Below are 71,181 nucleotides of genomic sequence, written 5' to 3'. Positions count from 1 at the left end.
CCTCAATTAAGGACCCCACTTCTAGCTTGTGTCAAGTTGACATAAAACTAACCAGCACAGTCCTCAAATGAACAAGAATTTGCCAGCCTTTGGAGTGCTATGATTAAAGAAACGTACCTCAACCCCTGGCTTTTATTTTTAAATTGTGTGTGTGTGTGTGTGTGTGTGTGTGTGTGTGTGTGTGTGTGTGTGTGTCCCCGTCCTCTTGTGGGCATGTACACATGAGTACAGGTCCTCTCAGAAGCCAGAAGAAGGTACTGGAGCCCCTGGAGCTAGAGCTACAGGCCGTTGTGAGCTGCCTAACGTGGGTGCTAGGAACCAAACTCAGGATGTCTGTAAGAGCAGCAAGCACTCTTAACTGCTTAGCCATACAGCCTACCTTCATCTTCTCTCCCTTTTCCTCCTCTTCTTTATATATCTCTAGTCTCACTATGTAGTCTGGGGTGATCCAGAACTCCCTATGTAGACCAAGTTGGGCTCGAACTCACAGAGATCTGTTTGCCTCTGCCTCCCAAATGCTGGGAAGAAAGACTACCGGTAACAGCACACTGGACTATTGCTTTCTTTTATCTCTCTCCCATTCTCTCCTGTTTTCAAGGAGGGAGGGAGGGAGAGAGAGAGGAAGGGAGGGAGAGAGAGAGAGAGAGAGAGAGAGAGAGAGAGAGAGAGAAAGTTTAGGTAGGGTTGCTTTTATGAGCATAGTTGGGTGGTTAGCCTGGGCAATTTATCAGTGATTGCCCTACAGGAGAAAATGACTTCCTTCTCTAGCAACCATTAACTGCCAATAGTCCCTCGGGGAGGGATAGGGCCATAGGGCCTTATGAGCTCTGGGGGAAGTTTCTTTCCTGCACTTTTGGGCTCCCACACAGGGCAGGGTAGTGGGATCCAACGCCTTGCTGTGGTGGTTCAGGGTGGCCTCCAATTCAGCCCTCCTGTGCAGCCTGCAGAGTGCTGGGCTTATAGTCCTGTGGCACTCCTCCCCAGCCAAAACCCTGCCTTTTGAGATTCATTCTTCCCAACTCTTCCCCGCAGGGTGGAAAGACACCTAGGGAGAGAGAGAGAGAGAGAGAGAGAGAGAGAGAGAGAGAGAGAGAGAGAGAGAGAGAGAGAGAGAGAGAGAGAGAGCGCTCTGGGCCGCAGAATGCTGAATACACTTGATGATCCACAGCTTCTTCTTGGAGAGATCTCTAGATGTGGCTGGAAGAAGCACGCACTGTCCTCTTCACCGAAGACCAAGGAGGGGTGCAGACTGTCAAATCCACTTACTCAAGACAGGGAGATGTATTACCATTTCTTGCTCCATCCAACATCTACACGCTGAAATGCTTGAAGTTCCTATCAGTGGGAACTAAGTGGGAAGATTTGGCCCCTTGTGCTCCTTCCAATAGGTTTGTTTTTTCAGGGCATTCCCCACAGTGCACTCCTCTTGGTCTTAATGGGCCCTACCCACTGAGGTAGATTCCAGATCTTTCTCCTATATCTTTGGCTTGGCTCAAGCCTCTGACCCCTCCGCAGCATCGGCTCAGTGCAGGGAGATGGCCAAAATAGGCAGTCAGCGAAGAGCACAGGCATTCCTCGTACATCTGGTCAGTCTCTCAGCAGCCCTGTCAGGGAGCCTCTCAGGGTTACAGGCTTCTCCATTCACCGCGTGCGAGCACGGGGTGAGCTCCACAGCAAGGTCCTTCAGAGGCTGTCTGCTGACTGTGGAGAGGCCAGAGAGATACTGCTGCTGGCTGGGGGTGTTCTGCAAGGCTCCCTTGGCCGCGTCGGGCTGAACACGGCTCTGACAAGTGCTCACTCCCCACAAGAGTCTTTACCCTGTCTCTGCTTGTCATTGCCTGCCAGGGGAGTTGTTCATGATTTATTACAAGAAACTTCTGCTGTCACTTTTTTTTTCTTTTTTGGGGGGTAGAGTGGAGTAGAGCCTGTGCCAAGGCACACCTGCAGAGGTCGAGGTTAGAGGATGACCTACAGGACTCTGTTATTTCCCTCCACCACATCCGTTCTGGGATCCAATTCAGATTGCCAGGCTTTGCAGCAAGCACCTTTATCCACCGAGCCACCTTAAAGGCCCTTGTCATCTTTTTTTTTTTCTTTTTCAAGGCAGTTATCTCTGTAATTTTTGGAATCTGTCCTGGAACTCGCTCTGTAGACCAGGCTGGCCTCAGACTCACAGAGACCTGCCTGTCTCTGCCTCCTGAATTAAAGGAGTGTCCTACTACTTCCTAGTCATTTTTTTAAACTCTTAATGTACTGACATATAGTAATGATACAGTTTCATAAAGTCAGGCAATACTAACAGACTTATTCTACTGAGGTCTGGTCAATTCATTGATTGATTGACTGAACACAAAACCTTTGTTGAGCACCGGCATGTGTATTGCAGAATTTGATATGAAGAAGGAATGAAGATACATAAGAAATGAATGCTTTTTTATACATATTTGTTTTTATTTTATGTGCATTGATGTTTTGCTTGCATATGTGTCTGTGTGAGGGTGTCAGATCTTGGGGTTACAGACAGCTCTGAACTGCCATGTGAGTGCTGGGAATTGCACCCCAGTTCCTCTGGTAGAGCAGTCAGTGCCCTTACCCACTGAGTCGTCTCTCTAGCTCCAAGAAATGAATTCTTGACCCTAACTCTAAGAGGTTTTTTTTGTTTTTCAGTGCTGAGGATCCTACCCAGGACCTCACATTTGCAAGGCAAGTGTTCCACCACTGAGCTACATCTTCTAGAAGGCTGTGTTCTAACCAGGACATTGGCGCCTACACAAACCGCTGTACTATGGAGGGAGGAACAGAGAGGGCAGGTCAGTGAGAGTCACTCTACCTGGCAAAGGTGAAGGAGAGCATTTCACTCACCAGGCCACCAGGAAGCTACTTGGGAGATTTCCTGGGGGTAGCTGGATTCTCTTTGCCCCTCAGAAGCCAGCACCAAGATTAGTAAAGGCAAGGGGAGCCCACAGGAAGCATTATAAAGCAAATACTTCAAAAGTTCCAGTGTGCAGCCTAACAGGAGCTCAGTGTGCAAACTCTTCCTTCTCACTCGGTCAAACGGGTTGACTGCCAATCATTTCCTTTTAATAGCCGGAGAAGCCGAAGTTGCATTTCTCTTCCCTGTTCCTCAGGGCAACTAATACAAGAACAAACAGGGTTCAGTACCAGGAATAAAGTTGACTCATACTCTCAGGCTTTCTCTCCTTTTAGAACACATTGATTGAAGACCTGGAATGGGATGGCATTCATTCTCATAAAGAAATGAATAAAGTGGCCGCAGGCGAGAGGTCGGCAGGAAAGAGGAGAGCAGGAGGGGAAGAGGAGGCCGTGGCTACCCAATGAACTTTTCTGTTCGCGCTGGCTTTGGTTTTTGCATTTTTGAGACAACGTTTCACTATGCAACAAAGGCTGGCCATGAACCCTAGATATGCTTGTCTCTTCCTTCTGAACATTGGAAGGACAGGCAAGTCCCACCGTCCTCAGCTGTATTTACTGCACTGTTTTAGACAAAGCCAAGCCTCTTCCTTTTAGAAGAAAGGGTGGTCCTGGGCAAGCCACATTTTAGGCAGAAAGATAGGGATGTGTAGAAATAATCTGCACCGTGTTCTAGGAGCAGAAAATACATGTTGATAACACAGACAGCCGTTTTCTTTGTGTTGTGTCTTGACGATCTCTGTTATTCCTAGTTGTCACTTAAATCTGTATTTACTATTTTGATATTCAGATGCTTGTTTTTATATCGGTCGAGTACCGCTTGAGGGTAGCAATAGTGACATCTTATCCTCACTGGCAACTGGCTCGGAGACCACTCTCGTTAGGTCATTAGGAAATGTCGTTGGGTTTGGTGTGACAGGAGAATTGGACTTCAAGGGTAAACAGCTGCAAGGTCTGGCGATCCATAGGTCTGGCCAAGAATCTCCACGAGGCAAGCAACATTTGGCAATGACGGGAGCATTCCACTGAAGTAGAGGAGGGCTGGGTTACGCAACAGTTCTGCAAATAAAATGGATTTTTCTGGAGTGGCTCAGTTCTTTGAAAAGTAATCTAGGATATCACCTTTACAGACAACACGTACTATGTATCTCCTCCAGGTCTAAAGAGGAAGAAGTCCAGTTAGTTCTCTTTTTTGTTACATGGCATTATGCTACACTGTCTACACAGATTTTTTCCCCATTGTTTTATCTCACTGAGGAGTTGGAGAGATGGCTCGGTTGAGCATGCTTGCTGTGTAAGCATGAGGACTTGAGTTCAGATCTCCAGAACCCACGCAAATTCTGGGTGGCCACACTTTTCTGTAACTCCGATCACTGGGAGCGGACACAGACAGATCCTAAGAGCGCAGTGGCCACTACTGCAGCCAATCAGCATGCACCACGTTTAGGCAGGCTCTCTGTCAGAAGATAAGGGGAAGAGTGAGAGTAAAAGATACCCAGTGTCAACTTCTGGCCTCATACGCATGCATACCACCTATGTGCACTGACACGTACACTTGTGCACATGCATATACATGTCTGAGCAAGTACACAAACGCGTACGGATCTCAATAAGGAGTTGGTATGCCTATGGATAAAATAACCAGAAAGTTGAAGTCAGTTACAAATTAAATATTACCATATTGTCGCTGAAGAAGTCTGGATATCCTAAAAGGCTCATGTGGTAAAGGTCTGGAACCCAGCTAGTGAATCTAAGCATTGACAGGTGTTTGGAGCTTGAGCGCTCTGACTAGTCCATGGATTATCATACTAATGGGCTCATAATTCAGTGATATTATCCGAGGTGGAGATGTTAGCAGTGCGGCCAAGTGAGAGGAAGCAGGTTACTGGAGTCATGCCTTAGGAAGTATTACCTTTCCCCAGGCTTTCTGTCTCTCTACTTCCTGGCAGCCATAAGTGAGCCAGTGCTCCGCCTCTGCCTCCCCTTCCAGCGTGATGAACCTATGCTGCCTAGGATCTGAAAACTGGCAGACTGCGGGCTGGAACCACCGAAACTGCAAGCCATAGTAAATCCTTCCTCCCTTTAACTCTTAGGCACTTGTCACAGAGATTAAAAGTCTGGCAAGAGTGTCCTAAAGAAGGCAGTCTTAAGATGGGTCTTTGGAGTCCATTTTTTCCTTCGAACATTATGTGCCACCCTTTCTGGATTGACATGAGAAAATGTGCACTGACCCCAGATAGAGAATGGAGCACAGAACAAAGTAGGGATAACTTTCAGGGACTTTCTGAAGCCATTGGGTGATTTCCTGAGCTTAAAGAGCTTCCTGTCTAACGGACTGTTTGGCCTCCCTTTTAACATCCTGTGTCTTAATGAGCTTCCCTCCAAAAAGGGAGGAGGGAATTTTATTTTATTTTATTTTACTTTATTTTGAGCAAAGTTTCTCTCTGTGGCCCTAGATGACCTGAAACTAGCTCTGTAGACCAGGCTGGTCTCGAACTCAGAGATCCGCCTGCCTCTGCCTCCAGAGTGCTGGGATTAAAGGCGTGCGCCACCACCTGGCTTAAAACGGAAGGTTTTAATTACAGAGGAAACTGTCACACAGCGAGAAAGGAGACAGGTACTTGCTGCAGAAGGCATCTCAAAGGCGTCTGGCTCCTGGTGTGTGAAGAGGGAGAGCTCTGCTTTGATTTCTGGTTCTGCTACAGGATTTCTTGTCAGTAATTTCCCCCCATGAGTAGACTTACTTTTTTTTTTTTTTTTTGAGACAGGGTTTCTCTGTGTAGCCCTGGTTTTCCTGGAACTTGGTCTGTCAACCAGGCTGGCCTCAAAGGCACAGAGCCCCCTGCCTCTGCCTCCCAAGTGATAGGACTAAAGGCATGTGCCACTGTGCCTGGGTCTATGGTCAGTATTTTATGGTCACCAACTTTGTGTTCATTAATCGTTTTATAAATTATTTAAAGGCCTTTAGGTCAGCATCCTGAATCATGGAGAGTTGGGGACTGCAGACCACCAGAACCTGAATATCCTATAAATAACTTGTTTGCCTTTGCTCTGAGCAGCCTGTAGCTGCTCTGAGCAGGAGACCCAGATAGCAAGGGAGTGGCTTCTGGTGGCTGCAGCTGAAAGGTCCTGAGAGCTGGGGCGTGGCCAGAGCACTATATAAGCTACCCCTGAGCACACAAAAAAGGGGCATTCTTGTTTCAAGGAAGACCTGTGTCTCTGTCTGTGGGTCTTTGTGTGTTTAAATCTCCGGGCCCTTGCCTGGCTCCGACCGTGAACCGTCTTGTAGTGCAGGCGGTATGCTACAGGCGTAGTACCTACTAGTACACACAGAAGGACGGAAGATACAATGGAGTCACTGCAGTTTGTTTTTGTTGCTCTTTTCTCTTTTGTTTTCCCATAAGTATAACCCCTCTGGGTAGAAATGCGGCTTACTTGGTAGGCTACAGGCCTAGCGTGCACAAGACCCTGTTGTTACTTAGTGACACTCTGTCTCAAAAAAACAACCCCAGGCGGGTTTAATCCCACACTTTAATCCCAGCACCGTGGAGGCAGAGGCAAGCCCGCCCCTGAGTTCCAGGAAGTCAAGGCTACACAGAGAAAAACTGTCTCAAAAAAACAAAATAAACAAACAGGGAAAAGAAAGAAACAAAATAACAGCAAAAACAAAAACAGTGGAGACCTGCCCGAGGAAGGCTGCATCAATGCTATTCTTGATGGTATGGGTGGCACTGGCTAAAATAGAGGTTATCAGTGACTCAGAGGCAAAAGTGGCTCAGAAGACAGGCTGGCTAGGGAGGCATTTTGAATTACCTCAGCTGAGTTATTTCTTTTATATTTTGCTTTTATCAATGCAGAAGCATGGTGCCCAATAAAGGCCAAGGTATATAGGCCTGAGGCTATCACTCAGTGTGCATTTAGCACAGTGAAGCTCCTGGGTTTAATCCTCGGGATCACAAAAAAGAACAATGTCATTGTGTATAAATAGGGCTAAGCAAGGCCTGTCAATACAGGCTGAGAGAGGAGAAAACATTAAGTCATCCATTAGCCCGCAATGCTTCTCAGTTTGAGTAGCGTGTAGCAGTGCTTCGCAAGTAATGTCTTCCATTCAGTGTTTCAGTTATTCAACTAGCTCGTTTAGATTATCATAAACTCATGCTATGAGTAGCAAAATATTATCTCCAATTAAATAGGCTTCTCTAACGCCACAGACTCAGGATCTGAACGACTCATGGATCTCTGTCTTTTAGAGTAAAACCTCCCAATCTTTCTTTTTCTCTCTAAAATGTCAGGATTTGCATCAATCTTAGAATGGTTATTAAAAGAAAACAGAGAGAAGGGTAGCTGGCAAGAGAAGAGTAACAGCTCATGATGAATATTGAATATGTCTCCTTTGGCAAGCAAAGTGACTTTCATGGCTTTTCCAACAATAAATCACCAGTACATATAGCCCAGCACTGCGCCAAGCACACGAAAAGGTATTATAACTGACGGGGCTGCACTCAGGGCAGAGAATGCTGGCCATCCCAGGGGCCACAGCTGAAGTCTCAGCATCCTGAACAATAGAAGTGTGTACTCCACACGTCATCCATCTTCTAGCTGGGGCCAAAATCAGAGCAGGTCGAACGTTGCTCGGTTTCTCTGAGTCATGGTTACAACCTGAGCATCTGTGTCCTGAGAAATTAATCTGCATCGAGATCTATAATATTAAGAGGTGGTCTTGTAGCTGGGCGTAGTGGCGTACACCTTTAATCCCAGCACTGTGGAGGCAGAGGCAGGTGGATCTCTGTGAGTTTGAGAACAGCCTGGTCTACAAAGGAAGTTCCAGGACAGCCAGGGCTACACAGTGAGACCCTGTTTCAGAAAAACAAAACAAAACAAAAACAGAGCAGAGGTGGGCTTGTAGGAGGGGGTTTCATCATGAGCACGGAAGACTGTGTCTTTGTGGACGAAAGCGGCTTCTCACGGTATTTCTTCGTTTCCCCGTACACCCTTTCTACTTCATCAACACAAGGAACCATCTTAGCAGCAGAGACCTGGCTCTTGGCAGACACCCAGCTCTTGGGCCCCTTGCTCTCACACTTCTCAGTCTCCACAGCTGTGACGGGTCATTTCCATTCTTTATAAATGGCTCTGTCTCGGCTGCTGCATTCACTTGTTTGTTAGTTTTATGGAAATCGTGTGTATGCTGTGTGCAAGTCACAACATACGTGGAGGTTAGAGGATAATTCAGGCTTGTGTGGCTAGCACGTTTACCCACCAAAGCACTCCAGAGGCCCCTTTTTCTTTGGTCCTTTTTTTGTTTGTTTTGGTTTTTTGAGACAGAATTTCTCTGCGTAACAGCCCTGACTGTCCTGGGATTCGGTCTTTAGACAAGTTGGCCTTTAACTCACAGAGATCTGCCTGCCTTTGCCTTCTGAGGACTAGAATGAAAGGCATATGCCACCAACCCTGGCTTGTTTAGTCTCTTTGAGACAAAGTTTCACTATCTAGCCCAGGCTGGCCTTAAACTTCTGGGCCATTCTCTTGCCTCTGCCTCCATCTTAATTGAGGTTTCTATTGCTGCAATGAAACACCATATGTGCGAGCCGGCAAAATATTCATATTCATATATATATATATATATATTAAAAAACAAAAGCTAAATAACAGCACAAATCCATTTAGAGGCAAGTTGGTATTGAGAGTAGAATGCTTCCAACAGATATTTGGAAATGGGGGCTCAGCTAAGAAGAGGGAGACAGACAGAGGCTGCCTGATGGGCAGAGGCTGGAAGAACTGGGAGGTACAGATCAGAAAAAGCCTAGCTTGCTGTGAAGGAGCGCTAAGGGCAATTCTGGTGCAGGCCGGAAGAGCCAAAGTCAGAGCCTGAACCTTAGACATTGCTTAAGTGGTTGTAATCCGAATGCTGGTAGCAAAGTTGGCAGGAAAAGGTATTTTGATGAGGTCTCAGATGGAAATGAGGAACAAGGTACTGGAGACTGGAGCAAAGAGCATTGTTATAAAGTGACAAAGAATTCGGCTGCCCCGATGCTTCATGTAAGGCAGAATTTACAAGCAATCAACTAGAGTTTTGTTTGGTTTTGTTTTTCGAGACAGGGTTTCTCTGTGTAGTCCTGGCTGTCCTGGAATTCACTCTGTAGGCCTGACTGGTCTTAAACTCACAGAGGTCTGCCTACCTGCTTCCCAAGTGCTGGGATTAAAGGTGTGTACTATCTCTGCCCCACAAGATATTTTTTTACATTTATACACATGTAAATTATGCAGTGTGTGTGTGTGTGTGTGTGTGTGTGTGTGTGTGTGTGTGTGAAGGCACATTTGTAGAGGTCGGAGAACTATGAAAGTCAGTCTCTTTCCACTATATTGGTCCTAAGGATCAAACTCAGGTTGTCAGATTTGGTGATAAACCTTTTACCCATCAAGTCATCTTGTCACCCCGAACTAAAATATCTGATGGAAGAAGCATCTAAGCAAAGTACTGAGGAGGCTTACATGGATTCTTTTATTAAATTTTTGTTTTTTGTTTGCTTTTTTGAGACAGGGTCTCTCTTTCTATGTAGCTAGCCCTAGCTGGCCTGTAACAAGGCTGGCCTCAAACGCAGGAGATCTGCCTGCCTCTGCCTCCTGGGGGTTGAGATTAGAGGTGTGTGCCACATTGCCAGGCTGCGTGGCTTCTTTTGACTACTTATGTGTAAAATGTGACAAGACAAAACCAAATTAAAGATGGACTTTATAATTAACAGGGAACAGAACTTGACCAGACTGGAAGCGTCAGCTGGGAGGATAACAGGGGTGTGGTCCGAGCAATCATTTGATAAGGAGGGTTAGTTTGGCTAGGAGTAGGCCTAAGAAGAACAATGAAGAGGCACTTCAGACACCTTCCTGGTTGCTAGTGAGAGAGCTAGGGCCTTGAGGGCAGAATAGTTAACAATGAGATCTCAAGGGCCACTGTCCAGTACTGCCTCGTCTCTACTCACATTCCAATGTAGCACTCCTTGGCCACCGGGGCTGGGACTCCAATGGGCCCAGGAGTGGCTCGTCGTGACCCCTTAGAAAGCATATAAACTTTGGCAGTGTTCTCTAGAGCCAGCCTTGTAGGTATGCACAGACCAAGAGCTGTGGAGACACCGCTTCATCCCACATTGCCCAAGCTGTCCCTAGAAAGCCTTGAGGCCCAGGCAGAGAGCTTCCAGAGGGGCACAGCGCTCAGTAGAACAGGAAGATTAGGGCCCTTACAGACAGGCTCTGTGTCTAGGGGATCACCGAGGCTGGGAGAGACACAGGAGCTCAACTACAAGCAGCTGCTCCCTGAGAAGCTGTGGAGGTGGAGTTGCCCAGGGCCTAACCTCTGCTCCAGTGCATGTCTGGAAAGTTGGACAGAAAGTCAAGAATCAACTCCCAGCCGCAGGCTCAGGGTTTAAGGTTATTTTCTTGCTGGGTTTTAAATCTACTTAAGAGCTGTTACATAGTCCTTCTGGCCTACTGCTACTTTTTGGAGCGGGAATGTGTCTGTTCTCTACTTGTCTTAAGATAAATTGTACCTTGAGCACTATCGGATTTAGGCTGCATTTGGATGAGACTTTGGACTTGGTTTCAAGTTGATTGGTGCCAAGTACAGATGCAAGGGACCGTTGAGATGGGAAGAAGGTATCCCCCGTGGGAGAAGGCTACAGATTGTGAAGGATCAGGAACAGAATATTATGGTTCAAATGTTTGTTTTCTCCAAAATTCATGTTTAAACTTAATTCCCATTACGATATTAAGAAGTGGGGCCTTGAGGGGATTAGGCTGTGACTTATCAATCATTAGTGGATTAGGGCCCCATAAAAGGGCTTGGGGGAGCAGGTGCATTCCTCTGCTGCCTTTGTACAGGTGAGGTCACAGTCCTCATCCCCTCTGGAAGATGCAGCCCTCACTGAATGCCAACCCTCCCTTATCTTATCTTGAACTTGACAGCTGTGAGCACTTAGGGAAATAAATTTTTATTATTTGTAAGTTACCCAGGCTAAAGTTTTTCATTTTTGAAACAGGTTCTCACTCTATAACCCAGGTTAGCTTTCATCTTGGAATCCCCCTGTCTCCACCCTGAAAGTGCTAAAATCACAGGTGTATCCCCTATGGCCAACTCTAGCCTCAGGTGTTTCATGACAGAAGCATGAGCAAACAGAGACCATGGAGGCTCAGACTCTACCTTGAAACACACAGGCATGGAGACACTGTGTCAGAGGAGAAGCATATGAACTGACCCCTTCCTCTGCCTGAAAACTGTACATAGTATCCTCTCAGAGGCCATAAGCCAGCTATAGTCACATGAGCCTAACCTAACTGCAGGAGAGGCTGTGGGAAGCCAGGAGCCAGAATTCACTGTGTAGCCCTGGCTGGCCTAGAACTCACAGGTCTAGCCTGCTTCTGCTGGGGTTGAAGGCATGCTCACCATGCCTGCTCTTACTGACATTTCCAAATACCCAGAGAAGCGCTTGACTGGTGGTGTTTGTTAACAATTGTTCAGTCAATAGTCAAAGAATTAATGAATTTTCCCTTTCAGTTATGAGTCTATTCTAAGACATTTCCAACTAGAACAAGATACTCAATGAGTATAGTAGTGTCCCATACCTGTGATCTCAGCACTCGAGAGATTGAGGCAGGAGGACTCCAGGGAACTCAAAGGCAGCTTGGACTACACAGTGAGTCTCAGGTCAGTCTGGGCTATGGGGTAAGACATTACTACAACAACAACAAAACAAAAATTGAATGAGTTCAGGTTGATATTTCAGAAGCACCTAGAGTTAATTTATTTTAACTTAAATAACTTATTTTATTTTATTTATTATTATTTTAACTTAGAGTTAAGTTATTTTGGTAAAGGTTTATTGAAATTAAGTCAGGCAATGGTGGTGCATGCCTTTAATCCCAGCCCTCAAGAGGCAGAGGCAGACGGATCTCTGTGAGTTCGAGACCAGTCTGGTCTACAGAGTGAGTTCCATCCAGGACAGTTTCCAAAGCTACACAGAGAAACCCTGTCTTGAAAAACAAAAACAAAACAAAACAAACAGGTTTATTGTAGTCAGTGAACTCATTCTTAAATATTATATGAATATTTTCTTTAGTAACTCTTCCCCTCATCACCTCCTGTTGCAGAACATTACTTTAGGTAAAGTGTATTACATTTGTTTATGGTACAGAACATGACTTTGACTAGGTAAAGATTGTTACACTTGTTTAGGTTGCGTTTGTTTAATGATGTAAAGATGTTTCCCTGCCTGCCTAAGACACCTGACTGGTCTAATAAAAAGCAGACCGGTTAACAGCTAGGCAGTAGAGGGATGGCCTGTGGGGCTGGCAGGCAGAGAGAATAAGTAGGAGAAATCTAGGCTGGAGAGAAGACAAGGGAAGAGAAAGAGAGGGAGATGCCCGGAGCCAGCCAGGCAGACACAGGGTAGGACTTAAGAATGAAAGAAAGGTAAAAAGTCCCAAGGCAAAACATAGATGAAGAGAAACAGGTTAAATTAAGTTATAAGAGCTTAGAAGTGGGACAAGCCTAAACTATGGCCACACATTCATAACACAGACGTCTCCATGCCATGATTTGGGAGCTGGTTGGTGGCCCAAAAGAAAACCTATAGAATGGCTGTTCCCAGGGAGGCTGTGCAGGTGGGGGTACCCAGCGATTTCTGTTCTCATATAAAAATAGACCACAGTCATCTAAGACATGGTTGCTTAAAGAGAACAGCTCCCATGACAGGAGAATTTAGATCGTATTGATACAGAAAGATAAGAAATAGTCAGGGCAAAGAGAGCCATTCAATAAGCAGGATTCCTTTTGGCTCTTGTTCAACACCTGCTCTTAATTTTACCTGCATGGCTGGTACAGCACAGAGAGTCCAGGAGTGGGGTTTTCAACAAAGGAATCTCAAAGTGATTATGAGATGTAATTTATCACTCATTTATTCGCCGAACGAATTTGGTGACGCACGGTACCTGGTGCTGGAGAGTCAAGATGCAAATGGGCACAATTTCACCCTTCATGGAACTCACAATCTGATAGCGAAGATAAACACCGAGCAATTCTTAGGAAGTAAGCCTAACATCAGTGGTAAAGACCAAGACTGAGTGTTACAGAGGGGCCTAGGGAGTCATCCTCGTTTTAAGCAGTGGGGTCAGGAAAGATGTCTTCAAAATGTGCAGGTTTCTCAACTTAAATCCAAAAGAGGAGGGCTGAGTGATGGACGAGTAGAGGGAAGAGAGCTCAAGGTTGGAGGAAACAGCCTGTTCCCCAACCCATTAATTCACACAGGGCTGCGGGTTTTAGTTGAATAACTGAGGAAGTTGTAGGAGAAAACAGTTTGTTCTGAGTACATTGATGAACAGAGTGTAATGGGAACCACAGGCGGCACTTTTAACTGTTCAGGGCACTGCAGGCAAGTCTCTCCTGAGGTAAATCTTCCACCGTGACTCAAACTGTAGCTGAGCCAGTTTTTCTTATAGCCCCATCAGGCACATCAACCAACCATGAAGAAAGAGACTGCAGTAACAGCTATCAATTTACAGCCCTCTTCAAAGCAAGCAGGATGAGAACAGCGAGCCCCAAATGATTCGCACGCAGGAAGAGGGCAGGGCGGAGCGGCACAGGGGGAGAGCGGAGCTCTCAAAGCAGCTGCGTGTGACATTTCCGTCAGCAGCCTCCCCTTGCTCATTGTGTATGAGACGCACATCAGATGTCCTCGTTTATGATTTCATCTTCAGAGTACATACTCTTTGAGACCCAAGCTCGTGTATCTCTTCCACTGGCTGGCGTGAGCTCATCAGCTGGGATCTTAGGTCCACCTAAAAGTGGCAACGATATTGAGATCCCTTTCTTCTGCCCTCAAGGTTAGGAAACCTGGGATTGGTTGAGTTTCAGATGCCAGGTGCCTTGTCTCTGTATCTGCTAAAAAGTAAGAAAGTATAAGCTATCAAAAAATAAATAAATAAACAAAAATCCCACACACGCGCCAGAATCCTGTCAGAGAATAAGGTCACACACCACAGGCCGCCACTGTCTTCCCAGGTCAGAGGACAGTATTCCTTTCTTTCGGAAGAGAAAATAGAAGCTATAACGCTCTGCAGTCCCAAGTGGCACTGCTTTATCTACTAGAGGGACTGTTCTTTAAGGGAGATAACAGAGAAAAGCACGTAAAAAGATTTGATCCAGTTTCACTGAAAAGGCATGGCTGAATATCACTTGGTCTCCACAGCTGTTAAAACTCCCAGTATCCACATCATTCTAAAATTTACTACTCGGCAGGTGGTGGTGGCCACACCTTTAATCCCAGCACTCTGGGGGCAGAGGCAGGAGGATCTCTGTGAATTTGAGGCCAGCCTGGTCTACAGAGTGAGTTCCAGGACATCCAGGGCTGTTGTTACACATAGAAACCTTGTCTCAAAGGGGATAAAAAAAAAAAAAAAAGGATTCCTCAGGCTGAAGAGACGACTCAGCAGCAGTTAAGGCACTTTCTGCTCTTGCAAAGAACCTAGGTTCAGTTTCCAGCACCAACACAGTGGCTCACAGCCATCTGTATTCTCAATTCTAGGGAGTCCAACACTCTCTTATGGCTTCAGACACATACATAATGCATGTACATATGTGCTGTCAAAACAGTCATACATATAAAATAAGAATTCTTTAAAAATACACACACACACACACACACACACATCCCTGGGCTGGAATAAAGCTCACTGGTAGAATGCTTGCCTAGCATGCATGAAACTCTAAGGTCAAGTCTCAGCCCTGCAGAAATATACATAAAGTAAAGAAATAAGTCTAATACAAATGTATACATGCAATTTTCGAGATGTATGTTAAGTATTGCTGTTGGAATCTGGAACTTCCAAAACTGCTCAGTCACGTAACCTCTCTAATTATATCCCCAAAATTATCTCATGCAAACTATGATAACTATAGTAAATACCAAAGTGTTTCCTTTTTAAAGAGCAAAATCGTAACCATGACGACAATCTGTCCACACCTAAATGACAGCAGCAGCTGAGCACCAGAGCTTTGTCATCCGTTGACCATATTCAAATGAATTTTGTGTCAGGAATCTTTTCATAGCCAGACATTGTAGGTTATTTGGATGATAGATTGAACGGGAAGGCGCATGCTAAAATGAAGAGAAAGGTCCCATCAGAGCCAGTTAGTCTACATTATGTCTCGTGCTCCCAAAATATATGTCTGAGGTGGTAACTACTTAGTTTATCACAAAGCAAGCCGTGATAAAACTCATTCTGTCCACAAGTATTCCGGGAAAACCCGCTCCATGAATTGCACTGCTCAGACACTGATGGATGCAGCCTCATGAAGGACAGCTGAGCAGAGAAGCTCAGACTAGAGACACAGAGCCAGTTTCGTGACAGGAGCTCAAAAAATAAATACTGGTTGAATGACTGAATCTATCAAAAATGCACACGATGTTTATTACTGTTTTTTTTTCTTAACATCTATTTTGTGTGCAGTGTGCGTAGGCAAGCGTGTGCCGTGGCTGTGATAGGCCAGAAAACAACCTGGGAGAATCAGTTCTCTCCTTTCCACCGCAAAGGTCTAAAGGGTGGAAATCGGGTCTGGCAGCAAGCACCTTAACCACTGAGCTCTCTCATTGGCTCTGAGAAGTGAAGTTTTATTTCTTGTAGTCTCTGTACTTCAGGGATATTAGCAGTACTAGCTGCAGAGGGAGATATTGGAGGGTGATAGTTAAAACAGCACGTGAGGCTTTGTTTTCAAATGGGCTCTCTCCTGCCTATAACCATGAAGTATGTGGTTTTTTCCCCCTTCTCTTTTTCCAGCTATCAATTCAAAACAGAACGCTGTGTTACAACGTTACTTAAAATGTTGCTGTTTTTATCTTTAAATTTTTCTACTCCTCTTTTCAGAGTCACAGCTGCTGTCTCCAGCTATGGCATTATCCATAAGTAGGGAGGGGGAAAAGGAGGAGCTAAAGAGCCTGGGAATTAAACAACTGAGTTGTTTGAGTTGGAAGCACTGCCCTGCATGGCCTTGGATAAACTCAAACTTTTCCATCTAGAGAGTAACAGGTCTTGGTTACAGTGTTTCCAACTCACCTTCCAGGGTTCTCTGAGTTCATCCTTGTTTTTGCATATATATGTGAAACATTTGGTTTTGTGCTTTTTTCTTTCCTTTTTTTCTCTTTCTTTTTCTTCCTTCCTTCCTTTTCGTCTTCCTTCCCTCCCTCCCTCCCTTCCTTTCTTCTTTCTTTCTTTTTTAAGACAAAGTTTCAGGTAGCTTTGCCTGGCCTTGAATTTACAGAGGTCCTACTACTTCTCCTTCCAAAGTGCTGAAATTAAAGACATGCACCATCATACACAGCATTTTTAAAAAATCATTTACTGCAGATGCTTAACATAAAATAGTCATCTCTGTAGAATGTCTAGCCTTTTCCTCTCAGGTCGTCATGGTACCACTTTAAAAAATTACAAATAAACAAAGCTAACCAATCAAGTAAACAAACAGATGGCCTTAGTGGTGTACACAGGTAATCCCAGAATGTGGGAGGTAGAAGCAGAAGGGCCAGCAATTCAAGGTTATCCTGAGCTATACTGTCAATTCAAGGCCAATCTGGGCTACATAAGATCCTATTGGGGGAATGAGGGAAGCCAACAAGTTAGCTAAGTAACCCAAATAAAAACAAGGTAAATTTTGTCTACAGCCCTATCACTAAAAAAAAATTTTCAAATTTTATGTTAGAATGTGCTTCCATGCCCAAACTTTAATGGATATCTTTTCAATTTAAAAATTCCTTTAAAGAGGACTTTTTAAAAAAATGTGTGTGTGTGTGTGTGTGTGTGTAGGGATGTGTGCACATGAGTGCCTGTCTAGTCCAGAAGAGGGGATCAGATCCCCTAGCACTGGTTGTGTGTGTGTGTGTGGTGGGGGGGCGGTCAGACAAGCAGATAAAAGTGCTCGCCCGCTGAGCAGTTCTAGGTAAATTGTATCTCACAGTGCCTGGGACAGAGGCCTTGCTAATGTTAACTGCTGTGTGTCCTTACTATATGACACTGAACCCACACTTGGGAATAACCAATGAATATTTAGTAACCACACTTACCTCTGTAGAAAGCATTCGCCACCACCCAGCTTTTTTTTTAATAAATCTTTTTAAAATGATAATAAAAAGTTCTTTTATCATAGAGTTCAGCTAAATTTCCAAGGTTAACTTCAAACTTACCATCGCTCTGCCTCAGTTTCTTCAGTAGCTTGGACTCTAAGTGTGTGCCACCATCGCGGGCTCTTTATTTACTGACATTTATATTTATTTATGGGGGAGGGCGTGAGTGTAAAAGTCAGAAGACAACGTGCAGCAGTTCTCTCCTTCTACCTTCATGAGGGTTGTTCTACTGGTGACAGCAGGTTTGCAGACTGGCAAAGCTTATGAATATGTAATGTTAAAAACCAAACCAAAACAAAGAGAAAAACAGGCAGGGGGCGGGAGAGATGTCTCAGAGGTTAAGAGCGCTTCCTGCTCTTGCAAAAGACCAGAGTTCGAGCCCCAGCATCCACATAGGGTGGCTCACAACCACCTGTAACTCCAGCTCCAGGGGATCCTCTTTTGGTGTTCACAGGACCCAGCACCCACATGCGCATACATAGAGCACAGACACACACACACACAGACACAAACAAATAACAAAACAAAACAAATCCCCCCCCCAAAAAAAAACAAACCCAAAAACATATAGACCTGATGGTAAGGCTTATAAACCCCCAGCATTCAGGAGGCTGAGACAAGAGATGTGGAAATTCAAGACCAGTCTGGGTTATATAGTAAGACTATCTCAGAAACAAACAAACAACAAGGACTAAACCAACAAGAAAGAGATGCATGTCTTTTACAGGAGGAAGAAGAGGATGGACTTTAATTTGCAAGCTAACCTTTTATCTAAAATAATTATCCACTCCTGCTAAGGAAATAGGAAATGAAACACTGAAAATAGCTTGGATTTGGAGGTGGTCTTCCTATGCTTTTTATTAGAGGATTAAAAAGCAATTATGTAGAAGAACCTCATTGGCAATTATATAAACTATGAAATCCCATTAATTCACAATAATCAGTGAGAAAGCTAAATTGAAATAAGAGCTTTGAATTATAAAACAGAATCACTGAAAGAAACTTCCTTGTTAATCTACCTATCTCTCTTCCATCTCTCAGTTTACCAGGTAGAAGGAAGAGGTACCACACCCTTTGCTCAGAATTGAGCCCAGGACCTCACATGGGCTGAGTAAGGGCCCTACCACTGTCTAAGTTTCATTGCCTGTTACTCTGACAAAAGATGATTAAGGGAGAAAAGGTTTATTTGCCTCACAATTCCAGGTGACAGTCCATCCATCGCTGTGGGAAGCTGAGATGGCAGGAACTGGAAACAGCTGGTCACAAGTCCACAGTCAAGAGCAGAGAACAGGGACTGACTACCCACAAGCTAAGGCTCAGCTCTCTTTTCCAATCCCTTGCTCAAGAATGGTGCCTCCCACAGTGGGCAGGTCTTCCCACCTCTCCACAGACCAGCGTGATCTGACAGTCATGGTGAATCCAGAGCAAGTCAGCTTGACAACACTAACTACCACAACCACTGAGCTACACCTCGATTTAGGAAGAGCTCTCTGCAAAGAAACAGAACACATGGAGGCCAAAAGGCTGAGGATTGGGACTATGAAACACACGTGCATTTTACTTCTTATTTTCCAAATCTCCATTTCTTCCTGTGACAAGGAACTTGAATAAAATAAATGAATAAAAATAGCTAACTGTAGCCGGGAGGTGGTGGTGCATGCCTTTAATCCTAGCACTTGGGAGGTAGAGGCAGGTGGATTTCTGTGAGTTCAAGGCCAGCCTGGTCTACAAAGGGAGTTCCAAGACAGCTAGAATTGTTACATAGAGAAACCCTGTGTGTGGGGGGAGAGATTGGGGTGGTAGACACCTGTAGTCCCCAAATTGGAGGAATCTGTACAAAATACAGCAGTTTTCAGGCTAGTCTAGTTACATAGCAACACTGTTTATTTATCATTGTTATTACTGGTCTTTTTTTTTTTGAAGTTCTGACTCATATTTGCTATATGGGTGGCCTCAAACTCACAGAAATCCACCTGCTTCTGCCTCCCAAGTGCTGGAATTAAAGGTATGTGCTATCACGCCCAGCAACAGTATTTAAAAAAAAAAAACCTTACTGGTGGTACATAATTATAATCTCACTCAGGAGGCTGGGGCAGGAAACAAGAGTTCAAGATAAGCTTGGGTTACAGGGCAAGGCTGATTTAAAATAAAATAATAGCCTCGTATAAACTGAGTAGTCAAGCAGGTCTGTTTAAATCTCCCCTCTATAGCATTTTCTTTAAAAATTATTCAATTTATGATTAAGCGTAAGACTACTTGGTGATAGACCTCTGACCCTTGGAGGACAGAATTGTCCTAGGTTCTCTGTAGAAGGCCTTTATTGAGCTTTACAGCTGCGGGACTGGGGGTTCCCTGAGTAACTCCTGCCATCCATCCTTCGTTCCACTGACTGTCAGGGGTCTTGGTAGCGACCACAACCCAAGTTATATGCTATTGGGCTGTAGTGAAAACAGATTTGGCTGCTTCATGGTGTGGTCTTGTCTGAGCTGACGAGCTGACTGCTGAAACAGAAAGGGGACAGATGATAGAAAGTTCCACTTTTACTCATCTTTTTCCATTGAAAATAAAACTAAAGAGCCATTAGCTAACCTGTCTGAGCCTGATGCAGCCCGAGACGGTCATGCCTAGTGCTCTACTTGGGTGCTCGTTCACACCGCTCCTGTGCAGTTCATGGCTCTGTACCTCTCACTGCCCGCCGGCACAGTATGTAATTTCTCCAGAATTTAATTCTAGTACCTGCTGTGGCTAGTGCACTAAGGCAAAATAATGAGGGATGTGTGCATATGGGTGGAATTCGGGAGTGGTGAAAAATAGTAACTCTGGCCAAAGTATGCTGAGCTTGGAGATTAATTATGCTTTAGGCTGGGAGTGGACGAGCTGTAGGGAGTTCCCCTACTACAAGATATCCCAGCCTCTTCCTGTTAAATTAGAGGTGGCTGAAAATAATAAAAAGAAACTGGATACAGTGGTGTGTGCCTATAATCTGCCCATTTAGGAGATAGAGGCAGGGCAGTCAGAAGTTCTAGGCAGGTGGATCTCAGCCTTCCTAACCCTGTGACCCTTTGATACAGTTCCTCATGCTGTGGTGACCTCCAACCGCAAAATTATTTTTTGTTGCTACTTCATAACTGTAATTTTGCTACTGTTATGAATCATAATGTAAATATCTGTGTTTTTCAATGGTCTAAGGTGACCCCTTGTGAAAGGGTCATTCGACTTCCAAAAGGGGTCGAGACCCACAGGCTGAGAACAGCTGCTCTAGATCATGTCTGGCAACATAGTGAGCTTAAGGCCAGCCAGGGATACATAAGACCCTACCTGGAAAAAAAAAGGTGGTAGACAGTAGGAGGAATGTGCACTTCTACAGGACACCAAACAGCTCCCTTTGAGTCTCCAGCCTGGGACCAAGTGTTCTAAGACACCAGGGAGAGAACAAAAAAAAAAAAAAAGTCCCTTTGGCTATGGAGTCAGAGTCTGGGTCATTCTAGTGCAAAAGATGAAGTGTAGTCATGGTGACCAAAGGAAGCATGAGTCTTTTTAAGGGGAGCACTGCTCTGCCAAAGGTGACAATGAAAAGCTCTCCACGTGGGGAGGGAGGATGGCCAAGTCTGTTACTATGATCCCTATTCTCAGATCAGGCTTCTCCTGGAGACCTTCCAAGTCACCACAGGTACTACTGAAGACATCTGGCAGAGGAAGCACCTTTTTGTCTGCCTTCTAAACACCACATAAAGACCTCACTGGAATAAATCAGTCTACGGAAATACTGTTTGGCCCACTCTCCGAACGTGCTTTTTCGTTTCTCATTCTACACCCTTCCACCCCATACACACACAGAGACCAACATCCTGCATTGTGTTTCTCCTTTATATTGATCAAAAACAAGGGCCAGGCATGGTGACACATACCTTCAATTCCAGCACTCAGGAGGCAGGTGCAGGCACATCTCTGAGTTCAAGGCCAGCCTGGTCTACAAAGCAAGTTCCAGAACAGCCAGGGATACACAGAGAAACCCTGTACCAAAAAAGCAAAGTTAAAAAAAAAATCCAAAAGCTAAGGCTTATAAGTTTATGGCTTCTTCCTTTAATTTGAAAAACAAAACAAAACCTTGTTAAACATTTATTTAGCATGCAGGGGTCATAAGACAATTTACAGGAGTCTGTTCTTTCCTTCCACCCTGTGGGTTCCTGAGGATTAAAATCAGGTTGTCAGTCTTGGCAACAAGCTCTTGCCATGCTGAGCTAGCTCACTGGCCTCTCTTTTTGGAACTCTTGATCTCAGCCCCTACCTCTCAAGTGCTATCTTTTTAATTTTTTTTTTTTTTGAAAAATCATTAGCTAGGTCGTGGGCTTCAAGTAGTCTTTTAAACATCTGAATTTGGATGCCTAGAGGGTTCCGTGGGCTCTCCCTCCCCCACTGCTCACGTATCATTATCTTATACTGGGCTGAAGAACTTTTTTCCTGGTCTTTCAGGTTTTTGTGTGGACACTTACAGTTTAGGGATAAGTCATGCACTGACACATACCCAACATGCTTGTTCTCTAGGACTAGCAGCAGTACTGTGGCAGAAGCCCATCAGCAAGGCAGACCCTGAGTTTTTTGTATGTGTACATGCGCGCTGAATGAAGCCAGAGGACAAAACTGGCTGTCTTCTCTGCTGCGCTCCACCTGAGCTTCTGATTGAGCAAGAGTAGGTAGCCAACAAGGTCCAGAGATCATGCCATCTCTGCCTCCCCAGTGCTGAGACTACAAGCGTGTCCAAAACCACAACCAGCGACGTGGGTGCTGGAGATCCAAGCTTAGATCCTCATACACGGACAGTAGCACTTTGCCAACTTAGCCCCCACCCCCAGCTTTCCATTGAGCGTATGTATAGTGTGTGTGTGTGTGTGTGTGTGTGTGTGTGTGTGTATGTATAAGGGGAGCGTGGGGTGCCGTGTCATGAACATGCAGGCCAGAGGATGACATTGTGGAAAGGATTCTCTACTGTCACCTTAACAGTTTCTGAGGATTGAACTTGAGTGGCCAGACCCTCTACAGCAAGCGATTCACCCACTGAGCCTTCTGGTTGGAACCTCTCGCCAGTTCATATTTCCTTTTTAAATCAGCACCATAAAGTGCCACCTTCCATGTCCCAAGCTATTCTGTGTAACAATTACTCTCTGAATGACAAGAGCTTTTACTATAATAGGGAAACCTCTCATTTTTACCCAAAGAGGGATACTGTACTGCAAGACCATAAAAAGGCACCCACATCAAAGCAAATGAAGACACAACATCTGAAGCTATTTATTTATAGATACAGGTCCCACCTGTAGCTCAGGTGCTGTAATCTCCTGTGCCTGCTTCTAAGACTGCTGGGTTCATAGGTGTGCAGTACATGTTTGGCTGTAACGCAGGGCTTGTGCAAAACGTAGAGGCAGGGAAGATTACACTGTAGGTTTGTAACTTCTGGACCTCATCTACACACGTGTTACAGGCAACATGCTATGCCAGACCTCAGAGATTTGGGGTTCTCACACGTCACCTCAAATAGTTTTATTTATTGTGGCTCTGGGGATGGAACACAGGGCCTCATAAACGTTAGGCAAGTGTTTTACTACTGTGTCATACCTCAGCTCTACAAGGGACCTTAAAATCAAGTTCAAAATCCATGTCCAACATCTCTACCTCCATCCAACTCGCACTACTCCTAATGCAGATGGAGACGAGACAGTAGCCAACAGTGACTTTCTGGTGTTAAAGACAGATTTCATGGTCAACACCTTTCATAATGGTTGTTTGGCTCCACCAAGAAGCTTACTAAGATGGCCTCAAACTCTGCATTTTCTCCTCTGGTATTAATAGCTACATAAAGCAACTTATACTCATGCATTTTTTATAATTTGTAAAATTATTTTTGTATGTGTATGGGTGTTTTGTCTAAATGTAAAAAAAAGCAGAAAACAGACACAATGATTCTTTGAAAAATGTATCAATATATGGGCATACCCCCAGTTCCCCCACAACTCCTACCGCACAGACAAAATGTTTCTGCCCAGGCACATATACTAAAAAGTGCTGTTAAGTAACTGTTTACTACTTTTTGCACTGAAGAAAATTTTATTGCAGGCAATTTGTTTTCTGTCAAACCATTTTGACCAAATTATCTCCTGCGAGCAGGAAGCCGGGGAAGCAGTAGATCAGGATGCTAAACTGGTGCGGGCTGGTGATAAAAAGTTCGAAATAGCAAGAGCCAAGAAGAAAGAGCTCAGAGAGTGCCTGGGGCACCCCTCATCGTTACTGGGTTACCCTTCAAAAATTATAGAGATTCAGACGAAGACTTCAGGAAGTAGCAGGACCAGAGCTGACTCACAAGCATCTAGATGAGGATGCTTGGAGAGAGTGCTCTCCACGTTAAAGAGGGTCTTCAGGAATTGCACTTTCGGTGTTTGCTTAGCCAGCACTTGTTCCATACACGGCTCACTTCTATTAAACTACAGGCTCTGCCCCTTCCCATCTCTCCCTCTTACGTACTGTTACAAAGACAAATAATGTTTATTCACAAGTACTTGTCCACATTTCCAAGATTACCAATCACTTTTATAAATATGGTCCACTGGATTGTTTATTTGGCCCGGTACTTGCAAACTTCATTTTCCATATTCCATATTAATTCTATGTGAGGGGTATGTTCTTGACTAAATAAACTGTTTTTAAAAGAATCCTTTATTAAGCTGGGCTGTGGTGGTGCACGCCTTTAATCCCAGCACTTGGGAGGGAGAGGCAGGCAGATCTCTGTGAGTTTGAGGCCAGCCTGGTCTACAAGAGCTAGTTCCAGGACAGGCTCCAAAGCTGCAGAGAAACCCTGTCTCAAAACAAACAAACAAACAAACAAAAGAATCCTTTATTGTATTGTTATTATTATTAAAATGGGGATAATAGGAACTTCCTGTTTTCTATATAAAAAGTGATAGAATTGAGGGAAATAAGTAGTTCCAAATTTCCAGACAAAAATGCTGATTTTTTTTCCTTCCCAGACAAAGCATATTGTCAGTATTTTTCAATTTTGCACTGTCACTAATTTATGAAGTTGTAACTCTTACCTTGAAATATCATTATAATGTTTGTTCAATTCAACAAGTTTGCAAACAGTACCAATTCCCTGAGGCAGAATCCAAACACCACTCAGTTTACTAAACTTAAAGTAGATGCAGATTCTGGGAAACTTGCTATAAAGCTAAGTTATAGAGAACATTACTGGTCCACTGCCTCACTGTAATGACTTTGTAAGACTCCATGAAAAAATAATCTGCTCATAAGGAGTGCAATTGATAGAGTAGGAACCTGGTCGGTGCTCGGATATTCTGGTTCTTCTGAGCATGCCCTCGGAAAGAAAATCTCTTAGCTTCTTTGAACCCATCTTATTTATTTTATTATTATTATTTTGGTTTTTCGAGACAGGGTTTCTCTGTAGTTTTGGGGCCTGTCCTGGAACTAGCTCTTGTAGCCCAGGCTGGCCTCGAACTCAGAGATCAGCCTACCTCTGCCACCCGAGTGATGGGATTAAAGGTGTGCACCATCACCACCCGGTTTATTTTCTGAGAGAGTGTCTTGCTATGTTTGGCAGATCAGTCTGGCAGTATCTAGTCCAGGCCTATCTTGAATTCATGCAATCTTCCTGTCTCAGCTTTCCCAGTGATAGAATCATAGAAGTGAGCCATGACGCACAGCCCCTTGATTTCCATCTCTGTTAAATGTCTATGGAGGTATGCTATCATTTTCCTCTTCTCAGCTTGAAGTTTGTTTTCTGAGAAAGGGTTTCTCTGTGTGTGTATATATAGCCCTGACTGTCTTGGAACTAGCTCTGTAGACCAGGCTGGCCTTAAACTCACAGAGATCCACCTGCCTCTGTCACCAGAGTGCTGGGATCAAAGGTGTACACCACCACCACCCAGTTCTTTTCTTTTTCTTGAGATTAGGGACTCATTAGATAGTACAAACTGGCCTAGGACTCCGAGATCTGTTTTTCTGTTTCCCAAGTGTTGGGATTAAAGAGAACAACCATGCCAGGCAACGGTTAAAAAAAAAAGTAATACTAAAACAAATAGGTTATTATAATATATTTAACAATCTAATACGTTCACAATTATGATCAGTTCCAGTGCAGTTGGGAATTCTGGAATCTCGGTGCTATAAATGTAGAACTTGTAAGTCAAATACACGGGTACTTTAGATAGCACGTGTTAAGGGAGCTCTCTAAATCCGGCCTCTCCCGCTCAGCAGGCCTTTACTGGTCCTGACATAAGAGTATGTTCCCTTTTTCTACAATAGATGAATGACCAACAGACAGTATTACATTTGTCAGACACGATGTCAAGGCCTCCACAACCACCATGGCTTTGTCCTCTCCATCCATCATGTCCTTATAAAATTCTTTGATCCCACAGGAAATGTTAGTTTCCCGGTGAGGTGGAGGCTCAGCCTAGGAGCCACCTGCGTCTGGAGGAAGTGTGTCGCAGTGTTCTTGAGCTTTAAATTTTTGAATCTGCTTCTGAGTTTATTTCCTCAATATGTCAAGGCTTAAATTAGAACAAGGACTTTAATTGGTACTATCCCATTGTTTTCTCCAAATCACCTGCCCTATTGTTTGCTTTGCCTTTTTTTGGGTTGTTGTTTGGAGTGCTGGCTATCACATTAAAGCCCTTGAGTGTGATGCACAAGTGCCCTACCACAGAGCTACCTGTCCAGCCTCCGGTAGTTCTTTTGATCTTGCCCTCCTATGCATCTCATAAACAGTAATATTAATTCATGGCCCAGAAAGATGGCTCAGTAGATAAAGGGACTTGTTGCTGAGCTTGAAACCCAGTTCAATCCCAGGTCTCATATAGTGAACGGAGAGAATTGATTCCCAAAAGTTGTTTCCTAACCTCCACACACACACACACACCAAACATCTTTAGTTAAAAATAAAAATATTAATTCACAGGGCCGGACGGTGGTGGCGCACGCCTTTAATCCCAACACTCAGGAGGCAGAGGCAGGTGGATCTCTGTGAGTTCGAGGCCAGCCTGGTCTACAAGAGCTAGTTCCAGGACAGGCACCAAAGCTACAGAGAAACCCTGTCTCAAAAAAAAAAAAAAAAAGCCAAAAAATTAATTCATAAAACTTATGGAGGACTTTCAAAGAATTACTGATCACTTTTGCAAATACTATCTCATTGATTATCACAAGAGCTCAGGCTTCTCAATATTATTTATCTTTAACTTACTTTGGGAAGGGACTTGGAGCCAGAGTTCAGTTAATGAATTGCCCAGAGAGCAGTTGTGAGTCAGAGGTGACTCCAAAGCCTGCATTCTACTTACATTAAGTCCCTATTCAGGTTTTATAGGTTTGAATTACCTAGAATTTTGTTGTTTCTCTCAAGAACCAAAATTATAACATATAATATGATCCGGGTCAGTGCCTCAGAATGGGGGCTACTCAAGTGAGGGCCCTTCAGGGTTTAGGATTAGTTTAGGGGAAAAAAAAAAATCTTTTTTCTTTTTTTTTTGGTTTTTCGAGACAGGGTTTCTCTGTGGCTTTTGGAGCCTATCCCGGAACTAGCTTTGTAGACCAGGCTGGTCTCGAACTCACAGAGATCCACCTGCCTCTGCCTCCCGAGTGCTGGGATTAAAGGCGTGCACCACCACCGCCTGGCAGAAAAAAATCTTTTTAGTCTTTTCTAAAGTCATGTACAGTGTACTTTTGACCATATTCCCCTTCTCCAACCTTAGCCCCTCCTGTTGAACCTTTCTTCATAACAAGACCCTCTCCTACTTTCCTGTCTTTATGTTGTTCTTGCCCCACTGCATTTAATTAGTGTTGCTTCTGGTAAGCATGGATTCTGGGGGTTTTATTTGTTTGTTTGTTTGTCTGAGACAGAGTCTCACCGTTTAGCCTTGGCTGGCCTGGGCCTGGAACTCACTATATAGATCAGGGAGGCCTAGAACTCAAACAGATCTGTCCGCCTGTCTCCAGAGTGCTGGAGACACCAAAGGTGTTTGCCACCACACCTATTTTTCTTTTTTTCCCTCTTTTTTTAGTGGTGCTAGGGATCCAACTCTGGGCCTCATGCACATTAGACAAGCACCGTTCTCTAAGCTCCATTCATGGCCCTAAAAAAAGAAACCAAAAAACAGATTTTTCATAAGATTATTCTTTTCAAAAGATTATTATTATTTTTAATGAAGAAAAGAAGGTTAGAGACATGGCTCAGACAAGAGCACTGGTTGCTCTCACAGAGGTCTGGAGTTCAATTCCCAGCAACCACATGGTGGCTCACAACCATCTGTAATGAGATCTGGTGCCCTATTCTGGCATGCAGGCAGAACACTGTATATAGCTAATAAAATGACTAAGTAGTTAAAGTTTTTTTTTTTTTTAAAAAATGAAGAAATGAAATAAGATGGGCTGGAGATGAAACTCAGCAGTGGAGTACTTACCTCCAGCAGTGGGGGTGGGGGAGGAGGTCTGTAGTATTGTTTAACCGTATTGTCATAGTAACCCTATGAGGCAGATTATGAGGTGGGTACTACCTTTCTTGTACAGCGTGGAGAATGAGGCTTGACTTACAAGTGAGTTGTCAAGTATCAAAGATAGAACTCAGGAGACCTGGCCCCAGGTTTGTATTGTGAATTTATCAGTGTTTCCCACTACACTGCATAGTGCATACCCTTATAAACTCACAGCTGAAATCGGTGCATACCTGGAACCCCAGTGTGGGGAGGTAGAGAGGCTCACAGGTCTAAGAGCATCCTCAGCCACACAGGAAAGGTTTGAGGGCGGCACAGGGTGAATGAGACCCTACCTCAAGAGAAAAAAAATTCCAGATTCTAAACCAGATTTTCCCCATGTCTCTAGCTCACACTTTCTTTTCTTTTTTCATTTTTTTCAAGACAGGGTTTCTCTGTAGCTTTGGAGCCTGTCCTGGAACTAGCTCTTGTAGACCAGGCGGCCTCGAACTCACAGAGATCCGCCTACCTCCACCTCCCAATTACCATCTCCCTGAACACTGTTATCACCACAATGTTCCAAGTACTCACCCGCCCCCCTTCTTTCTGTGATGCTGAATATCAAACCCAGGGCCAGATTCCTGAAAACTAAATATTGTAGCACTGAACAACCCAGGCTTACACTAACAACCCTAAAACATCGCTGTTTGAAGTTCCGACCACCCCAATGATCTGAAGAGAGTTTCCCTTCTTTTATCGGATATAAAAGGCAAATTATTGCCCATACGCGGTGGACTTCATATTGGATCCTGCTAACATGATGAACTCCTACTGAAAGGAGGCAAAGGCTTTCTCTTCAATCTCTAGCTCTTCATTCACAGAAGAGAACTACAGGGCCTATTTCAGAGTGTTGGAAAGTTGAGTGTAGCCGAGGAGAGGCTGGAGGGCAGGGTTCTAGTATGCAATAAGAGTCTAGAGGAAGACTGCCTGCCAGCCCTCTTCAGATAATTTCCTCACTGGGTGTGGTGGCGCACGCCTGTAATGGCTGCATTCCCGAGGCAGAAGCAGGAGGCTCTCTCGAGTTTGAAGCCAGCCTGGTCTGCAGAGTTCCGGGACAGCCAGGGCTACATAGAGAAACCTTGTCTACAAACTCCCCCTTACCCCCTCAAAAATAGCAATTTATCACTTCAACAGATTTTGGTATCTGGGGTGAGTCAAGAACCAAAAATGGCTCTTGTGACACATCAGGCTCTTGAGTTTTGATTTTTAAACACTGGTCACTTCCTAGCTTGGTGACGTCTTCATCTTGTGAAGCCCGGGGTTTCTTAATTACAAAATCTTCTTATTTAGAACCTAACTCCTAAGGTTGTGAGATCATACAAGTTAGTTCTGGGGCAGTGCTTGGCATGCAACGGTCCCAACTCCACTAGCGATAATTCCATCTCGTCCCCCAAATCCATAGAGACTGTAAAAGTCTGGCCCGAGAGCGTGCTCACGTCCGCGTTTTCCGACGTGCGCACCCTCTGCCCCAGGGCCAGGCTCTCGGGACCAACTCGTCCTTAAACTCAGCGTTCATCAAATGCCACAGGTCAGGCTCTGTGACGAGACACCTGGCGTAAAATTGCACATTAAACTTCCTAACGCCTCCACCGCTGCTGACTTAGCGTGCGAGGAAACAGGCCCGGAGCGTTCCAGCAACTTCCCGGGGGCTCCGAGCCCGGGTTCCAGGCCCCCACAGAGGAGTCCACCAGCGTCCGAGCAGCACCGCGTCCCTTCAAACGCCGCCCGGTCCCGCGATTCCGCCCGTCCGTCATCCTCCGCACCTCAGGGTCGGCCTCAGGGTAGCTTTTCTCTTTTCTCCTGCAGAGCCTGAGGGGTGAGGCCCGCGATGGCGTCCCGGGCACGCGCGAAATGCAGCAACCCTTCCGACCGCTAAAAGAGCGCTCAGGGCGGTCGGTGCGGGGTCTCCCGGCCCCGGCGCCGGGTCACGTGGCGGGGAAGGGGGCGCCGGCGCGCGCGGCCGAGCGGGCGGGCACGCGCAGCCGACGGCGTGTGGAGGCGCGAGATGCAGAGCAGGGAGTATGTATGGCAGGGAGGGGGCGGCGGCCGGGAAGGCCGACTCCACCCCCTGTGCGCATGCTCCGGCCCCCGCGGGTTATAAGGCAGCCGCGCCTGCCCCGCCAGACAAAGTGGCGAGCTGCGACGTGACTGGTTGGCCGTGTGGGTGCTGCCGCCAACGAGCCCGGCGGCAAGGGACGCGAGCGGGACTCCGGGTTCCGAGGAACTGCGGCCCTCGCCGCCGCGTCACGCACACTCCGGGCGCCGTCAGACACACATAACGGTTAGTCCGGGGCTGAGCGGGCAGCGCGCGGCACGGACTCTGCGGTGCCCTTGGTGCCCTGGTGGGGTCGCCCGGTCCGCCGGGCACGCGAAGACTTTCCGTCCGCGGGTCAGGAGGGCGGCCCCGGCAGAGGGCATCCTGGACGCGCGGGAGCCGCGTGGCCCCGGCACGCGGCGTGGGTGAAGGGGACCTTCAGGCGCTGAGCACAGCAGCGTCTCGCCCGGCCGGACCGCGAGGGCCCCGCGGTCAGGTGTGGCCGCCGGGCTGCGGGAGTTGGGTCACGGTGCCCGGTGACCTTGTGGGAGACGCTTCCAGCCCGGTCTCCAGCGGGCGCCTGGAGAGATGCTTAGCTCGGAAGAGGGACGACCTGAGGCCGGTTCACGTGGTGCACTCCTGCCGCCTTAGGCACGGAGGGAAGGGACTGACTGGGGCGGGAGTTATTTAGGACTCGTGGCATGCCCGCCCAGCCTCCCCCGCCTGCCAATCGGTGTCCCACCTGGTGACTCGCTAGAGTGGTGTGAGGAGCTGCGTCGCCGACCGCAGCGACCGGGACTGCGGGCTTCGGGTGAACTTTGAGGAAGGGGCGGGCGGTTGGGATAGGGGCTCTTTGTGGTCCAACCTGTGGCTTCGGTGCGTCTGCCGGCGGGCACGGGGGTCGCGAGGCATCCCTGGAGAGAAGACTGAAATAGCGTTACATTTGGCTAGGTGCATGCCTTCTGTGCCAAGTACATCCTTTTTCCGAGTGCATTTTTAACCTTTTTTTTATGGTGGCGTATTTGGTGCAACCAGCAGTTGCGAAAACTAGTTTCTGATCGCTCAACCAGGAAACGCACGTGTTACTACTTCAGTCTTTTCCCGTTTTCCAGTGGCTCATTATAAACCGGGCGTCTCCTGCTAGTGGTTACACAGTGACAATCTGCTTTTTTTTTCTTAATTAACCATAATTGATTTTGAAATCTTCAGGCATGACTTAGGCTGGGGATGTGTTAGCTCCGTGGTAGAGTACCTGCCTGGCCTACCATGCCTGAGGCCCCCAAATTTGATCGCCAGCATTGACCATTAAAAAAACCTTCTGATTTTGTAACAAAATGAGTACATGCTGACGTCTGAGATTAGTAATTGTACGAGAGTTGGAGCAAGGGTGGATAGGAGCTAAGTCAAGCAGGGTTCTTTTTTTTTTATCTCAGCTGCCAGCTGAATAAGGCAAGAAAGACTGTATCTCATTTTTGCTTACTTATTTTAGTTATTGGTAAATGGTGATTCTTAATCTAAGTCTTTGGCGGTGTGTGTGTGTGTGTGTGTGTGTGTGTGTGTGTGTGTGTGTGTGAGAGAGAGAGAGAGAGAGAGAGAGAGAGAGAGAGAGAGAGAGAGAGAGAGAGAGAGAGAGATAGGGTCTCATTTTGTGGCTTTTTAGTCTCTCTCTCATAAGTTAAATCCAAGGTGTGCAGGTAGGAGGAATAGGCTCCACATAGTGGAACCCTTCTCATTTAAAGAAGTAAAAATAAACTGTAATTGTGAGGTTTGTTTGTTTGTTTTGGCATGTTAGGTGGGGGATCAGAGACAGGGTTTCTCTGTAATCTCTCTGGCTGTCCTGGAATTGGTTCTCTAGACCAGACTGGCCTCGCAGGCAGAGATTGGTCTGCCTCTGCCTCCCCGTGCTGGGATTGAAGGTGTGCAACGCCACACCCATCCGAGAATTACTTTTTTAAATGAGTGGATTCCAGTAGTTTCATTGTAGGTTTAAGTAGGTACTGTTTATCAGATTACATTGACCTTGTTAACTATGCAAATTCTTAGTTTGGGGAGCATTTTAAGCTTTTTAAAGATTTAGCTGTGGGTTTATATAATAATCCCTAAACAGATTAAGGGCAGGGACGTGGGGGTGTGATTATGAACACCTCAACTCGAGCAAAAAATAGTGTTAGATTATTATTTTCCAACTTGTTATACCCGTCGTCCCCACTACGCTCCGGTTCATTTCCTAGCATGCCTTCCATCTTAGGTCCTGATCCTTGTATACTGCCCACTTGGCTGGTTTTGTTGCCGGTGAGGACTTGGACACAAGGAAAACGGAAAGTTGTGAATTGAGAAATTTAGGGTTCAGCAGTGAATGGTCTCTAGCACTTACCCTTGGGGTTTGTAGTCTAGCTGGAAAGCAGACTCTTAGCAAACAGTTACTGAGTTTTAGGGGGACAGTAAATTACCATGGGGACAAATACTGTTTGTGTAAGTGAGAGAAGATGCTCAGTGTGAGGAAACGCTGGCAGTGTCTTTCTGAGGAAATACTATTTATCTGAGGCTTGACAAGGGAGGAGCGAGGCAGGCAGCGGTGGTGATGGGTTGAAAGGGCATTGCAGAGTACTGAAGACAGTGCCAGGTGCAGAAGCTGAAAGAACTTCACCAGAGCCTAAAGCATAGAGAGGTCAGAAAGGAGGGAGGGGGCAGACGGCCGGCTAATGGAGGGCCCTAAGTCGTTTTAAGGACTCAGGAAGAGACTGAACAGTTTGGAATCATACTTTTGAAGTTGTGTGAAAGCTGTTTAAGGATGTGGCTGAGCAGATTTGCATTTTAGGAGTATCATTCTGGATACTGTGGGAAAAGGGTTAAAGGGGCTTCAGAGTGGCCATATGGGGATACCTGGTGTTAAGGTTAAAGCACAGGTTGCTAGCTGGAGCAAATACAAGCTTTATTTTCATTTTAACCAGTGGGAGTTCTGAGGTAGTGTGGCTCCACAAGAACTGTTCAACTTACAAAACTTGTAGATAAAATTCAAAGCTATTTCTGCCCCTTGTCTTTTTATTGGTAAAATTGAAATTTTTTGTTTCCTCTTTACCTTTCTCTACCGTTTAGTTTGAAAACTTTAATCACTAGAAGTTGATCATTGCTATCCCTGTCCAACTTTCCCCAGTTTCTGCTCTGTTGTTGTGAATTAAGCGAATCCTAGATTAAATTATTTCATTTCTAAATATATTGGTACATAGTTCTAAAAGAGAAGTTTATTTATTCACTCATTTATTATTACTGGTTTTTCAGGACAGACTTCACTCTGCAGCCTTAGGACTGTGTAGTCTTAGAACTTGCTCTGTAGAACAGGCTGGCCTCAAACTCAGATCGGCCTGCTTCCGCCTTCAGAGTGCTGTGACTAAAAGGCATGTGCCACCACTTACCTGGTGTAAAAGATATTTTTTTTAATTGACTAAATTATTTTTAGATCTAGGGACTCCTGTATCCCAGGCTGGCCACTGTACCAAAGGGTGACCTTGAACTCCTGACCTCCTGCCTCTCTGGGCTGGGACACAGGTGTGTACCACCACACCCAGTTTATGCAATGCTTTGGATCAAACCCAACTTTAAGCCAGGCAGTGGTGTGCCGCCTTTAGCCTTTAATGCCAGCACTCGGTTGGGGAGAGGAGGCAGAGGCAGGAGGATCTCTGAGTTTGAGGCCAGTGTGGTCTCCAAGAGCTAGTTTCTGGACCGCTAGGACTGTTACACAGAGAAACCCTGTTCCCAAAAAAACAGCCAACCCCCCCCCCAAAAAACCCAACTTTATATCCATAGTTATCTATCTGAAAGATAGTCTTCAGAAATCCACAGTCACATTATCCCATTATCCTACCTTTAAAAATTAACATCATTAAATACCCATCAATATTCAGATTTTCCCAAATTGAATTTAATAATTTATTCATTGATCTTGTTTTTTAGTATTCAGTTCCTTTGATCAAGGATACAAAGAAGGTCATGTGTTCTATTTAGTTGATATCTGTGAAATCTATAGGTTCCTCATCTACGTAATTGATTTGAAGGAAACAGGCCTCCTTTACTTGTTTTCCCCGTTTGGGATTTTGATGAATTTTTCCTCGTGGCATAGATTTAGTATGTCCTAGTTTTGCACATCCTGCTGTCTTTTGTATTTCCTCTAGTTGGGAACCCATTTGAAGACTTGACGAGCAGTCGGGATTTTTACTTCTGAGTAAAGGTTTAGGAGAGAGAGAAGTATATTTCATGTTTGCCACTTCTACTTGGAGAGTGGTGAGGTTTTCCTCTTCCTGCTGTGTTCCCAGCCTATTCTATCATCTCACTCTGGTTTTAAGAGACAGTAAGTTAACTGCACTTTAATTTTTACCATTCGTCCTTAATTTACTAGCCAGAACACCTTTACTAAAAAGGTGTAGTTTGAAGAAAGGGACATTAAAGCATAGTGAGGTAGGACCACCAGTGTGTAGCATGTGTATGTTTGAAACCTTCCCTCCCTTAGAGCCTTCAATCCCAGCACTCAGAAGGTAGAGGCAGGCAGGTCTGTGAGTTTGAGGCCAGCATGGTAAGTTTCAGGACAGCCAGAGTTACATACAGAGACCCTGTCTCAAAAACAAACCAACAAATTGAGAACAAACTGGGGTGGTGCACACTTCAGTCCCATTCTGGAGAGGGGGAGTTTGAGACCCTTGAGGCTTTCTCTTCAGGCTGCCCAACCTGAGCAAGCTCCCGGCAAAAAGAGAGAGACCTTGTCTCAGCAGAAACCATGCAGACCTGGCTTCCACAGCAACGTGCACCTGCTTGCATGTGTAAACACATATTTTCATGGTTTCCCACTTTCTATCATCTTAATTTGTCTGAGTAGAACGAAGTCTTTTTGAGTCAAGGTCTCACGGTGCAGCACAGTCTGGCGCCTGGAGATCCGCATCCTGAGGGCTGGGATCAAAGGTGTGCACCACCATGCTTGGCAAATCGAATCACCTTAAGCACATTGCTCTCACTAATCTTTTAGAATTCTGTATGCTCTTCAACTTACCTAATAAAGTGGCATTTTCCTCCCTGTAATTTTTTTTCTTTTAGGGGGATAGTGGAAGGTCAGATCTTACAGTCAATCTGTATTGTAGAGAGTGAGCCATAGTATCATACAAAGAAGGGTTTCAAAGGTCGGCGTTCACATGGTCACAGAATGAGCTTACCTTGACCATAGTATCAAGAAGGGCTTCAAAGGCTGAGCCTTTAGTGGGTATCACTGACCATAAATACATAAGCAGGAAACAGTTCTGTTTATTTTCACACTACCCTGTTGCTGATTACAACCGTAATATTCAATTTGATTTGACAGATTTAGCCTTTGCAGAGAAAAGAACTTAAAAATGTTCCGATATTCTAAGTTGCATAACTGGTGGTTGAAACTGTGTCCCTGATTCTGTTTACCTGCAGTAATCCTCTGGGCATGTGGGAAGGTTGGATGCTGGGGGTATGTATTGATTGCTTTGCTCACAGTTGTGACCAGGTGTCTGACAGGAAGCAACTTAAGGGAGGAAGGTTTTATTTAAGCTCAGGTTTTGAGTATTACATCATGGTGGGGAAGGCATGGCAGCAGGAAACTGGTGGCAGAAACGTAGGCTGCTTGCTCGCATCTGGGCCAGTCAGGAAGCAGAGTTGGGTTACAGACCTCCAGGCCTGAAACCCTGCCCCTAAGGACTCACCTTCCTCCAGCTAGGCCTGGCCTCCTAAGGATTCCTCACCCCCCAGAACAGTGCCACCAGCTGGGGAGTAAGTGTTCAGATACATGAATCTGTGGGAAACCGTTTGCTTCCAAACCATAACAGGATAGAGCCCAGTACATAACTGAACGAATGGACTCTTGGGTCTTCTGGTAGAGGCGGTTCTTTGCAGGCCTGATTCCTGGGTCCACAAGGTGGCAGGAGAGAACCCAGCTCTGGACAGTTCCTCTGGCCTCCATGGAGTGTGTCCACACACCTTCATACATGTCCATTCTTTCTCTTTAAGTAAATTAAAAAAAAAAAAACTAAGAGAAAACATGATACTGTTGTGTTGTTTGCAAACTGTCTGGAGAGTGAAGGTCTTTTAGTGAAATGGAGTGGGCTTTTCTTTCCTTTTGTTTTATGTTTCTCTTTGTATCCCTAGCTGTCCTGGAACTCCTTGTGTAGACGAGGCTAGCCCTGAACTCAGAAGTCCCCCCTGCCTCTGCCTCCCCAGTGCTGGGATTAAAGGTGCATGTCACTACCTCCCTGCTAAGGTTTTCCTTTTTTTATGTCTAAAATTATTTTAAACTTATTTCAAGAGAGAAAGAAGTGTGTGTGTGTGTGTGTGTGTGTTGGAGGTTCCTATGGAGGACAGAACAGCTTGGAAGAGTTGATCTCAGCATTAAACTCAGGTTGTCAGGCTTAGTGGCAAGTGCCTTTACCTGCTGAGTCATCTTGTCAGCCCAGTTCCTTAGTTTTAAGAACCAAAGCAATGCTTTTTACCTCATTTTTCTCTTCTGTTTTCCTATGGGAAGGTTTTCCTCTCTGTCATATCACGTTTTAAATTTATAGTCTGGAGGATTAATCTCCAAGGTGTGTGAGATTCAGAAGGGTTTGTTAATTTGCTGGAATTTCAGCTGTGGTTGTAGGCAGTACCTGTGACTTAGAAATACTAGAAAGCCTCCTACTTTGTCAGTTGTTAGACACAGACTGAAAGTTGTCACCATTTCAAAATTACTGTGGTTAGTGCACCAATACCTCACAGGGTCCAATTAAAGTATTTTGGCAGGTCTACTTTTGAATTTCATTTTGTGCACTATGCATTTACTCTTTTGTTTTGTCTTGTTTTATTAAAGAAGGGGTCACTTTGTGACACACTATGCCAACACACTATGCCAACATACTATGCAGATTACCCCAGCCTCATAAGATTGGAATTACAGATGTGCCCTGCCATACCCTGTAGGAAGAGGGGCCACTTGTTCTTCCTGGCTGCCCAGCTAGCTTAGACCCAAAATAATCCACAGAAACTATTACTTAAATCAGTGCTTGGCCTCTTAGCTCTAACTTCTTATTGGCTAGCTCTTACATTTTAATTTAACCCATCTCTATTAATCTGTGTATCGCCACGTGGTAGTGGTTTACCAGCTCAAGTTCCCAGTGTCTGTCTCAGGTGGCGGATCCATGGCTTCTCTCCGACTCCACCCTTCTTTCTTCCAGCATTCAGCTTAGTTTTTCCCACATAGCTAAGTTCTGCCCTGCTATACGTCCAAAGCAGTTTCTTTATTCACTAATGGTAATCACAGCATACAGAGGGAAATCCCACATCAATACCCAGTTTAAAAATGTATTCGGATGAGTCCCACAGGTATTACCAAACTGCCAGAGGAATCTGACATTCCTGAGGGAAAGGATTCCTCCCGGTTCCATTACTCCCATATGAGATTGAGCTAGCCAGAGACCATAATCCTACACAGCAGATAGATCTTGTTGTCATTGGATTATGTAATGGTGATACCACAGGTTAAGTGACTCTTTGGCCGTTTAGAGTGATTTCCACAAACTCAGGCAGAATACTTTTTAGAAAGTGTATGTGCCACCAGTTAAATGGGTATCTTAATTTGATTTGGGTTTTCTGGCCCTGTTTCCTAGTAGGTTCACATCAGTAAATATACTTCAAATTCATTCAAAGCTTGTCTTCAGCAGCTCAGTTAGAAGAACCTCTAAAGAGGTCATTGAACCTCGGGTCTACTTCAGCCTCTTGTGATTATAACATTAGCACTGTCACCTAGACATCTCAGTCAAGCAGAAGGGAGGCGAGTGGTTTAATAATTACTCTAATTTGAGGAAAATCAAGTACTCATTTGGAAATTGTATATTCCTAATAAAAGATCCAGTAATTATTTTAATGGCAACATAGTGTAAGGTTTGTATCATCAGCAATTAGGAAAGCTATTTAAAGCTGGGCATGTGGTTCAGTGGTTGAGTGCTTGCCTAGGGTTCAGTGTGTTTAGCAATAAGTGCTCTGCAGAAAGCTGCTCACGAGATAGGACAGTATCACTGCAGTAGCTACCTTTCTGGATCTGGAGTTTAGTAACTACATGTAGTGTGCCATTGGACGTTTAGATTGCTTTTATGTCTGCCTGTTTTAATTTTTAGGTTATTTGTATAGATGTGTTTTGCAGGCCTCTGTGCCACAGCATTCATGTGGAAGGAAGGCAGAGGACAGTTTGCGAGTCATCTCTCTTACCTTTTCGTTGAAGATTCCAGGGATCAACTGGGTTGGGCAGACTTGCTAGAAAGTATCTTCACCCACCGAGCCACTCACCAGCCCAAGTCTTGCCTCTTTTTGACTAACACTGCAAAGCACAGGGAAGTACAGATGTGTCCTTGACCCCAGATTCCCAATCTTAGAAGTGTGCTCCCAGAAGAATGATGGTTGGATCAAATGGCAATTTTTTTTTTCGAGACAGGGTTTCTCTGTAGCTTTTTTTGGTTCCTGTCCCGGAACTAGCTCTTGTAGACCAGGCTGGCCTCGAACTCCCAGAGATCTGCCTGCCTCTGTCTCCCGAGTGCTGGGATTAAAGGCGTGCGCCACCATCAAATGGCAGTTGTAGTCTGAATTTGTCCTATCAACAATATCAGCTGGGCGAGGTGGCCTATGCTTTTAATCCACTGTAAAGACCAGTTTATACTTTTTGTGGTGTTTCTTTATGTAGTATGAAAATTATACATTTTATAATTGCTGAGTATTGTCTTAGTCGGGTTCAGCAGTCAGAATTTTACTTTTCATAGATGCTTACCCCCCCTTTCTTGGGGAAGTGGGGGTGGGGTGGTAACTGCAGGAGACTAAAACCAGGGCTGTGCCCCGTGTATGTTAAGTTAAACATTCTGCTACTGAGATTCACTTCCATTCTCTCTCTCTCTCTCTCTCTCTCTCTCTCTCTCTCTCTCTCTCTCTCTCTCTCTCTCTCTGTGTGTGTGTGTGTGTGTGTGTGTGTGTGTGTGTGTGTGTCTGTCACCTGCTCTCCCTCCTCCCTTTTGGTGTTGGTCATGTATCCAGGCCTGCACCTCCTGGGTGCTGGTGTTTCTGCTGTGCCCCACTGTGCTGGGCTTCTGTGTCCTTAGAAGACACATTTTCTCATCACTCCTTCATGTGTTTTTCAATCCCCTGTTACTTTTTAAGGCTGTAACATTTAAGCTGATGGGGTTACTGCACACTGTAAGATTAAAATCTTAAGAACTTTTGTTCTATCATTTAACTTGGATTTTTACATGTGAAGTGTGTATGTGTTCCCTTTTCCTGAACTACAGGCAAAGGGTCTAGTCCTGGCATTTCCTTTGGGGTGAGGATTTCTGTGTATGGAAGAGAACTGCTGGTGTAAAACAGAGGGTTGGTTTTTTTTTTTTAAATCAGAATTTTTATGTTAGTTATAGTAGTGGTTGTGATAAAATTATGTTGAATCTGTTTCTGGGGTTTTTGATCCCCCCCCCCCAGTGCTATTTTGGACACACGTTTACTTGTGAATCTTAAAGTTACTTAAGTTAAATCTAGATTCTGTAGAAAAGGTATTATTAACTTGATGAGGCAAGTCTTTGTGACTAAAAATTAGAACTGCCTTTTAATTGACAAATCCTAGCTGGCAGCTAAGCACAAAGTTCAATCACGTCCAACACGTATTGCTGTTCTAGTCAGGGCTTGATGTGTTATGTGTGTAGGTGTTATTCTGTATATGTAAATACTCTTCTTGAATTCATCTTTTTAGTAGTTCTTTGAAAATTTTTATGCTTAGATGAAGGAAAAAGAATTAATGCTTGGAGCACCCATACTTGGCAGATTTAAATCCATGAGCATGTTAAGTCAGCTTTTTATTATTCAGCTTTTTGTTTTTCAAGACAAGGTTTCTCTGTGTAGCCCTGGCTGTCCTGGAACTTGCTCTGTAGATCAGGCTGGCTTCGAACTCAGATCTGCCTGCCTCAATTTTTAAGAAACCTTAGCTTGTAAAAATGTTTTTAGCTGGTATGAGTAAAATGCCCTACAACAAAATTTTTTCCTCTAGGCTGTTTTTTAAAAGAATAATCTAGAAGCTTACATTCAGGTAGGACTTTTAAATGATTTTCTCAGGGCGGCTCCCTGAGTTCTTTCTTGACCCACCCTGTTAGAGAAGAAATGTGCTGCTCACTCGTCACAAGTCTCCCTGGAGTAAAGACCTGGGGTCCTAAAGGAAGGGAAAACTTGTCAATACATAGATCTAGGCCAGGACTCTGGAGGGAGAGAGGGGAGGAAAGCAGATTTCATGTTTTCTCTTAGCTGGATTCTACAGACACGTATGTGTGTGTAAGGCATGGGGCAGAGTGGAGATGAATTCGTCGTTGTAGTCGTTATGCTTGGGAAGAAGGGGCTGGCTGACAAGGGAGTGGGGTACAGTAAGCAGTCGTTTGAATGTCAGTGAAACTTACTTTGTACACTGATAACAAAATGGACATGTGGGGGAACAAAACCTATAATTCCGGCACTTGTAAGGTAGATGCAGAATCAGGATATTGAAGCCAGTTTCAACCACATAAGAATTTGAAGTCAGCCTGAGTTGAATCCTTTCAAGGAAACCAGTTTTTTAAAAAAGATACTGGAAGCCGGGTGGTGGTAGTGCACGCCTTTAATCCCAGCACTCGGGAGGCAGAGGCAGGCCGATCTCTGTGAGTTCGAGACCAGCCTGGTCTACAAGAGCTAGTTCCAGGACAGGCTCCAAAGCCACAGAGAAACAAACCCTGTCTCGAAAAAAAACCAAAAAAAAAAAAAATACTGGAAGGGCCACTAACCTTATTCTATTTCCCTAGTTAGAATCGGTATTGTCACACCGATGGTATCTGCACATTTACTTCAGTTGAAATCTGTTTTACTTGCTTCGTTATAGGAACTGGCAATTTTAGAGAGTATGTGGTGTTTATTTTCCATAGAGTGAATTGGTTGAATGTTCACTGCCCAATGCTGCCAAAGAGCCATTAAAAAGAAAATCGTGTAGAATAAAGTACAAAAACACAAAAGGTTAGAAACCAAACTGAAGAGTAAGAGAGTAGGTCCATTGGATTATGGGGGTGACAGACAGGGTTTCACTGTGTACCCTTCCTTCCCTGACCTGAAACAACAAAACCCAGCTGATTAAAGTTGTAATTCAGTGTGGCTCTGTGTCAAGAGCCAAGCAAATATGTCTATTACTGCAGAAGAAGGATTTGTGGACGCTGTTTTGTTGTTGACATTTTCCCCCCGTTTCATATCTTTCAGATACTAGATTTGCACTGCATTTTGGGATTCATCTTCACTTAAAATGCCACCTGCAATTGGAGGACCAGTTGGATATACCCCCCCAGATGGAGGCTGGGGGTGGGCAGTGGTAGTTGGAGCTTTCATCTCTATAGGCTTCTCTTATGCGTTTCCCAAATCCATCACTGTCTTCTTTAAAGAAATTGAAGGTATATTCAACGCTACTACCAGTGAAGTGTCATGGATATCATCCATCATGCTGGCTGTCATGTATGCTGGAGGTGAGTACCCACTATGGCCTGCTTTTTTAACTTATATTAGGCAGCCAAAGTTTGTACTTTTTGGTTGTTTTTGTTTTGTTTTTCAAGACAGGGTTTCTCTGTGTAGCCCTGGCTATCCTGGGACACCTGTAGACAGGGCTGGCCTTGAACTCATAGGGATCCACCTGCCTCTGCCTCCCGGAGTGCTAAGATTAAAGCTACCACCGCCTGCCGAGTCTGTACATTTTAATATCTTACTCATTGAAGTTCTTTGAGGTTGCGCTTGCTGAAGTTTTGTACTAAGGAGCATGCTTTCCATCCCTGGTAACTCTGGCATCTCTTCCTCCCTTCATTCCATTATGGCTTTTTGGAACAAAATTGAAAGCGTGAGGAGCTCGACTATTAGCTCTGCTTTGAAAGCTCTCGTAAAATGACATGTATAAACCTTGTTTCTCTTGCTCTATGCCAGACACTTGGAAAGTAGTAAACATCTTTAAGTAATGAGTTACAAGATATTAAAAAGTTACTCAAATGTCCAGAATAATAGTTAGTTCAAAGCCTCAGGTAAACTATAATTTAGTTTATGGGGCCTGTCCCATAGGCACAAAGAGGTGAAGACAACTGACACCCCTTATGGCTGGCATGCACACATGTACATGCGCACACATACCAAAAAACAAAGACTAAATAAAATTCCCCCTTGTTTCTATGTTATTATGAGTTATAAAAGCATTTTGGTTGAACTTAAACTTGAATTTTATCATTTTTCCCCCTTTTGTTTGCTTTGACATGGTGTGGAGGCTATGTAGAAAGTAAATTGAGGGCCGGGCAGTGATGGCGCACACCTTTAATCCCAGCACTCGGGAGACAGAGGCAGGCGGATTCCTGTGAGTTCAAAGCCAGCCTGGTTTATAAGAGCTAGTTCAGGACAGCTAGGACTGTTACACAGGAAAACCCTGTCTGAACACCCCCCACACACAAAAAGTAAATTGCTTATTTAAAGCACTATATTTTACCTGGAGACATCAAACTACATTAAACGTAAAAACCTGGGGTTGTTTAGTAGGAATTCTGGAGCAAATTTTATTTAACCTGGTGGACAGTGTTCCGTGTTGTCTTGTTAGCGATTTAATAAGATGTTTATAAGGATTCTGTTCTGCATTTCAGTGGTGAATACCTTAGTTGGTAGTAGATTCAGCAGTCTTTCCTAAGCTCCTTGAGTACATTCAGCTCTGGCTGCATGTTGTGAGTGTTAGAGAACTCTGCATCTGGTATTCTTTTTGATGTTATTAATAAGCGCACAAAAACAGCCCTGTGTAGTTAGTTGAGGTCATAATTTAATTAAACATTATTAAGTTGGTTGATTTGAAGAGGGATAAATGGACAGAAGCAGCAGTTTGAAGACCTTTTTTCTCCTGTATATTTTTGTCTTTAACTTTAAAAAATTATTTTCTGTGTGTGGGTGTTTTGCCTGTATGTGTGCCTGTGTATCATGTGGCTGCCTGGTGACCCTGCAGGCCAGAAGAGGGCTTCAGATCCTTTGGCTCTAGCTGCCGTTGGTGCTGGGAACCAAACCCAGGTTCTCAAAAAGAAGCCAGAGCTCTCACACAGCTGCGCCATCTCTCGCAGTCCTCCTTTTTTTTTTTTTTTGGTTGGTTTTTTGACAAGAGTCTCTCTACATAGAGCATTCAGGATAACTGGCCGGCCCCACAGATCTTCCTACCTGTCTGCTGGATGCTGGGATTAAAAACCTGTTTGTTTCACTCTTATCTTAATCATGGTTAGCACTGTTCTGTTTGGGCTATTTAAATACGTTTCAAAATAAGTTTTCAGGGCTAAATTATGTCACTTTCAGATTTTTATTTATGTGTGTCTGTGTTCTTTGTGCATGTGAATGTAGTGGCCAGAGGCTTGACACTGGAGATGTAGACGGTTGTAAGCTGCCTAATGTAGGTGCTGGAAACTGAACTCGGCTCTTCTGAAAGAGCAAGTGCTCCTAGTTACTTAGCCATCTCTCTGTTCCCAGACGTGTTTTAAGCGACAGTAGTCTTTAGGACTTGGACTTCAATCTTCCGTGATTAAACATCCAGAGGTACTCCAGTCAATGCTGTGCATGTTTAAGCAGACTGCAAACCAGAACGTCATTCATATGTTAGCTGCCAGATTTTCCTCAAAAGCCAGTGATGTCAGTTGCACTAATTGCACATGATGCCTTCCTTTGGGCAAGATTCCTTTGTCCTCACCCAGTTGGTGAGTTAACTAGCATGTTTCTCTAATTCATGTGACAGTGGGCCTATTAGCTCTTTCTGTTTTTGAAGATAGCTAATTAGGACCATTTTTTTCTAAAGTAACTGAAAGACAGATTATATCTCGTGAACTTTGGCAGGATTCTTATGGTTATTCTGTTTGGTTGTTTTCTAAATAACGCCCCTAAGATCTTTTATCACTACAACTGTCAGTCCTTTAACCTGTGCACTTGGGTTTTTTGTTTATTTGTTGAAGCAGGATCAATATGGAGCCCTGGCTGTGTGGACCAGGATGATCTTAAGTCACAGACATCCTTCCTCCTCCCTCCTCTGCCCCCCAAAGATTAGGATTAAAGATGTGAGCCACCACACCTGGCTAAGGAGAAAAGATTTAGTGCTTTTGTCATTTTTCCATTTTTTGGTATTTCAAATATTATATAATTGATAACACTAACTTAAACTTCATGGAACAACAGTATGGCAATATTTATTTTAGAGTTATAAAGACATATAGATTTCTGAGACTCTGACCTAATTTTTTTACTGAAGTTCCTGGCTGTCAATACCCTTGCTTTTGGGCTGAGTTAACATGAATGTTTTCCCTCCATGTGAAGATGGAGCCTAGAGCCTTGCTTATTTGTGGTCATCTCCTGTAACCAGGGAGGCTACAGGTCCTGCAGTCATTCTTTCCACAAGTCCTTTGCTATGAAGTGTAAAACTCAAATGTTTTTATAATTATAAAAAAGTTGAATACCACTCATTTTTTATAATCAGCAAAATTATTAGCTTTTCTTCTTTTTGTTGTTTATATAAGATAAGCAAAGCACCAACACCATGGCAAAGTTTTCACACACCAGCATAGAATGCAGTTATTAGGCTCATGAACCCTGGGAAGATGGACATCATTAGTTTTATTAAGAACTGTGTCATAGGAATGGGGTTGTGACTTAATGGTAAGAGTCCTTGCTCAGCATATGTGATAGCTTAGAATTCTCCAACACTTAAAAAAATGACAGCTTTAAAATCCCATTTAATCTGTTTACCTAGTCTATCATTTCATTTCATTCCTATCCCCTTGAGTGGTTAAATCAAGCTCGAATTGACTGTTGTCTGACTTGACTTGCTGTAAGTTCCTGGTTTTTGAGGCAGGGACTCATAGCCTAGTTTGGCCTTGAACTTGCTGCACAGGTAAGGGTGACTGGTTTTGTCTGCCTTCGTACTGCTATGATTACAGGAGTATTGCTTGCCATCGCACTGACAGCCTTGAGCCACGATAGCCATCCTCCATCAAGCATTTCTTCACATTGGGACCATGCAGGATTAGGACCAAGTCATTTTACATATCAGCTCAGTACCTCAGACAGCTAGATATATAAGGGGAAAAAAATTTTTTTTCTGATTTGTCTTTTCTTGAATATGAGAGTTTATATTACTACTTTTTTTTTTATTCTCTCCTAGGTCCTATCAGCAGTATCCTGGTGAATAAATATGGCAGCCGTCCAGTAATGATCGCTGGTGGCTGCTTGTCTGGTTGTGGCTTGATTGCAGCTTCTTTCTGTAACACAGTGCAGGAACTTTACCTGTGTATTGGTGTCATTGGAGGTGAGTAGCTACTGATAAGTTTCATATTTATTTATTGTCACTATTTGATAATGCGCTTGATAAATGTTATTTTAGAGAGCTGCTGATTGACTCAGCACTAGTGAGATGGCTCAGTGGGTCAAGGAAGAACCTGTCTTCCCCTGGATCCACATGGTGTCAGGAATGCACTAGCTCCAAGGGAGCGGCCTGCACTCTCGCCATGGCACAGACATGCACATGCATCTTGTTGTTCGTTCTTTCTTTCTCTTTCTTTCTTCCTTCCTTCCTTCCTTCCTTCCTTCCTTCCTTCCTTCCTTTCTTTCTTTCTTTCTGTTGGTTTTTCGAGACAGAGTTTCTCTAACTGTCTTAGAACTCGCTTTGTAGACCAGAATGACTTTATAAAGCTAAACTCTTGCCATACAATATGTAGTTTAGTTAATTTAATTGCGAGACAATTGCATTCTTAGACAATGGTAGCAGTGCAAGGTGGTGCACACCTTTAATCTCACTACAAGAGACAGAGACAGGCAGGTTTCTGTGAGTTTGTGAAGAGCCAAACTCAAAACCAGAAAAAAGAATAGACAGGGAAAGAAATTTATGCAGCGATTCACGGAAGGGTATTCATTGGTTGTTCTTTTTCCCAAGAGTAGTTTTGTTTGGTTTGGTTGTGGTTTTTTGGTTTTTTTCAAGGCTGGGTTTCTTCTTGTAGCCCTGGCTGTCCTGGAACTCAGAGATATCCACCTGCCTCTGTCTCCTGAGTGCTGGAATAGAGGTGTGCACCACCACCTCTAGGCTCATTTCAGAAGTGTTACTTGGATAGCACAGACCAAAAGAAAAAATGAGCTGTTGAATATTATGACATTCAAATGTATGGCCTGCCATACTGTTTCTTCAGTGTACAAACCTTTTTTTGTTTTGTTTACACCAAAAAGGATGAAATTTTGTTTATTTTTATCATTTTCTTTCTGCTGTGTATTATGATCAGCTTCTCATGTCGTTCATTATATGAGACAACATGCATCAGATTCCCTGGAGCTGGAGTTACAAGGTGATTGTGAGCTTCCCTATGGATGCTGGGAATCCAACACAAGTCCTCTACAAGAGCAGTACATGCTCTTAGCCACTGAGCCATCTTTTCAGCCTCATTTATTCTTATGTCTTTGCTTGGTAATTTCAAAAGTGACTTCTATTTATGACAGTGTTGTCTTTGTTCCTTTCCTAGGTCTTGGGCTTGCTTTCAACTTGAACCCAGCTCTGACCATGATTGGCAAGTATTTCTACAAGAAGCGACCACTGGCCAATGGGCTGGCCATGGCAGGCAGTCCTGTGTTCCTCTCTACCCTGGCTCCACTTAATCAGGCTTTCTTTGGTATTTTTGGCTGGAGAGGAAGCTTCCTAATCCTTGGGGGCCTCCTGCTAAACTGTTGTGTAGCTGGTTCCCTGATGAGACCAATAGGGCCTAAGCCAGGCAAGATAGAAACACTAAAGTCCAAAGAATCTCTTCAGGAAGCTGGAAAATCGGATGCAAATACAGATCTCATTGGAGGAAGCCCCAAAGGGGAAAAGCCATCATTCTTGCAAACAGTTAATAAGTTCCTGGATCTCTCCCTGTTTGCCCACAGAGGCTTTTTGCTGTACCTGTCTGGAAATGTGGTCATGTTTTTTGGACTCTTTACTCCGTTGGTCTTTCTTAGTAATTACGGTAAGAGTAAGCATTTCTCCAGTGAGAAGTCAGCTTTCCTCCTTTCCATTCTGGCTTTTGTTGATATGGTAGCCAGACCTTCCATGGGACTTGCCGCCAACACCAAGTGGATCAGACCTCGGATCCAGTACTTCTTTGCTGCTTCTGTCGTTGCAAATGGAATCTGCCATTTGCTAGCCCCCTTGTCTACAAGCTACGTCGGCTTCTGTATCTACGCGGGAGTCTTTGGATTTGCCTTTGGTTGGCTCAGCTCTGTATTATTTGAAACATTGATGGACCTTGTTGGACCCCAGAGGTTCTCCAGTGCTGTGGGCTTGGTGACCATTGTGGAGTGCTGTCCTGTCCTCCTAGGGCCACCACTTTTAGGTATAGTATATCCCTACATTTTTTATTCTGTCCTGATTATAAAAGTAACATGTAGAAAGGAGCTCTACCTTAAAGCACAAGTGTACAATACAATGCATTTTAGTAATAAGAAGCATTTTGGTAATAGGCAGAAGAGTAGATCTTTCTTAAGGTCAGAGTACATGGGCAACTATCCTAACCACTGTGTGTATCTTGGATCTAAGATTATTTTAGTAGCAGTTTCATAAGTGATGTCAAAAGCTTTAGGAAGTGGGATAATTGGACTCAGCTACATTAGTTAATAATCATTATATAATTTGAGAACTCAGGTTACTGAACTCCTGTGTTTTGTTTTTGTTCTCTTTTTTTTTCAAAGCAAGGTAGCCATGACTGTTCTGGAACTCGCTCTGTGGATCAGGCTGGCCTCAAACTCAGATCTGCCTGCCTCTGCTTTCCAAGTGCTGAGATTAAAGGCTTAAACCTTTATCTTTTAGATCCCATGTTGGGCTGGTGGTACACAACTGTTATTTCATACTTGGAGGCTGAGGCAGGTTGATTGTGACTTTAAGATCAACATTGGCCGTACAACCAGATCATCAAATAACTGTCTCCACAATTGTTCCAACTCCTTTTGGTGTTCATGGTGATTTATTTTGGAGATGGGATCTTACTCAACCCATTGACTTTAAACTTGTATAGCCAAAGATGGCCTGGATCTCCTGACCCGACTGTTCTCCCCTCAAGTGCTGGAATTATAGGCAGGTACCACCAAACTTATAAATGAATTTGGAGGGTGCTCCTTTCCAGCTTCTCCCCACTGAGTTGCTTAATCACGTAATCATGTCAGTTGTCATCCCCCACTTGATCATGACCGACACCCTTTTACACACTCCTGTGTCTCGCTTCAGTATCCCATTCCCTGATTGATTTCCAAGTCTGCAGAGCTTAGCCCTGTCTCTCCAACTTTGTCTCCCACCCTTGGCCCTTGCTTTCCTGCTCACAGCCCTGTGCCTTTGCACTGGCTGTTCTGCCCGGATCCTCTCCCTCTTTTCCTGGACAGGTCTATCTTCCTACTGTCTCAGCTCCATGTGATGCTTCAAAAGCAGCAGCATTCCTCACCCACTCGCTGGTCTTCACCATCCAGAGCCCTCCCTATAGCTCTTGTTAGTTTGTGCAATAGTTAGCCCTGTGGAGTTCCAATCACATTGGTCAGGTGAGGAGGTTTCATTGCCATCAGACATCACAAACTTTTGGGGAGAGGTTGTGATGCAATTTTCCAAATTGATTTGGTGTTGAAACAGTAAGTAGAGAGGCTTCCTTGTAGCACAGAGGTGGCAGGTGCAGGCCCCGACTGAGACTGTGTGTTCCCTTACTAGCTTTATGACCTTGAAGAAGTTATTTAACATCACTGTACTTGAATTTCTGTAACTACTGGAAGATACATTGGGAATTTGGTGCTGAGAGGGTGCTGTTGGCTACAGAGCTAAGTGTTCTCTGGAAGTGCTGATAAAGAACTTTGACCTTGGTGACTGGAGTAGCTCTTTGACCTTGGACACCCTCAAACTTCCTTTGAATTAGTTTTTCATTGTGTGTTAAGAGAATGGATTATAATTCCTGTCTTCTCATTCAGATTTGCCAAGAGTTTGTTGTTTCCAATTTGAAAATAGAAAATACATGGCCAGTCAATCAGAGACATTATAAATAGAGAGATAGAAATTGTTTTTTGTGCTAATGTGTCATTTATGGGTTCTTTGAAGTTTCGTTTGGCATCTTTCTGAGGATGTTTATGCTCTGGGAAAAAGTGTCCTTGTTTGCTCTTACTCATGTAGCCTGTGTTTTACATCTTTAGGCCGCCTCAATGACATGTATGGAGACTACAAATACACGTACTGGGCTTGTGGTGTGATCCTCATCATCGCAGGAATCTATCTCTTCATTGGCATGGGCATCAATTATCGACTTGTGGCCAAAGAACAGAAAGCAGAGGAGAAGCAGAAAAAGGAAGGTAAAGAGGATGAGACCAGCACAGATGCTGATGAGAAGCCAAAGGAAGTAACAAAAGAAGCACCATCCCTGCAGCAGAACAGCTCCGGCGACCCAGCAGAGGAAGAGAGTCCTGTCTGAACTGAAGCATGAATTGAGCAGTGTGCGACCCAAGACATCTGAAACCATTCTGCTGGCCTCTAGTCTACCAGTGGTGCTCAATGCAGACAGTGGGCATGTGTGTGGAAAACCTACCAGGTGTTCATTGGTGGAAATTTTTTTGTTTTGTTTTGTTTTGTTTTTGTTCACTCCTTACCAATGCCAGAATTTAAAATTTACTATGCTTCAGGTAGGGAGTGGTTGGCAAAGGATATGGGAAAGAAGTAGGGATTTTTCTTGTTTTGTTTTAATCTTAGCTTTTAACAGTGTCATGGAGATTATAATGTGCCTTAAGTTTTAGTTTTAGAACTCTTTAGAGAGCCTTAACTTTTAAAACCATTCTGCTGAATTCATCTATTTTAAAAGTCGTTTTAAAAGGAAAAATAACAACTAACTTGCTTGAGGTAACTTTAACCTTAATCTTGTTTTGTTGTTGTTTGTAATGCTTTGTCAGAATTGTTACTGGAACATTTATGGACAGAAATAATAGTTAAAAGTTAGAGGTTTATGAAAAAAACTGACTAAAGTATTTTTCTAGCATCATAGCTGCCTGGCGTAGGTACCTGCTAGGTATATATTTAAGAAATTTAAAGCATGAAATTCTGGAAACATCTTGGCTGTCGTAGCCACAGTCTGTCTGTCACCTGCTGGGTGCTTCCTCTCAGATGCTTGCTACAAGCCTAGCACTAGAACGTTGTCACTAAATTGCTACCTTCGCTCCTGTTCAGAGACATTGAGTGGTTAGAAGTCATTGCCATTTTTGAATTCTACTGCAAAAAGGTTAGTATTAAAATCTACAAAACATTATTCAACACAGTCTGATTATTAATATAGACAGGCCTCAGCTGACTACAACTTGGGTTTTCAAAGACCCTAGTTATAGTATGGAACTTTTGTTATCTTCAAGTATGTGTGGGTTTGGGGCGGGGCTTGGTGGTTCTGAGGATTGAACCCAGGGACACAGGCATGCTAAGAACATGCTGTACCACTGAGCCACATCCCACCAGCACCCTGGAATCCTCCTTAGACCTTTTTTCTTTGATTTTTGATAGTTCCATTTATATTCTAGCTTAGAACTGTATGCGAGATATTCAGTATGAACTGAATGTGTGTGCTATTTGTTTTTTTACATTGTTTTTCAGTATTTGCAAAACCAAGAGGGCCAGAGTTTGGCTCCAGGGAAGCCTATAAAGATAAAATAGGGAGAGAGGGAGTTTGCTGAATTCACTTGGTTCAGTAAGTACCCACCTCCCTGCCACACACACCAAGGCTTAAGGAGAAACTTCTATCATGCTTAGAATGATTGGACATAGTCTTACCTCCACAAACCTTAGCTTTTGTGACTGTTTTCAGTTTCCAGAAATGGAGGAAATGGGTTCGGTGTAAGGATGGGAGGAAGAATGGACCTGATTGGAATTGTATTTTTTTTAACCCGATATCTTCTAAATAGAGACAGAGAAGATAAGACACTGAATTGTTTTCAATGCATTTAAAATACCATTGTAATTGACAGGGTGAAAATAGAGATTTAAAACCTGTGTAAGAAGCCAACTTTTTCCAAATAAAACATTTATTTTATTTTTAGAAAACATTTCTTCTACATGTTTATTTGAGAGACAATTGTGTTTTCATTTTTATTTAAATTTTGACCTTTGCTAATACTGAATCTGGTTTATATGCCTTGAGACTTGTGCACAGTTTGAGTTTTCGCCTTTAACATGAGCAGGGGAGGATTTTAAAACCACATGTCTTAAACTTGTGTCACCTGCCTAGACACAATGGGGAGCTGCCTTGCAGTATATGTTGTGGAGGGATTTAGAGAGGAAACCGTGAGAGTTTGGCAGACATCATTCCAGTTTGGACTCTGCCACCTTCTGTGAAGCCATGTTGAACCTCTGAATTTTTATCCTATAAAAATGAAAGTTTCAGCCAGACAGTGGCGGCGCACGCCTTTAATCCCAGCACTCAGGATTAAATTAGATCAGCAGAGGCAGGTGGATCTCTGTGAGTTCAAAGCCAGCCTGGTTTACAAGAGTTAGTTTCAGGTCAAGCTCCAAAAGCTATAGAGAAACTCTACCTTGAAAAAACAAACAAACAAAAAGATGAGTTTCTGATGGCAAAATTTAAGCCATGTGTATGTAAAGGAGTCCTTTCTGTCCCATCTCAGATGTCGAAGCTGCATTTGCCAGGTAAGTGCGCTGCCTGTGCTCCGGGGAACCAGAATTTATGATGCATGTTCTGAGTTTATAGGCACGCCAAAGCTGCCATCAGACTGACTGGAACTTGTAACTAAACTTTTTTTTTTTTTTTTTGCTCACTGCTCAGTTCTGTCACTGGGCTGTAGCGGAAGTGTTGGTAAGGCCTGTGTGACGCCTGCGCAGCCCTGTCTGTCCCTTCCTCGTTTCCCATGGGTTTGCTGTGCTGTGAATGAGTCCTGGGGGCAGTGCGCTCTGATCCCTGTCCATTACTTCTTTTGATACTGACTTCATTTGAAGTTTTATTTTAGTTCACGTGGTTATTTGGGCTGCTTGGTAAGAGATATGAGTACAAGCACGTCTATTGTATGTGAAACCTCACATACAATGCAGTGGGAACGTTGGTTAAGAAACTGATAGTTTGAACAATTTCAACATTGTAAGTAAACCACACTGATGAGGATCACACTCAGGTCAAGTCTGTTGGAAATTGAGAATATCTTCAGCAGCTGACTGATATGAATAGTTTGCACAAAGTTATGGTTTTTGGTTTTTTTTTAAGTTTACAATTAAATCATTTTTCCTATTTTCTCTTCCAGCCTTCCCTTACACATCCTTCCTTGTTCTCATTCAAATTCGTGGCCTCTTCTTTATAACTGTTACATGTGTGTGTGCCTAAATACAAAATGCAAACCGCTTGGTCCATGTGATGTTACTTGTGCGTAGCATGGTTAATAAAAGCTCAGAGACAGTTCCTGGGGTTCAGCTGAAGACCAGAAAAGCAAAACAGCCAGCCACTGGCTCTTACCTCTGTCTCAGTGTGAAATGGCAATTCTTCCTCCAGGAATCCTCACAATGTCCTTCTGTATATGTGTTGCTTTTATTGGTTGATGAATAAAGCTGTTTTGGCCAATGACTTAGCAGAGTAAAAAGCCAGGCGGGAAATCCAAACAGAAAGAGTGAGAGAGTAGGCGGAGTCGAGATGTCATGTAGCCACCTCAGGAGTAACATGCCTGAGCCATTGGCCAGTGTTGTAATGAATATAGTTTCTGTGTGATTATTCATGTCTGGGTGGCTGGGAAACGAAACAGTCTCCGTATACACTTGTGTGTATGTTTTTAGGGGTGACCATTCGGTATTGAATAGCCAGTTCTTGTGCTCTTCCACATTCGTGTACATACTGGTGTCCTTGGAGACCAGAGTCGCACTATGTAGATCTGCCTCCCGGGTGCTGACATTAGAGTGTACACCACCTTGTGTTGAACGTCAGAGCGACAAACGAGGTATTGGCTGCACGTCTGTCTGAAAACCCGAGTGTCGGAGTTTCACCCTCCCCAGCTTACGTAGCTTACAACAAATCAAGTCAGGCAGAGTGCCTGGAAGACGTGAAGACAGAAGTTAATGATAGACTTGGGTAACTGAATGTTTGAGTACTTATGGGAAATGACAGCCCACGCTTGCCTGGCCTGAAGCCAGGCTGTATCTGGGCTAAAGTGATTGGGGGTGGCGTGCAGGCGTGCAGCTTAAGTACATTACTTTGTGACACAGAGTCTCCATGTCGTCCTGGAACTCTCTTACACAGACCAGGCTGGCCTTAAAATCACAGCCACACCTGCCTTTGGGATTAGAGGCCTTGCCCTGGACCTTTAGATTCAGTGACTGTTTACTTCATACTCTGAACTATGGTGACAAACTTAAATTGCAAACAGTAGCATCTGTGGGTATAGACTGGAGGGTGGTTTGTGCATGTTTATCACTGTGCCCTAATCCTACCCTTAACTGTAATGTGACCTTGCTTTCAAGAGGGGATTAAAAAGAAGAAAACTCCTAATGCATTTGCAACAAGAAAACTGTTGTCTCTGGGCAAATGAAGCCAGAACTGAGTGTGCTTGAGAGGCAGGAGGAGGATAAAGAGTTTGAGCAGGAGAACTAAAGAGATAGCTCAGGGCTAAAAAACACTTCAGCGCTCTGAGATTCCAGGTTTGGTTCCCAGCACCCAGGTCAGGTAGCTCATAACTCTTAACTCCAGGTCCAGGGGATAGCCTACACCCTCTTCTGGCTCTGAGGGCACTTGTATTTATATAATACATAATTTAAAAAATACTAAAAAGCTGGAGGTTTGGGAGGCAGAGGCAGGCAGATCTCTGAGTTCCAGAACAGCCTGGGCTACACAGAAAAATCCTGTATTGAAGAGAAAAGCTAGAGGTCAGCCTAGGCTACATAAAACCCTGCAGCCCTGGCTGTCCTGGAACTCGTCTCACTCTGTAGACCAGACTGACATCCAACTGCCTGCCTCTGCTTCCCAAGTGCTGGAATTGAAAGTATGGGCCACCACAGCCCAACAGCATTTTTTGGTTTGGTTGGTTGATTTTAGTTTTTAAGACAGGGATTCTCTGTGTAGCCCTGGAACTAGCTATTAGACCAGGCTGTCCTCAACTCACAGATCCGCCTGCTTCTGCCTCCCAGTGCTGGGATTAAAGGTGCGTACCACCACCCAGCTGCAGTTTTTGGTTTGATACAGGCTTTTCTGTTGTGGCATTCGGAACTGGAACCAGGGCCCTGACTAGCCAAGTGCATCTTGCCTCATGGGGGCGGGGTATTTGTCTAAACAGACTGGACTTGAAGTCTTTATCCTTGCCAGTCAGGTTGTTTCCCTACTTCAAGAATTACAGTCTGGGGAGATGGAGGTGAACATGTTACTCAGGATAGCACATTGCTGGAATGGATGAAGGCTGTGGAGTTGAGTGCATTACCAACCCCAAGGCCTCCTTCCTGCAGGCTGATGTCTTAGAGGCTGCATTCCTGTGCTTCCTTCTGAGCAGCCAGCCCGGTTAAATGATTAACTCAGGAAGCCAGAGGCCCACACTCAGCCCCTCACAGAGCTGGTGTGGAGATCAGCGTCACTATCCTGAGATCAGCGTCAGAAATAAACACTAATGACACCAGGGTAGGGCTGAGAATAGCTCAGTCAGCGATAGAGTTGCATGCCTTCCTTGCATGCAGCAGGCGACGGGCCCAGTCCCTAGGACAAACAAAAATATCTTCATGGGTGTCCTACAGCCTACCCCTACCCTTTTTTTTTTTTTTGTAATTGTGAGAGGATCTCATGTATCACAGGCTAGTGACCTCAAATTCACTGCGTAGTTGAGGTTAACCTTCCTTACCTGGATTACAGGCATTTGCCATGTCTGGTTTAGGTAGCACTGGGGGTCAAACCCAGAACCTGAGAGGTGCTGGGTTAGCACTCTGCCAACTGAGCTATATCTGCCCAGAGGTGCTTTTGAGCAAAGTCACCTAAACAGGATATTGCTGGAAGGAGTGTGAACGCATGCAGTGTACTGTCAAGTGCAAAGTAGTCTTACAGATCTAGGCGCTGGGCACGATGACTCATGCCTGTAAATCCAGCATTTAGGTTTTGTGTGTAGGATTTTTGTCAGTTTGAAGCCAGGAAGCTGCAGAATAAAATAATTGAAGTGCTTGCCTCACAAATAGGACCAGAGTTTGAGCCCCAGAACATCCTCACTGGCTTGTTTGTAATCTGCAGTGCCTGGGAGGCAGAGACAGGAGGATCCATAGGCTCGCAGCCTAGCGTGTTCTAGCATCATTGGTGAAGGCTCATGAGAGACCCTATCTCAAGAGGAGATGGTGTTCCTGAGGATGCTGCTTGAGGCTGTCTGGGCATCCGTGTGTATGGATGCTTACCCCATACACAAAACAATCATTCCTTTAAAAAAGGAAGGGGGAAAAAGTATATGTAAATCGGAATGTGCTTGGATATTCTGTAGGGCAGGGTAGCAGCAATGAATAAAGAGCGTCTTTCCAAATCTATTCACCCTCTGTAAAGTGCCGAGTCTGCATCCCGGTCAAGCATCTCCCTTGTCAGAAGAGGCCAGAACAAAAGCCAAAGGTTGTGCCAAACGGAGGTTCTGGAAATAAACAGGAACAAGAGGAGCCAAATCCTGGGGATCCAGGGCCAATCTCAAGCACCCCACACAAAGAGAATGAAGTGACTTCTGTCCCCAGCAATTCACAGTCTGGTTTGTGATCCTTTCCCTTGGCTTTGAAATTCATGATGTGATTGTTTTTTATTTGTGGATTTCCTTTGCTAATATGCTTTGCTGATTCCAGAATTAAAACTTAGCATTTCCTGAGCTTATGCTGGCCAGATCTCAAGAGGAAATAGCTAGAAGCCTTTAAGAGAGCCAAGGAGAAACTGGACTGGGATTAAAAGTCACCTGGTATGCTGACAATCTGTATGTCACTTAGTGTGTTCAGTCTGTCTGTCCCCTGGTGTGCCCACAGTCTGTATGTCCCCTGGTGTGCCCTCAGTCTGTGTGTCCCCTGGTGTGCCCACAGTCTGTATGTCCCCTGGTGTGCCCACAGTCTGTGTGTCCCCTGGTGTGCCCACAGTCTGTATGTCCCCTGGTGTGCCCACAGTCTGTGTGTCCCCTGGTGTGCCCACAGTCTGTATGTCCCCTGGTGTGCCCACAGTCTGTATGTTCCCTGGTGTGTCCACAGTCTGTGTGTCCCCTGGTGTGCCCACAGTCTGTATGTCCCCTGGTGTGCCCACAGTCTGTATGTCCCCTGGTGTGTTCACAGTCTGTGTGTCCCCTGGTGTGCCCACAGTCTGTGTGTCCCCTGGTGTGCCCACAGTCTGTATGTCCCCTGGTGTGCCCACAGTCCGTGTCCCCTGGTGTGTTCAGTCTGTGTCTCCTGGTGTGTTCAGTCTGTGTCTCCTGGTGTGTTCAGTCTGTCTGTCCCCTGGTGTGCCCACAGTCTGTGTGTCCCCTGGTGTGCCCACAGTCTGTCTGTCCCCTGGTGTGCCCACAGTCTGTGCTGTGGCTCTTGTTTTATCCTCCCTTCCCTCTCTGATTCCTCTTTAAGGCCTGGGTGCTTTCACCAGGCTGTTTGTGGGCTTTTAGAATGGGACACTGTGGAGGTGGTAGATAACATTTTTCCTTTTAAATTCCAGGTGCTGGGCCAGCGAGATGGCTCAGTTGGTGAAGGAGCTTTCCCAGCCTGATTCCCAAAAATTGTAAATTGTCCTCTAACCTCCACACATCTCTCTCTCTCTCTCTCTCTCTCTCTCTCTCTCTCTCTCTCTCTCTCTCTCTCACACACACACACACACACACACACACACACACACCATACACACATACAATAAATGTAAATTTACAAAACTAAATTCTCCTTAGTCCCAGTACTTGGGAGGCAAAGGCAGACAGATCTCTGTGAGTTTGAGGCCAGCCTGCTTTACAGAGTTCTAGGACAACCAGAGCTACAAAATGAGTCCCAATCTCAAAAATAAACAAGTAAATAAAACTCCACGTACTATTTTGTTTTTCAAATGGAATGGGTGAGTCCACAGGCCTCCTGCAGCAGAAGCTCCCTAAAGCCTTATCTCCCCTAACCGCCCCCACATACCTATCATCTTCCAGGCCTGATAGTCCACCCCATCTACCCTCCCCGCAGTTGGCCTGCTTCCTAACAACCTCCCCGACTCCTCCTAACTCCATACTTCATTCCCTTCCGACACCGCTGCCAAAATGACTTTTATAAAAGGACAAAATTTCTTAGCATTGTTACTTTAAATTAAAATTAAAACTATTCAACTTTTATAACTTTAAACAAACGCAATAAAGATAAAAATAATAAAAATCATGTCACTCCTTTACCTAAATAAAACCCTACTGCTTGAGGATAAAGTCCAAGCTCCTTGGCCCACTCCATAGGGCCCCTCCCTGATAGCTCCTGTCTACTGGCTGTCTTCCAGGGCCAATCCTCAACCTGTTCTCCACCCCAACTGCCCCATTCCACAAGACCTGTTCCAGAACACCCTGCCCTCTGTCCCACACCACCTCCAGTGTGCCCTTTGCTAGTGCTGCAAGGTGAACCACCAGATCTCTACTGGACTAGCCTGAGGTGAGGAACAACATGCAAAATGAGAGTCGCCTTTTGATTTTTAGAGTCTAAGGAGGTTTCTGCAGGAGGGTCATGCTTACAGAAAAGGCAGGCCATGTGGGATTCCCCTCTGTATGCTGTGAATACCATTGGTGAATAAAGAAGCTGTTTCAGCCAGTGGCTTTGTAGAGTAGAGCTAGGCAGGGAAAACTAAACTGAATGCTGGGAGAAAGAAGGTGGAGTCAAGAGACGCCATGGAACCACCAGAGGGAAAAGACACAAGTCGCTAGCTGGAACCTTGCTGGTAGGCCACAAGCCTCATGATAAAATATAAAATAATAGAAATTGGTTAATTCTAGGTGTAAGAGCTAGCTAGCAATACATTTAAGCTATTGATTGGAAAAACTATTGCAAATCATATAGTTTCTGAGTGATTATTTTGGGTCCAAGAGGTGGAAGACGAACAAGTGGCCTACAACAACAGGCAGGGTGGAAAAGCTTGCAGAGCAATCGAGTGTGGACCAGTGGTGCAAGTGATTAGCAAATCTGCTACTCAGGCTATAATCTGGGCTAGCCTGGTCTCTGTTCTGCAGCAGCTTTCAGTCTGTGGGGAGGAATAAAAGGAAATGACCACAACACTGCATGGTGAGGACTGTAAAGTCCACAGGCCAAACTCCACAAGCAGCGAGAGCCATGGACAGATCAGTGAGTTGCTGGAGGCTTGTGTGTGGGCTGCTCCATAGGACAAACAGCCTATAGTTCTGCATGCTCATACTCAATACAAAATGACTCTGTGGCCAAGTATGTGGAGTTCCTTCCCCATTCCAACTGGAGTCCTGCAAAGAAACTTAATCCCCACACCAGCTACTGTATAGACCCAAGGCTTGAGAGTCCACTGTGGTGGTAGACTTACCCTCAACTTCTCTGATTGATAAGAGAGAGACAGAAAGAGGTAACATAAATGCTCCCAAGTTAGATGCCTATTTTTGGTTGTGAGGAAGCTCCTAAAAAGACCTCAAGAAAGCCTACTTGAGACTTCTTCCAAAAGATAAATTAAAAGCTTATGCAACTAATTTGGTAGGGAAAAAATGAATTTGCCCAGTTGACCTCCTCACCCTGAACTCCTAAAGCAGCTAGGTAATGGAACTGTAGCTCTAGCCTGAGCTGTGTAGTCCTAGCTTTGGGGTGGGGGTGGAGAGGTCATTTGAGGCCAAACAGTGAGGGTGGGGAAGGAAGTGTGAGGAAGAACAGAATAGGGAAGTAGGAAAAGAGCCTGCTGGCTGTAGATGGAGTGCTCGGCTCTAATGGGTAAGGTCCTGGGTTGAGTCCACAAAGCCAAGTGTAAGTGGAGGCTGCACGTATGTTTCCCAGCCGCCCAGACCCGAATAATCACACAGAAACTATATTAGTTACAACACGGCTTGGTCAATAGCTTAGGCGTATTCCTAGCTAGCTCTTACATCTTACATTAACCCATTTCTATTAATCTGTGTATCACCACAAGGCTGTGGCCTTCTGGTAAGGTTCCGGCATCTTTCTCCTTCAGCAACTACATGGCATGTCTCTGACTCCGCCTACTTTCTCTTTCTCTGGATTTCCCACCTGGCTTTACTCTGCCAAGCTATTGGCCAAAAAAGTGTTATTCATCAACCAATAAAAGCAACACATATATAGAAGGACATCCCACATCGGCTAAGTCCTCAGATCAACTATGTTTGCTTTTTAAATGACTTTCCTGCCCTAGGCAGAAATGTTTTTATTCTCCCCTCCCCCTGCCACCTCCCCTCCATCCTTCCCAGCAGTTCTAGGGATGGAGCCCTGTGGTTTTATCACATCCCAGCCTGTGGTCAGGGTCTTAAACTCATGCTCGCTCTTGATAGAGGCAATGTTTGGACTGTCTGGGGATGTTGCACAGTTGTCAGAGTGCTGGATGAGCGAGCATGAAGCACTGGGTTGATCATCAGCCCTGCCAAAGTCAGGTACAGTGGTGTGTACTGCAGCCCCAACACTAGGAGGGGGAGGAGGGTCATTGCTGCCTACAGAAGCAACCCCCCCAACACGTGTTAAATGTGGCGCACTCCCCTCACCATCTCTGGCTGCTGAGCTTGCCCAGTGTGCCATCACTCCTAGTTCATGCCGTGAGGGCTGGGCAAGCACTCTACCAACTGAGCACCAGAACCAAATTAACTTAAGCTGTTGGTGAGGCTTATTTAATGCCTCTCAATTTTCATGAGCTAATCAAGCCTATATGTCAAGAATATTAATAGTCGGGTAGTGGTGGTAATCCCTGCAGAGGCAGGTCGGTCTCTGTGAGTCTGAGGCCAGCCTGGTCTATAGTGTCAGCTCCAGGACAGCCAGGGTTATAGCCATAAAACCCGTCTTGAAAACAAACAACAAACAAAAAAATTAAGAGCCAGGTGTGGTGGAGTGCTGCACGCCTTTAATCCCAGTCCTGGGGAAGGAAGGAGGTTAGGGCTGAAGGGAGGAGGAGTCAGGTAGATCTCTGTGAGTTCATACTCAGCCTGGTTTACCTATTGAATTCCAGGACAGCCAGGACTACACAGTGAGACCCTGCCTCAAAAACAGCTAAATAAATAGGAATTCTAATTAATAAATAGTATTTAAAACTATTAAAAACAGTGAAGAACTCAGCATGTAAAATATACGGAAGAAATAATGTTTGGTTTTATTGTTCTGTTTTGAGACAGGGTTTCTCTATATAGCCCCTGGCTGTCCTGGAACTTGCTCTGTAGACCAGGCTGGCTTCGAACTCACAGAGATCCACCTGCTTCTGCCCCTCAAGTAGATGGTGGTGGTGCACACCTTTAATTCCAGCACTCGGGAAGCAGAGGCAGGCGGATCTCTGTGAGGTTGAGACCAGCCTGGGCTACCGAGTGAGTTCCAGGACTGGTTCCATAGTTACTGAGAAACCCTGTCTCAAAATAAAACAACAACAAAAAGATTCTGACATCAGCTTCTGGCCTCTACATGCGTGAATGTGCATGCATGCACATAGAATTGTTATTAAAAAGTGGGGTTTTTGTTTGTTTGTTTGTCTTAAGAATGTATCTTACAGCCTGGCAGTGGTGGCGCAGGCCTTTAATCCCAGCACTCAGGAGGCAGAGGCAGGCGGATCTCTTGAATTTAAGGCCAACCTGGACTACAGAGTGAGTTCCAGGACAGCCAGAGCTGTTGCACAGAGAAACCCTGTCTTGAAAACAAACAAAAATAATGTATCTTAAATAGTGGAGTAAAATATTTTATATCCAATCTTTGCTTCAAAAGCAAGTCAGTCCCTTGTAGTACCATTTCATTTAGGTCTTGTATCATCCTTTATGGCATTGAACATGGATTACATGTAACATAATCTGAAGTTAAGAAAAGCAATTGTTGCCTGAAAAGAATTATTCTAGGCGAACATTCGGTTGTAGCAGCAGAGTCTGAGCCTCCAAGAGTCTAGTATCTGCCAAGAAGGAATCGGTAGGTGGTGTCCATGAGTCAGATTTTCGACATATTTCCTAGCAACTATTTCCCAAGTGCTAGCAACAGTTCTTCTGCCACGGAAGATGATGACGCATTTCTACGATTGCACACGGCTGTGCCTCCAGATCAGAATCTCATCCACTTCCTTACTCAATGGCTCTGTTAGGTCTCCGGTCCTTCCCAGCCTTGAGCTGTTAATCTCCTTCATTTTTCTTTCTCGGAGACGTGAATTCCATACGCCTCTTAGCGACAGTTTCTCCTGCCTGCTCCTCTGGAATTATTTTATCTTTTTTGGTTTACTTCTGATACTTACTTCTGTTGCCTCACTTAGATTGAGTGAAAATCCAGGTGTGGCTGGTTCTCTGAAGGTCGGGGATACATCTCTCTCTCTGCAGGCTGTTCTGAGAAGGACGGAGGCTCCCACAGACGCATCCTCAGCAGAGGCCCAGTGAGCGGATGCAGCAGTTTCTTCTTTGCTCTGCTAGACTTCCAGGTCACAGGCTCCCTGTGACCCCAGGTGACCTGGGTCTGGACAAGGAGAAAGAGGTTCATGTGGCTCTCCTGATCATCTACTTATCCTGTGACAGCCTGGTGGCTTTGAAAAGATAAGTCACAGGCTTGTTGCTGTTATTTTGAGACAAAGTCTTACTATGTGGCTCTCTGGCCTGGCCTGGCGCTCTTGATGGAAAACAGGGTGTCCTTGAATTTACAGAGATTCACCTCCTTCTGCCTCCCTAGTGTTGGGATTAAAGGTATGTCACTGTATCCAGCTTGGTTTTTAAAGTCTTAATGTCAAAACTAGAATTAGGGGGCTAGGATATAGCTCAGTTGGTAGAGAGTTTAACTAGTGTGCAGGAATAACTGGGTATAGGGTTTTGTTTGTTTTTTTGTTTTTGTTTTTTGTTTTTCCCTCTCCTTTGACTTTTTGCTCTTTTTTTTTGGGGGGGGGGCTATAACCCAGTTCCCAAATAAATACATGAAGGCTAATTCTTAATTATGAATGCCCAGCCTCGGCTTGGCTTGTTTCTAGCCAGCTTTTCTTAAATTATCCTGTCAACCTCTTTTGTCTTTCTCTATTCTATGTATGTTTCTTAACTTCTTACTCCAAGACTTGCTGTGTAGCTGGGTGGCTGGGTGGCTGACCCCTGAAGTCCTCCTCTCTGCCTTCTCTTGCTCCTTGAGCTTCCCAGAGTCCTCCTATTTATTCTCTCTGCCTGCCAGCCCCACCTATTTCTCTCTCCTGCCTTGCTATTGGCCATTAAACTCTTTATTAGACCAGTCAGGTGTTTTAGACAGGCAAAGTATCACAGAGTTAAACAAATGTAACATAAAAGAATGCAACACATCTTTGTATCATTAAACAAATGTTCCACAGCATAAACAAATGTAACACATCTTAAACTAATAGTCCACAACACCTGGGTTCCATCTCGCAACGTAAACCAGGTGTGGCGGTACACACCTGTGATGCCAACACTCTAGAGGCAAAATGATCAGGAATTCAAGGTCACCTTCAGCTGCATAGCAAGTTCAAGGTCAGTATCTGATACTTGAGATTCTGCATGTAAAAAAAATCATAAAATAAAGCATAAATTAGAGAAGCTAGAGAGACCCTAGTCTAAAGTAAGGAAATATTGAAGAAGACACTTGACATTGTCTTCTGACCTCAGTATGCACATGTGTTCATACCCATACCCACATGTACATGCATATTTTACACATACAGATATGATTTGGTAACCGATAGTTTCTATTGGCTTGAGGAGCGGAAGGACCTCCAACAACAAGTTTCCTTGAAGTATTAATAAGAGATTTCTTTTTCTGTCTGTTTTTTGACACTGGGTTTCTCTGTGTAGGCCCCACTGTCCTGGAACTCGATCTGTAGACCAGGTTGGCCTTGAATTCACAGAAATCCTCCTACCTCTGCTGCGATTAAAGGAGTTCAACACCACTACCTGGCTCCTCCCACCTTTTCTTTTTGGTCCGTTTTGTTTTTTGAGACAGGGTCTCTCTATGTAATATCCCTAGCTGTCTCAGAACTCACTCTGTGAACCAGGTTGGTCTTAAATTCACTGAGATCCACCTGCTTCTGCCTCCTAAATTCTGGGATTAAATGTGTGCACCATCACCGCCCAGCACAGTTTCCTAACCTCTTAAATCATCTGCCTAAAAGGAATAAAAATTCTTTGTGTGTGTGTGTGTGTGTGTGTGTGTGTGTGTGTGTGTGTGTGTTAGTGCTAGGAATCAAATGTGCTCTTAGACCAGGCTGGCCTCAAACTGACAGAGATCCACCTGTCTCTGCCTCCTGAGTGCTTGGATTAAAGATACCACCTGGCTTTATTTATTTACTTGTAATTACATTTATGTATTTGGTTTATGTCTCTTTCCCTCCTTCTTCCTCCCTCCTCCTCCCTCTACCTCCTTCCCTCCTCTCTGTCACTAAACCCTGAGCTTACAGGTTTGGTCAGACTGCCTGACCATTGAGCTCTAGGGACCCTCCTGTCTCTGCTCTCCTTCCTGCACCAGGGTAGCAGCCGTAGACCGGCTCCTTACACGGGTGCCGGAGATCTGAACTCAGGTCCTCCTGTTTGTATAGCTGACGCCTTACCCCCAAGCATCTCCCCAGCCTAGGAATTCTCATCATATTTTTTTTCCTCCTGTAGACTTGAGTTTATAATTGTGCTAGCCGCATCGGCCTTCAGTTTGTTTCTGCTCCAATTGCTTTAGCTCTCGAGGACTCTGACTGAAAAACACTCTCCCTGTCGGCTTCCGCCTTCTGATGTGTGTAGTCGTCTCCCTGAGGTTTTCAAGGTCTAAACCGCGCGGTCCAGGCATCCCCGGTACACAGATTGGGTCACTGCAATTAGGCGACAACAATGAGAAGAACAAAGGGGACATCGCTCCCACGAGCATGACGTCAGGACCTGTCAGCCCGGCTCTCCCAGGCACCCCACACATCCCATCTGGGTCAGGCCAGTCTGGAGACTATCCCAGGATGCTGAGCTGCACGTGCTGCTCAGGAGGTGAACCTGCCTTTATAGGGTCAGCCCAGCCCTTTGCACAGGATCCCTCTGCGACGTTTCTGTCACTTGGCATTGAGTATTGCACAGCCCATCATACAGTGAGAAGATGGACTGGTGCCCTGAGGTCAGGAAAACTTGGGGTCAAGCCTGGCACTCCCTGGCCACGTGGCTCTGGGCCTCTAAAATGAGGGTAAGAAGAGTGGGATGAGTCCGGGCACTCAGCACACCGCGGCCGCCTGAGGAGTTGTGAACAGAAAGTGATTTGAGATAGGGGCGGGGCAGGAGACAGAGGCAGGGCTGTCTGCGCGCCTCCAAAGCTACCACTGGCCCCGCTGAGGTCCGGGCTCCACACATCTGGCTGCGTCCCAGAAGACACAGCCTCATTGCAGCTGCCAACTGCCCTCTGACTCCCGGGGTGGTAACTGGGTACCAGAACTCACGTCTGCCTGGCCCTGCTTGCCAGAGAACCAGTCACAGCAGCAGGAAGTTGGCTCTGTCCCTCCCCCTACTTCCAGATCCCATGTGAGGGTCCCCATGTTGATCCCATATGTAGGGGCCTGCATAGCAAAGGCCTGGGAAGGGTGGTTCTGAAAAGCCTTCTGTCAGAGACAGGAAACAGGAGGGGGTGGGCTGGGTCTGCTGCTCAGCCGAGAGTGGACAGCGTTGTGCCTGGAGCGCACCGTGAACGGTTCCTGGCACTCAGCCACAGGTGCTGAGTAAGTGTGGGCTCCTGTCCACATTGCTGTTGTTACTGCTCCCTGCCTGCCGTGGGTGAGCACTGTGCTGGGCTCAGGGGGCTCGACAGCAAGTAAGTCGTAACTTGTGGTAGCTTATAGACTAAAGGGGAGGCAGACCATAAAGTAAATTAGTAAGCTTAAATGTGGTGTCATAAAAACCTGAAATACCCAGTGTTAAAGGTGACTCTGCACCTGTCTTAAATGGGACAGATGAGGAGGCCAATGATGTCCTTCCTGAAGAAGGGACCCCTAATGTGGCAAAGTGACAATACCCACTTCCACCTTCAGGAACATATCCGTGTGTGCCAGTGCTGGAAGACAGAGGAGGCCTGACATTTGCCAGGTGTGGCAGGTCCATCTCAGTGGGGGCCCAGGGTGATAGGTAAAGGGAGTGGGCACACGATGAGGCCAGAGAGGGAAGCAGGGCAAGGTGACCACATGGGGCACAGCAGTCTTTCTGGAGACCCTGGGCTTTAGCTGGTGGGCAACAGGGTCCCAGGGGAGGCCTTTAAGCTGGGGGTGGAGAGGGGCATCGTTCTCTTCAGCCGTATCTCTCTGATGTGGTTTGTGCACCAGACTGGAAGGAGGCAGGATTGCCTGCAAGATTTCATTTAAAATTGGGCCATCTAGTCTGGAAATAATGGCAGCCTGAAGGAGGATGGGGCTGGGAGAGGGAGGGGAGCAGGCAGAGTGAGCCTGAGGAGGATAGAGGAGGCTGAACAGCAGGGATGAAGGGTGGGGTCTGGTAGAAACACGGGGTGCCTGCCAGGTTAGGCAGCAGGTGCCGACTGATAGGGTGGGCACCCATCTACTGACACTTGATCCCAGGGAGGTGCCCACTCACAACTCCCTGTCCTGGACTGGGCTCACAGAAAGCCCCTTCCCTCCGCCCGGCCCTGCTTGGTAATCTGCAGGCAATTCAATCCCACCAACCAAGCCATTCCGAGCCAGGAGCCTAAGAGACATCTCCCCAGATTTACCTAGTGGGGTTCTGCTGAGCAGAAACTAAAGGAAAGATGGGAGGGCGGGGTGAGCCGCGGAGAAGAGAGCTGTGATCCTTTGCTCTTCCGTCAGGCCCTCTTTCATAGACGACCCTAGGCTTTTCACTCCCCTGATGGAAACACAGAGGTCGCCACAAGTCCCACTGTAATAGGAAGCCCCAAACCAGCCTCTTCCTGATTAGACGACCTGAATGTCCTATGTCCTCCTGTGGTGAGGTCCAGCAGAGAAACAACCCCTGTGATCTAAACCCAGCCACTAGCCAGTGAATCCACCCCTACAGACCCAGGCGTTCTCCAGAGGCCTCCTGCTACCAGAGATAAGAACCCCATTGCCGGGGGTGACTTAGAAGCAACTTCTTTTTTTAAATTTTATTTCTTTTAAATATTTTCTGGTTTATTTAACTTTATTTTATGTGCATTGGTGTGAAGGTGTCAGATCTCCTGCAACTGGATCTTCAGACAGTTGTGAGCTGCCATGTGGGTGCTGGGAATTGAACCCAGGTCCTCTGGAAGAGCAGTCAGTGCCCTTAACCACCGAGCCATCTCTCCAGTCCCTAGAAGCAACTTCTTTAACTGCTGGGATTGAACTCAGAGACTTGCACATCTACCAGGATCTGCACTTCAAGCCAAGTTAGAGTAAACAGACAATTTATTTCACTTATTTTTTTCTGCAGTCCTGGGAATTGAACCTAGGGTCTCACACACGCTAGGCAAAGTGCTCTACAATGGAGATATATTTCCAGGCCTTTAGATATTTTTTATTTTTGAGGCACTGTCGTGATGGCATGGTGGTTAAGAGTTTGCTCTTCTTCCAGAAAACCCAAGTTCGGTTCCTAGCACCCATGTCCAGTTCACTCCCGCTTGTAGCCCCAGCTCCAGGAGATCTTTGGCCTCCACGGGTAACCCCCGCAACACTGATACACACATAAGTTAAAATAAAAAATATTGTGTTTTTAAATGTTTCTTATTTTTAAAAATAATTCTTACCTTATTTATTTATTTAAGATGATGTCTTGCTAAGTTACTCAGACTGAACTGAACTCACTCTGCCATCCAGGCAGGCTTTGAACTTCCAATCCTCTGCCCTAGCCTCCCGCTAGGCCAATATTTCATTTATTTATTTATTTATTTATTTATTTATTTATTTATTTATTTTAAAGGGAGGGGAGGGAGGAAGAGAGGCCAAGAGTGGAGAAGGGGCGTGTTGGAAATGAAATACACTTTTTTTAAAAGATTTATTTATTATATATACAACATTCTGCCTCGATGCATGCCCGCACGCCAGAGGAGGGCGCCAGATCTCAGTACAGATGGTTATGAGCCACCATGTGGTTGCTGGGAATTGAACTCAGGACCTCTGGAAGAGCAGCCAGTGCTCTTACCCTCTGAGCCATCTCTCCAACCAGCCCAGGCTTCTCTTTAAATTAGACATCCTCCTGCCTCAGTCTTGGACGTGTTGGGATTACAGGCATGTGACACCACACCAGGCTTACACTTATTGTTAATGTTTTCTCTTCCATCTCCTCTTCCTTTACAGTCTCAGGATGTTGCCTAGATGACCTTACACTTCTGAGTTCTTGTTTCTCCCTCCTGAGTGGCAGGGACTTTGGGTGTGCACCACCACACCCAATTTACTATTGACCTCGTATTATCACACTTATGCAGGCAAATTATAGGGCTGCTTTCTGTGGAACCCAGGCCAACTGTTGAGAAGGGAGAGAAGCCCAGCCCTCCTAGGGCTCTGGGCATTGCCAAAGTAACAACTAAAGCAAGAGAATTTTTGTTTTCTTTATATTTTATTCACAGGCTCTCCTTAGCTCATGCTAACCTGGAAACTCTGTAGTTCAGGCTGGTCCGAATGCTCCTTGGTTCTCCTCCCTTATCCTCTCGGGTGCTGGGATCACAGGTGCGAGCCAGCATGCCCTGACAGAACATATTACGAATCAGCAGCTCTCCCCCTCCTGATGCTTGGCCCTTCAAACACCTGCAGGGTAGTTGCTCTGCAGCTGGTGAAACTGAGGTTGAGCTGGGTTAAGTCTTTCTTGTGTATCAAGGTCACATGACCCTTTGCGGGTCTGCTGAAAGGGAGAGGTTGCCAGTGTTCATGCCTGAGCCCAGGACCTCCTAAGCAAATGCTCACTATACCCCACCCTCTTGTACCCTGACCTGAAGCTTCAATCCCTTCAGGCCTGACTCTTGTGCCTACTCCCAGACGACCTTGGGTCCCAGCTCCCTGCCTTCTCCCTTTCTCTAGAGGCAGTCTCTAGAAAGCTGCTTCCTCTTACTTCTCAGTCCCTCTGGTCAGGAATTGCAGCTGCCTGGGCCAGGCTGCTCAGTGAAGGGGCCCAAGAGGTGTCTAGTCAAGGTTAGTTCCTAACCTTTCCTGTTGCTCTCTGGCCAACTGGGAGGTCTCCTGGGCCCTGCAGAGTCTGTTCTCCCCAGTTTACAGCATCTGGGACCCCCAGGGCTTGTTGATACCCGGTCCTCACTACATCCTCTTCCCAAGTTAGGGGACGACACTGTCCAGGGCCTCTGCCTACTGGCCTTCAGTTCACATCCTGGGTTTAATATCTACCAAATCTAATGCCTTCAAATCCCCGGCTGAGCCTCCGGGCCAGGGTACGGCCTGCAGAGCCGATTCATGTGAAGTAGCTGTTGGGTGGCAAAGGTGATTGTGGGCAGAAGCCTCCAGCTGCCCCTCCCAGACTCCAGTCTGGGCTCCAGGCCACTGCCCCACGCAGCTTTCAGGGAAAAATGTCCTGATCTAAACTAAGATCAGTGTTATTTCCTGGGTCACAAGATCTCCGCTGTGCCCCTGGGCAAATCTTGGTGACACCAGGTCCTTGAGCCGCATGGCTGGACAGGCTCCAGGGCTTGATGCTCTAGGGATCGCAGCTTCTGCTGGCCAGAAGGAGGCATTTATCCCAGCATTTTGGCTAAAGCAACCATTCACACAACACACACACACGCACACACACACACACACACACACACACACACACACACACACACACACACACACACACACACACACACACCTGCTGTTTCCAACAGGGATGGGAAAGCCTGTGATTCTACCGGTGGTTATATTCTGCTTCAAGGGCTCCTCTTATGCTCTTAGAAGACGCTTGTCCCAGCTCCCTGGGTTAGAAACGTCCACTCCCTCCCTCCTACATCCCTGTAGAAACGCGCCCACCCTCACACCCCAGTCCTGCAGTCATTCCCAGCACACCCAGCCCAGCAAGCCGCAAACATCCTCCCTCCCACACACAGATGGACCTGATCTACAGAGGCATTAATTCCTCGGGACCTGAACGCCGGCTGTGTTTCTAGAGTCTAGAGAGACCTCATGCCGACCTTCAAGCCTTCAAGAAACACGAAGAGAGGGAGGGGCCTGTCTCTGGGCACGCTGGGCACCCAGGATGGTCTCTTTCCACCCTCTTTTCTCCAGACCTAACGCCTTACAGCCACTCGGGCCCTTACGTGGCAGTGTGGGGCGCCCTCGTGTGGCCCAGGGCCACCCTGCAAGCTGGCCACCTGGACATTGGCTCTGCACTTAACCACGATTTCCCTCGCGCACCTGGGCATTCCTTCCCCCATCCGCTTCCCCCAGCTGTCCCCACCGGAGGTCAGGGCTCCACCCATTCCTCCTACCGAGGCTTTGGTCGGTCAGACTGGGATAACCCGCTGTTTCCATTGACACCGAGCCCGGTGCAGGAATCCCGAGGTCCTTAGCAACTCTGTTGCAGTGAATTCCCTCATCTGTCTCCCTGCCCACACTGAAATCCTTCGTTTAGGAAGTGAAAGAAAGGAAGCAAAACAACATCACAAGTTCCCAAGAAAACCGGAGTGGCTCGTCATTAACTGAACTTTAAACAGTTTATCCCCCGGTGGGAATATGAATTGCTTTTCAAGTATTAAAATTTATGGGAGGCTGTTGGTTTGGATCGAGTTTCTGTACTGGGCACACAACTAAGCCAAAATGTAAGTCACTCATGCTGAGTCACTATGGAGCCAAAACCGAGCTGTTCACCGACCTATAATAATAATAGTAATAGTAATAATAAAACAACAATAAAAATAATGCAACAACAATAATAAAAGAGAGCAGGGCAGTAGTGGTGCATGCCTACAACCTGAGCACTCGGGACACAGAGACAAGAAGATCTCTGAGTTTGAGGCCAACCTGGTTTACAGAGCAAGTTCCAGGACAGCCAGGGCTACACAGAGAGACCCTGTCTCTCAAAAACAAAATAAAGTAAGAAGGAAGGAGAAATAGCTACAATTCCAAGTAGGCTAGTTTAGATGGTGTGGACAGGAAATCCTCTTTGGGTTAACTTATTTTTGTGGGGTTTTGGTTTGGTTTGGTTTGGCTTTTCAAGACAGGGTTTCTTTGCCCATTCCTCTGTAACAGACACCCAGGTTGGTTCCATAACTTGTCAAGGGTGGCTTGTTGTAGTAAGCACTGATCTGCACGCATCTCTGTGCTGTGCTGACTTGTAGTCCTCTGGGTTACTACCCAGGAGTGGGATAGCTGGACTGAATGGTGGCAGGTCTATTTTGAGTTTCGTGAGGAGCCTCCACGCTGATTTCCGTAGTGGCTAGGCTTGTTCACATTCTCACCAGCAGCAGGTAAGTTCCCCTCTGTCCACAGCCTTCGGTTGTTGCTCATTTTCTTAGTGACTGCTTTTCCGACTGGGATGAAATCTACACCCCCCTGTCCCATGCTTCTCTCTTTATATTACAAGATCCTATGCAAACCTGGGCATCAAGGCATACACTTGGAATCCTAGCAGGTGGGAAGCTAAGAAGGGAGTCATGAGTTTGAGACTAACCTAAGCTATACAGTGAGATCCTTTCACAACTCACTTCCATCCCAAATAGAAGTTCTTCTGTTTTTTGGTTTTGTTTTGGGTAATTTTTTTTTTGGTTTTTGGTTTTTCGAGACAGGGTTTCTCTGTGGTTTTGGAGCCTGTCATGGAACTAGCTCTTGTAGACCAGGCTGGTCTCGAACTCACAGAGATCTGCCTGCCTCTGCCTCCCGAGTGCTGGGATTAAAGGCTTGTGCCACCACCGCCCGGCTTAGAAGTTCTTCTGTGCTCAAGAAACGACCCACTGTTTTTAGGCCACACAGCAGGGGCGAGATTTTCCCTTTTGATTCAAGCATAGAAGTTCAGAACAGGACAAAAAGGCAACATGAGTTTAATATTTGACTAAAATCTCAGTGTGGTGGGAATGAGAAAGAGCTGTCATGTCTTAGAACATTCTGTTGATATATTAAAAAAAAAAGATAGTCTGGCCCAGGATACCCTTCACTGCATTGCTACCTGGAACTTTGATCTGAGGAGGGCATGGGGCAGGCCATCAGCTCTCTGATTGTTGCTTCTCTGCCACTGGCCAGCTGAGATGACCTCAGAAGACTATCAGGCAGGTGTGGGGTGCAAACCTTAATCTGAGTACTAAGGAGTTAGAGGCAGGTGAATCTCTGTGAGCTCAAGGCCAGCCTTGTCTACAGAGTGAGTTCCAGGACAGTCAGAGCTCCATAGTGAGACCTTGTCTCAAAAAATAAAATTGAATTAAATTAAAAAAAATAAAAAAGACTAAATACTATCAAGATGCTCCTGGGCCATTAGAAACAAAGACCTCTCT

The 71,181-nt window shown here is 45.2% G+C and overlaps 1 protein-coding gene and 1 long non-coding RNA gene across 2 annotated transcripts; one reads left to right on the top strand and one right to left on the bottom strand.

The window, feature by feature from the left end:
* Positions 1-12,992: 12,992 nt before the first annotated feature.
* LOC142853882 (uncharacterized) lies at positions 12,993-16,125 on the bottom strand. The gene is made up of 3 exons (XR_012911276.1): positions 16,030-16,125; positions 14,940-15,074; positions 12,993-13,858 (listed from the first exon to the last, which is right to left on the bottom strand). It is a non-coding gene; the product is annotated as an uncharacterized LOC142853882 (long non-coding RNA).
* A 13,466-nt stretch (positions 16,126-29,591) lies between these two features.
* On the top strand, positions 29,592-50,780 carry Slc16a1 (solute carrier family 16 member 1). Its single transcript, XM_075981721.1, has 5 exons — positions 29,592-29,906; positions 40,935-41,194; positions 44,878-45,021; positions 46,223-47,068; positions 48,897-50,780. Exons 2-5 carry the CDS (start codon positions 40,978-40,980, stop codon positions 49,169-49,171), a joined length of 1,482 nt encoding a protein of 493 aa, XP_075837836.1. The 5' UTR covers positions 29,592-29,906; positions 40,935-40,977; the 3' UTR covers positions 49,172-50,780.
* The last annotated feature ends 20,401 nt before the right edge of the window (positions 50,781-71,181 follow it).

Source organism: Microtus pennsylvanicus, chromosome 7 (genome assembly GCF_037038515.1).
Source record: "Microtus pennsylvanicus isolate mMicPen1 chromosome 7, mMicPen1.hap1, whole genome shotgun sequence".
NCBI classification, from domain to species: Eukaryota; Metazoa; Chordata; class Mammalia; order Rodentia; family Cricetidae; genus Microtus; species Microtus pennsylvanicus.
Note: the sequence above shows the minus strand (reverse complement) of the source record. Positions and strands in the feature narration are given on the sequence as shown.

What these genes read in the sequence shown, in the direction of transcription:
- Slc16a1 (XM_075981721.1), top strand. Translation starts at nt 40,978, where the DNA reads ATGCCACCTGCAATTGGAGGACCAGTTGGATATACCCCCCCAGATGGA. An exon ending in GTGTATTGGTGTCATTGGAG is followed by an intron (nt 45,022 to 46,222) that starts GTGAGTAGCTAC and finishes TTCCTTTCCTAG; the next exon opens with GTCTTGGGCTTGCTTTCAAC. An exon ending in CCTAGGGCCACCACTTTTAG is followed by an intron (nt 47,069 to 48,896) that starts GTATAGTATATC and finishes TTACATCTTTAG; the next exon opens with GCCGCCTCAATGACATGTAT.